Genomic DNA, 55,982 nt, shown 5'->3' with positions numbered 1-55,982 from the left:
CGTCACATCTCATCCTTTTACTCTTCACATATTTATAGAACGCCTTAGGGTTCTCCTTAATCTTTCCTGCCAAGGCTTTCTCGTGACCCCTTCTGGCTCTCCTAATTTCTTTCTTTAGTCACTTTCTACAAGCCGTATACTCATCTAGATCCCTATCATCGCCTTGCTCTCTGAACCTTTTGTACGCTTTCCTTTTCTTTCTCACTAGATTCAGCGCAGCTTTCGTGCACCACGGTTCCCATAACCTACCAACACCTCCCTGTCTCATCGGAACGTTGTCATGCAGAACTGCAGACAAGCATTCCTTGAAAATCTGCCACCTTACTTCAATACTTTTCGTCGAGAATGCCTCCTTCCAATTTACGCCTCTGATCTCCTGCCTGATGGCTTCATATTTCCCCTTACTCCAGACAAAAACTTTCCTAGCTTGCCTGATCCTATCTCTTTCCAATGCTAGCGTAAAGGAGATAGAGTTATGATCACTATCCCCAAGATGCTCCCCCACTGAGAGATCCGACACCTGTCCAGGCTCATTAGCCAGTACCAGGCTTTAGTTCAGTCGGGCAGCATGGTCGGTGCAGGCTTGGAGGGCCGAAGGGCCTGTTCCTGTGCTGTAAGTTTCTTTGTTCTTTGTATCAGTAAAGGAATTAAGGGTTGTGGTGATAGGGTGAGTAAGTGGAGCTGAGTCCATGAAAAGAACAAAGAACAAGAACAAAGAAAATTACAGCACAGGAACAGGCCCTTTGGCCCTCCAAGCCTGCACCGACCATGCTGCCTGGCTGAACTAAAACCCCCTACCCTTCCAGGGACCATATCCCTCCATTCCCATCCTATTCATGTATTTATCAAAAGATCAGCCATAATCATATTAAATGGCAGAGCAGGCTCGAGGGGACAGATGGCCTACTCTTGCTCCTCGTTCGTTTGTTTTTATGTTCTTTTTTCGATTGGCCATGCTAAATTGACCCTTAGTGTCCAAAGGTGTGCAGGTTAGGTGGATTGGCCATGCTAAATTGACCCTTAGTGTCCAAAGGTGTGCAGGTTAGGTGGATTGGCCATGCTAAATTACCCTTTAGTGTCCAGAGGTGTGTAGGTTGGGTGAATTGGCCATGCTAAATTGACCCTTAGTGTCCAAAGGTGTGCAGGTTAGGTGGATAGGCTATGCTAAATTACCCTTTAGTGTCCAAAGCTACACAGGTTATGTGGATTGGCCATGCTAAATATGTGGGGTTCTGTGGATCAGGCGGAGGGAAGAGCCTCGGTACGATTAGAGAGTCTGTGCAGACTTGATGGGCCAAATGGCCTCCTTCTGCACTGTAGATTCTATGATTTTTATTTTCAATGCAGTGAGAGTTTCTGCCTCTATCACCTATTCGGGCAGTGAATTCCTGCACACCCCACTCTAACACCCTCCTCCCTAACCCCTCCTCCCTAACCCCTCCTCCCTAACACCCTCCTCCCTAACACCCTCCTCCCTAACACCCTCCTCCCTAACACCCTCCTCCCTAACACCCTCCTCCCTAACACCCTCCTCCCTAACACCCTCCTCCCTAACCCCTCCTCCCTAACACCCTCCTCCCTAACCCCTCCTCCCTAACCCCTCCTGCCTAACACCCTCCTCCCTAACCCCTCCTCCCTAACCCCTCCTCCCCACCATTCTCGGGGTGAAAGCACTTCTAAAAACCTTCTAGCCCAATTATCTTAAATCATTGCTGCCTGATTATTCTGTCTGCAAAGAGCACTAATTACCTTCCTGCTCTATCCATGCCCCTCGCAAATCTTTACACCTCAGTTAAATCTCTCATGGGCCTCCTCTGTTCGAATGAATCACATTGTGCACCTATCCAACCTTCTCTCACAGTTAAAATACTGAATTTCTGGCGCGGAGTTCTGACTGACGCTTCCAGCAAAAGTAATTGTTCTCTTAAATGTTGAAAATCACCTCAAAATGTAGCAAAGATAATGAATCAAAACCAAGACAGTCACCGGTTTATATCTCATCGTATTTTAATTCATTCTTGAGATGTGAGGGTCGTTGGTAAGTCCAGAATTCATTGTCCATCCCTCATTGTTCTTGCGAAGCTGTTGATCAGTTTGTTATTTGAACTACTGCAGTCCCACAATGCTTTGAGATAGGGTCACCCCCACCCCCGCCCCCCCCGCCCTCCCCCACCACCCCCCCCGCCCTCCCCCACCACCCCCCCACCCCCCCACTTCCCCACCCCTCCCCCCCCACCACCCCTCCCCCCCCCACTTCCCCACCCCTCCCCCCCCACTTCCCCACCCCTCCCCCCCCACTTCCCCACCCCTCCCCCCCCCACTTCCCCACCCCTCCCCCCCCCCACTTCCCCACCCCTCCCCCCCCCACTTCCCCACCCCTCCCCCCCCCACTTCCCCACCCCTCCCCCCCCCACTTCCCCACCCCTCCCCCCCCCACTTCCCCACCCCTCCCCCCCCCTCCCCCCCCACTTCCCCCCCCCTCCCCCCCCCACTTCCCCCCCCCTCCCCCCCCACTTCCCCCCCCCTCCCCCCCCACTTCCCCCCCACTTCCCCCCCACTTCCCCCCCCTCCCCCCCCCCCTCCCCCCCCACTTCCCCACCCCTCCCCACCCCCTCCCCCCCCACTTCCCCACCCCTCCCCACCCCTCCCCCCCCCCACTTCCCCACCCCTCCCCACCCCTCCCCCCCCCCACTTCCCCACCCCTCCCCACCCCCACTTCCCCACCCCTCCCCACCCCCACTTCCCCACCCCTCCCCACCCCCACTTCCCCACCCCTCCCCCCCCCACTTCCCCACCCCTCCCCCCCCACCCCTCCCCCCCCCACTTCCCCACCCCTCCCCCCCCACCCCTCCCCCCCCCACTTCCCCACCCCTCCCCCCCCCACTTCCCCACCCCTCCCCCCCCCCTCCCCCCCCTCCCCCCCCCACTTCCCCACCCCTCCCCACCCCTCCCCCCCACTTCCCCACCCCTCCCCCTCAGTATTGAAGAGCTAATTCATTCACGTCTGGTCAACACTGCCGCATCCCGCTTAATTCAAACAAGATTGTGGGCAGAGTTTTACAACTCCTCCCACTGCTGGGATTTTCCGGTCCCGCTGCAGACAATGGAATATTGAACAGCTCACCATATTTTCCAGGCCCGCCCTCCACCGCGACAAGGCCGCACCATTCTGCCCTCTGTTTCTGTAATCATCACACAGGAGAACGCAATAGGAGAGGAATGATCGGACAGGGTAAATCCATCATTTCTGAGTTGCGCTCTGCACGGTTCGAATTGAGCTCGGTGTAAGGTGAATTAAGATGACTGTCAGGTTGCCTCAGCATCCAGTTAGTCTTTTCAGAATACAATGATACCAATAAAGACGGGGACAGTGCATCAGTGTCGGGGTTAAAGTTAGATCCAGGAATAGGGCGAAATAAAAAAATCTCACTCTGTGCACCATTCAACTATCCAACTCTGGGATGTGAAGCCCATCTGGATCTTGTATATTTCATTGATGTGACCTCTGAGATTCTCTGCAGCATTAACCCGTTATGCGACAGGCTCTTTCCTGGTAATTTTGTACAAATTGATTTCTTGTTCTGGGACACTGTGAACAATTGTGGAATCAAAATGAGTTGGAAGAACCTTCTCGTAGAAATCGATGACTCCCATGTGTTTGCGCATCTTCGAGCAGAAGTAAATGGTGGTACTTTGTTTGCTCAGGTAGAGCAGGGTCGTTATCAGCGAGTGGAATTCTGATGGCCTGTAGATGATATCTGAACCAAAGATGAAGTCATAGTCTGTGGGGAACTGTTTGTGGTCTTTGCCCCACAGTAAAGCAGACACTTTTGCACGCTTGATGCCGACCTCGGGGATGTTTTTGCTGACGTTGTACTGTAATTGAATCACAACATTCGGTTGGTCAGTCAAAGTTACATCACCACCTGCCGGAGGAATGTTAGAGAGGAACAACTTATTTCCATTTATTGCTTTTCTGTGACAGTCCTGTAAATGGTAAATGTGGACAGAGAAATCCTGGACAAGGCAGATGAACACGGCGAATGATGCACTTTTGCAGTGATTTGGCACTGAGTACTGGGCAGAGCACTCGATCGCCTTATTCATTGGGCGACATTTATTGACCTGTTTTCAATAACTCTTGATGGAATGTTTTGGAAGAAAGAAAAGGTGATCACATCGTAAGAAGCCTGACACGCCAGGTTAAAGTCCAACTGGTTTATTTGGAATCACGAGTTTTCAGAGCGCTGCTCCTTCCTCAGGTGAGTCACGAGTGTATTCACCCGAGCTAGTCCCACTGACACCAAGGGGCAATTTAGCACGGCCAATCCACCTAACCCGCACAGCTTTCAGACTGTGGGAGGGAACCGGAGCACCCGGAGGAAACCCACGCAGACACGGGGAGAATGTGCAGATTCCACACAGACAGTGACCCGAGCCGGGAATTGAACCCGGGTCCCTGGCGCTGTGAGGCAGCAGTGCTAACCACTGTGTCACCGTGCCAGCATGCCGTGAGTTGGACTGGCTTCTTTAAAAAGCCTGTCACCTGATTGGCAATCTTCATTTTATCACTAAACTGAAATCTTTCTCTTTCCATTCCAACCTGACTTGATTTCATTGGACTGATACGATGCCACTCGATGCTTCTATCCATGGTTGGATCTTGCTGAATTCAACGTCCTGCGTGATTTCGTTTCAAAACATATACTCCTATATAAGCCCCTCCTTCCTACATTCCCATTCTCCTTACATCACTTGCTACTTCCATGTCCTCCTTCCTGCTATAAGGAAATATAAGATTAGGAAGGTACTCAGTGCACCCGCACTTGGATTAATTAAACAACTACAATTTCAGCTATAACTGCCATTGGCTCTTGACAGATTGGTGCTGGTACAGAATAGTTAATGACTAGAACTAATGTCAAAGTTGATTGGCAGGGATGGCTACAAGGTTCTGTGGCTGGATTTTCTGGTACATACTGGGTGTCCTTGATAGGTATGTCCCTGTCAGGCAGGGAGGAAATGGCCGAGTGAGGGAACCATGGTTCACGAAAGAGGTGGAATGTCTTGTGAAAAGGAAGAGGGAAGCTTATGTAGGGATGAGGAAACAAGGTTCAGATGGCTCGATTGAGGGTTACAAGTTAGCAAGGAATGAGCTGAAAAAGGGGCTCAGGAAAGCTAGGAGGGGACATGAGAAGTCCTTGGTGAGTCGGATCAAGGAAAACCCCAAGGCTTTTTACTCTTATGTGAGGAATAAAAGAATGACCAGGGTGAGGTTAGGGCCGGTCAAGGACAGTAGTGGGAACTTGTGTATGGAGTCAGTAGAGATAGGCGAGGTGATGAATGAATACTTTTCTTCAGTGTTCACCAAGGAGAGGGGCCATGTTTTTGAGGAAGAGAAGGTGTTACAGGCTAATAGGCTGGAGGAAATAGATGTTCGGAGGGAGGCAGTTTTGAATAAACTGAAGGTCGATAAGTCCCCTGGGCCTGATGAAATATATCCTAGGATTCTTTGGGAGTCAAGGGATGAGATTGCAGAGCCTTTGGCTTTGATCTTTGGGTCCTCACTGTCCACGGGGATGGTGCCAGAGGACTGGAGAGTGGCGAATTTTGTTCCTCTGTTTAAGAAAGGGAATAGAAATGACCCTGGTAATTCTAGACCGGTTAGTCTTACTTCGGTGGTTGGTAAATTGATGGAAAAGGTCCTTAGGGATGGGATTTACGACCATTTAGAAAGATGCGGATTAATCCAGGATAGTCAGCACGGATTCGTGAAGGGCAAGTCGTGCCTCACAAATTTGATTGAATTTTTTGAGGAGGTATTGTTGATGAAGGTAGGGCAGTTGATGTCACATACATGGATTTTAGTAAGGCGTTTGATAAGGTCCCCCATGGTCGGCTTATGATGAAAGTGAGGAGGTGTGGGATAGAGGGAAAGTTGGCCGATTGGATAGGTAACTGGCTATCTGATCAAAGTAAGAAGTCTCACAACACCAGGTTAAAGTCCAATAGGTTTATTTGGTAGCAAATACCATAAGCTTTCGGAGCACTGCTCCTTCGTTAGATGGAGTGGATATCTGCTCTCAAACAGTGCACAGACACAGAAATCAAGTTACAGAATACTAATTAGAATGCGAATCTCTAAAGCCAGCCAGGTCTTAAAGGTACAGACAATGTGGGTGGAGGGAGCAGAACAGCTAGTGAGATTCTACAAGTCCAGGAGGCAAGCTGTGGGGGTTACAGATAATGTGACATAAAACCAACATCCTGGTTTAGGCCGTCCTCATGTGTGCGGAACTTGGCTATCAGTTTCTGCTCAGTGACTCTGCGCTGTCGTGTGTCGTGAAGGCCGCCTTGGAGAACGCTTACCTGAAGATCCAAGGCTGAATGCCTGTGACCGCTGAAGTGCTCCCCAACAGGAAGAGAACAGTCTTGCCTGGTGATTGTTGAGCGGTGTTCATTCATCCGTTGTCGTAGTGTCTGCATGGTTTCCCCAATGTACCATGCCTCGGGACATCCTTTCCTGCAGCGTATCAGGTAGACAACGTAGGCCGAGTTGCAAGAGTATGTACCGTGTACCTGGTGGATGGTGTTCTCACGTGAGATGATGGTATCCGTGTCGATGATCCGGCACGTCTTGCAGAGGTTGCTGTGGCAGGGTTGTGTGGTGTCGTGGTCACTGTTCTCCTGAAGGCTGGGTAGTTTGCTGCGGACAATGGTCTGTTTGAGGTTGTGCGGTTGTTTGAAGGCAAGAAGTGGGGGTGTGGGGATGGCCTTGGCGAGATGTTAGTCTTCATCAATGACATGTTGAAGGCTCGACACCACTCGACAATCACCAGGCAAGACTGTTCTCTTCCTGTGGGGGAGCACTTCAGCAGTCACGGGCATTCAGCCTTGGATCTTCAGGTAAGCGTTCTCCAAGGCGGCCTTCACGACACACGACAGCGCAGAGTCACTGAGCAGAAACTGATAGCCAAGTTCCGCACACATGAGGACGGCCTAAACCGGGATGTTGGATTTATGTCACATTATCAGTAACCCCCACAGCTTGCCTCCTGGACTTGTAGAATCTCACTGGCTGTTCTGTCTGGAGACAATACACATCTTCACAGCTTCACAGCTCCAGGGTCCCGGGTTCGATTCCCGGCTTGGGTCACTGTCTGTGTGGAGTTTGCACATTCTCCTCGTGTCTGCGTGGGTTTCCTCCGGGTGCTCCGGTTTCCTCCCACAGTCCAAAGATGTGCGGGTTAGGTTGATTGGCCAGTTTAAATATTGCCCCTTAGAATCCTGAGATGCGTAGGTTAGAGGGATTAGCGGGTAAATATGTGGGGGTAGGGCCTGGGTGGGATTGTGGTCGGTGCAGACTCGATGGGCCGAATGGCCTCCTTCTGCACTGTAGGGTTTCTATGATCTTTCTATGATCTCTTTAACCTGTGTTGAATGCTCCCTCCACCCACATTGTCTGTACCTTTAAGACCTGGCTGGCTTTAGAGATTCGCATTCTAATTAGTATTCTGTAACTTGATTTCTGTGTCTGTGCACTGTTTGAGAGCAGATATCCACTCCATCTGACGAAGGAGCAGTGCTCCGAAAGCTTATGGTATTTTGCTAAAGCATCTGCTTTAAGCTGGCTGTGTCGATCTAAAACCTTTTCTCACCGAAAACACCGATTATTCATGTCCTGGGTATTTCTGGTGTTCACTTTTCTGCTACCCCTCTCCATATCCCTCCTCCTCATCGTCTGCCATATTCCTGTAGCCGGCTTGTGCCTGTACGATCTCTCCATCCTGTGGACAGTGTCTGTGCTATCGTCTGTTTTATCACGGATTGACCTATTCGTGGCATAAAAGCTGTGGGTATAGAATGTTTCCCCAAGAATTTTTTAAGGCCTCTAACATTTGATCATATAAAGGTATCTTTGTCTGCAAATTTAACTCCTGTTAAAACCAGGAGCCTATCCAGATTGGTCACTTTAGCACAGTCCAGTAACTTAAATGCCAACAGGGACTGTGGAATTTCCAGCCAGTGTTTTTGTAGCCTTATATATAGTCTGTTAGATTCCATCACATATTCTTCAATAGAAATATCCTCCGATTTCCGAAAAGTATCAAAATCTGACCAGGCTTCACACGCAGTTAATCAGTCATCCTGAGAAATCTTATCCATAAATTATCCAGAGCTTCCTCCGAGTCCAAATGTTCCGACTCCCATTCAGAAAATACTTTGACTAACTTTACTTCTTTGTGGTAAAGAAAGAGCCAAGGCCATTCCTTGCTTTCTTTTACTCAAAGCGGTGACCGCCGTCCACATGAAGACTTTGCTTCTCCATTGGTCATAAGGTTCAGTTTCTGAAAATAATGGTGGATAGTCATATCCTGGCACTTTCACTCTGGGTTCAGCCATTTGTTGTCATCTACTCACTCCGTAGTGGATTAGAATTCTTCTCCCTTTTTTTTCTTTGAAAGAGTTGTAACTTGCAGCCCTTGGAACCAACAACCATCCTCTGCTACCACTGTTTGAGCCTCTAAGGTTGCAGTTTAGTAAAGGAGACGCAAGTTCTGCTTCTTCATAAACTACCTTTATTTCTTTGATCCAACTCCACATCCAATTCTCCATCGACCCCAAGTGCCGCCTGAAGCCCCTTTATATATCACTGGATAATTGACATCAAATTAGGACTTAACAGGAAAGTCTGTTAACCCATTCCTAACATATAATGTGGGAAAATTTGAGGTTGTCCTCTTTGGTGGGAAGAATGCAAGTGAAGAATGTTATTTAAATGGAGAGAGGCTGCAGAATTCTGTAGTACAGAAGGATCTGGGTGTCCTTGCACATGAATCACAAGAAAGTTAGCATGCAGGTACAGCAAGTTATTAGGAAGGCAAATGGAATGTCCATTGCAAGGGAAAAGAGCATAACAGAATGGGTGTGTTGCTCTAAATGTACAAGACATTGGTGGGACCATCCCTAGAGTTCTGTGTACAATGCTGGTCTCCTCACAGAGGGATATATTTACAGCAAAGATTCACTAGGCTTTTTTCTGGGATGAAGGGGTTGTCCTTTGAGGAAAGGTTGAGCAGGTTGGGTCTGCACCCATTGGAATTTTGAAGAAAGAGGAATGAACTTATTAAAACATATGATTCCAAGTGAGCTTGTCTGAGGATGTTTCCCCTCTTGGGTGAATTTAAAACCTCCCATTTAAGACAGATGTAAGGTCTAATCTCTTTCTCTTACAGGGTTATCGATCTTAGGAATTTTCTCGCCCAGAGAGCAGTGGGGCTGGATCATTGAATATATTCAAGGCTGAGTCAGACAGATTTTTGTTCGACAGAGGAGGGTTTAAGAGAACATGGGAGAAAGACAAGAAAGTGGCCTCACTTGGTCAGACATGATCTTGGTAAATGGCTGAGCAGACTCAAGAAGCTGAATCACTCTATTTCTTATGATCTTATACATTCCCTGGATATTTATATTTTTCCCACTTCTCTTGATGTTTATTGCAAGGTGACTGGAATTTAAGAGTGTGGGTATTTTGCTAAAAATGCATGATTGAGGGGCCAAATGGCCAACTCCTGTTTTTAATCCATTTGCTTGTGTTATTGATTAGATTCAAAAGATTCAAGCTCTTTTTAAAATATTACACTGAATGTGCCAGAATTAATTCTTGGCTCAATAGGCAAAGATGTTTTTCTTTAATGTATTGATGTTCAGATTTACAAGAATACCAATTGGAAAGGGAACAACAATTTATACTTCATGAGGGGAGTGTCCCAACCAATCAGCTCTCTCTTCACATGCAGTATTAATTGTTGTTCTCCTACTCTTGCACTTTTGCCGTGATGAGTGCAAGATGAAAAGCTTCGACAACTTGTCTCTTTTTAATTTCAGAAATACTCAGCCCAAGGTCTTGTCATTGTGCATAGTGACCGTACCACATTTTACTCTCCTCACACCTACAGAGTGTTGTCTCTTGACGTTTTCTTCACTTACCCAGCAGGATGGCAAGAATCCCCACCAGCCCAGTTCCTGCCCCCAATTCAATCACCTTCTTCCCAGTAAAATCCATCTGTTCCTGTTCAAAGTAGCGGCAGAGAACTTTGGCCTGAAAGAAAAAGTTGAATTAACATTGGAATTAATTAGTTCACCTGAAACATTTAATGACATTTCTGAAAGTCAGGACCCACTGCAAGAGAGGGTGCTCATCCAGTGTGTAAGATATTGAGGGGTATTGATAGAGTGGATTCTCAGAGGCTTTTACCCAGGGCTGAAATGGTTGTCACGAGAGGCCACAGGTTTAGCGTGCTGGGGAGTGGGTACAGAGGAGATGTTAGGGGTAAGTTTTTCACTCGGAGGGTGGTGGGTGCGTGGAATCGGCTGCCGGTAGTGGTGGTGGAAGCGGATTCGATTGAGTCTTTTAAGAGACTTTTGGACAGGTTCATGGAGGTTAGTAAGATAGAGGGTTATAGATGAGCCTAGAAGGTAAGGAAATTGTTCGGCGCAATTTGTGGGCCAAAGGGCCTGTTTGTGCTGCAGCTTTTCTATGTTCTATGTTCTAAATAGTTTCACAGGGAACAGAAACACAACATTTTAAACACCATACAGCCATCGAAGCATTGTAGATGGAAGGGTATTGTGATGCCTTTAATCAGGCAATTGAGGTTGGCCTGCTTGCGTATGAAGTCCCTGATTGAAACCAAGGACAATGCCCTGGAAAACTAGAACCAACAATGAACCTTTCCTAAATAGAAGGTAGCAATTGTAGGTTATTGATAAATGGATGGTGTTAGCCATTGGTGATGCATCTTTCATATTTATTCTTTGAATATTTGTAATTGTTTTGTAATAACGTATTTGTAATAAACAAAAGGAATCCCTGACTGAAACAGAGTCCTGGCCGGTGAACTGGCAGGAGCTGGAGACCAAGGTCTCCGCTCGCCTGAGTCACTGGACAGGACTGCTCCGAGTGCTGTCCTACAGGGCGCGAGTTCGCGTCATAAACCAGCTGGTCGCCTCCATGTTGTGGTACCGGCTGGTCCCTTTGACCCCTCCCCCTGGCTTTGTCACAAACATCCAGAGAACCTTTGTTCGGTTCTTCTGGGACAACCGACTGCACTGGGTCCCTGCCGAGGTTCTGCATCTCCCGCTTGCGGAGGGCGGTCAGGGTCTCGTATGTTTTCGCACACAGGTAGTGACCTTCCACCTCCAGACGCTGCAGAGATACCTTTACGTCGAGCCTCCTCCACGATGGTGTGCCCTGGCGACGGATTTCTCCCGCCAGTTGCACGGCCTGAATTATGACGTGCAGCTGCTGCATATAAATCTGGGGCACCTTCCGACCTCGCGGGAGTTGCCCGTCTTTTACCAGGACCTCCTCACGGTCTGGAACATGGTCGCCTCGCGACGCAGCGTCAGGAGTAGCGGCTCTCGTGCGAGAGCCACTGCTCAGGAATCCGCACCTCCAGCCGTATAACTTCAGGTGGCTGGCGGAGAGGAGGCTGTGGCCGCCGGGGTGACCAGAATCGGGGACGTGCTGGATGGCGGAGGAGCGGGCTGGATGAGTCCCCGCGTGCTGGCTGAGCGCGCGGAGGTGGCCGTCCGGCACGCGTCCAAAGCCATCCAAGACCTCAGGATGATTGTGTTCAGACCTGAGGGCACACGCAGTCTCGAGGCGGCACAGGCGTGCGGTGGGATCCCGCCCGAGCGTTCCCCTGCTCGGATGGAATTTTACATTGGCCCCAAACCTCGACCCCCCCCTCCCGGGTCAGGTACCCCCACATCATGAGCCACCTCATGGAAATGCCCCCAGTCCCCTTTTCTACCGCACGGAGGCGTTTCCTGTACGGGCTGCTGCTGCGTCCTCGCCTGTCGCCCGGATACACCATGGCGGCCTTGTTGCCACCGGGTGGCAGAGGTCCCCAGTGGAAGTCTCTCTACGGAGAGATCTCCCCCCCACTATCTTGGGGACCTGGGGTGGAGGGTGCTGCACGCAGCAGTACCGTACAACCGTAGGTTGTACCGGTTCACGGGGTCCCAAGTGTGCCCCTTTTTGCAACCTAGTGGAGTCCGTGGACCATGTCTACGCTATGTGTTGTCGGCTGTACAACCTTTTCAGTTTTCTAAAACACCTTCTTTTGATGTTTTGTTTGCACTTCAGCCCCACGCTCCTGACCTACGGGCATCCGGTGCGGAGAGGGGCGGGGAAGGAAGAGGAGCTCCTCGTGGACCTGTTCCTGGGCCTGGCGAGGCATTCTATCTCCCGGTCCAGGCAGCGGGCGATCCAGGGGGACATCCAACCCGACTGTCTGCCGCTCTACCGCGGCTATATGTTCATGTCCGGGTGTCCCTGGAGAGGGAGCATATGGTGTTCCACTGCCTTCCGTGCCCGCTGGGCACCGCAGGGACTGGGGTGTATTATTGACCCCCTTAATCACATCTTCATTTGATGTTTTAAGTTTCCTTTCTGCTTTGCCTTTTGTTTCCGGCGGTTCCCCTCCTTTTAGGGAGCTGCACTTTTTCAGTTGTCCCTGAGTTAATTCGATTTTGTTTATTTGGTTGGACAACAAAAGATGTCCCTGATTGAAAGCTCATTGGTGGCCCAGTCGGAGAGCCCCGTGTCCTGTATTTAAACAGGAGCGTCAGTCTCTCTGCACTCCTGATGTAGGCAGCACACACTGAGCACTCAGTGGAGTATGGTAGGATCTTGTAAATAATGGAATTCTGATGATGGGACTTTCACCTCCGAGGACCTATTGCAGGTATAATCCCAGTATAAGTGGCAAAGTTGTTGTGTTCAACAAACAAAGAACAAAGAACAAAGAACAGTACAGCACAGAAAACAGGCCCTTCGGCCTTCCAAGCCTGTGTCGCTCCTTGGTCCAACTAGACCAATCGTTTGTATCCCTCCATTCCCAGGCTGCTCATGTGACTATCCAGGTAAGTCTTAAACGATGTCAGCGTGCCTGCCTCCACCACCCTACTTGGCAGCGCATTCCAGACCCCACCACCCTCTGTGTAAAAAACGTCCCTCTGATGTCTGAGTTATACTTCGCCCCTCTCAGCTTGAGCCCGTGACCCCTTGTGATCGTCACCTCCGACCTGGGAAAAAGCTTCCCACTGTTCACCCTATCTATACCCTTCATAATCTTGTACACCTCTATTAGATCTCCCCTCATTCTCCGTCTTTCCAAGGAGAACAACCCCAGTTTACCCAATCTCTCCTCATAGCTAAGACCCTCCATACCAGGCAACATCCTGGTAAACCTTCTCTGCACTCTCTCCAATGCCTCCACGTCCTTCTGGTAGTGCGGCGACCAGAACTGGACGCAGTACTCCAAATGTGGCCTAACCAGCGTTCTATACAGCTGCATCATCAGACTCCAGCTTTTATACTCTATACCCCGTCCTATAAAGGCAAGCATACCATATGCCTTCTTTACCACCTTCTCCACCTGTGTTGCCACCTTCAAGGATTTGTGGACTTGCACACCTAGGTCCCTCTGTGTTTCTATACTCCTGGTGACTCTGCCATTTATTGTATAACTCCTCCCTACATTATTTCTTCCAAAATGCATCACTTCGCATTTATCCGGTGTTACATGGTGTTATAGAATGTTCAAACCAAGTATTTGGTGCAAGAAAACTTTGTCAATCCAAATCGCGTTGGGACCCATTAAACCATTCCAAAGAATGTGTCTCATGGTGCTCAGATTACATTAAATTGATTACATGATTCCTTGGATGATACTAAATCAGTGTGGGGTATCACGAGTGGAATACACTGGAACTAAATTGGTGAGGGTGCTGGAAGAATAAAGCAAGAGTCTTTATTCTTTCATAGAATGCTGGTAATGCCAACATTTGGTGCCCATCCCTAACTGCCCTTGATCCGAGTGTCTCATTCGGCCATTTCAGAGGGCAGTTAAGAGTCACCCACATTGCTGTCGTTCTGGATTCACATGCAGGCCAGACCGGATAAGGATGGCAGATTTCCTTCCCCAAAGGACATTAGTGAACCAGATGGGGTTTTCCCACACTCGACAATGGTTTAGTGGTCACCATCACTGAGGCTAGTTTTCAATTCCAGATTTATTAATTGGATTTAAATTCCACCAGCTGCGGTGGTGGAATGTGGACCCATTTCCCTCAGACCATTAGCCCCGGTCACTGGATCACAAGCTGATCATGGGGAAAGAAATGACAACCAAAAGAAGCATGGTCTGAAAGAATAAAGATCTGGAATTTTAAAAAATTAACAGAAATGTTCATAATAAATGTCTGGATCACAGGGATCGTGGGGCTGCATCCTTAGTCCCTTACAATACTCCTTATACACCTATATCTGTGTGGCTAAATTCCCCTCCAACTTCATTTTCAAGTTTGTCGTAACACCACTGTAGTGCGTCAGATCTCAAACAATGACAAGACAGATTACAGGAATGAGATAGAGAATCTGGTGAACTGGTGCAGCAACAATAATCTCTCCCTCAATGTCAACAAAATGAAGGATATAGTCATCAACGTTAGGAAGCGTAGTGGAGAACATGCCCCTGTCTACATCAATGGGGACGAAGTAGAAATTGTCAAAAGCTTCAAGTTTTTATGTGTCCACATTCCTATCGACCACCAACAACCTGTCCTTGTCCCTCCATGCCAACACTGTAGTTAAGAAAGCCCACCAATGGCTCTACTTTCTCAGGAGGCTAAGGAAATTTGGCACGCCTGCACTGGCCGGGAGGCCAAGTGGCAAATGCAGATGCCTTAAGGAGGCAACCTTTTGCAGACACCCCACCAATGGTACCCCAAGTGGAAGAGATGGTAATGACCATGAATTTTCTGGATACCTTCACAGTGGCCGCATATAATATCGGTCTTTTGACGCAAAAAGACTCTGTCCTCACAAAAGTTAAACACTTAGTACTGACAGGGGAAATGGAAAGGCCAGTACAGCTCCAGTTCCACCCTTATTGGAGAAGAGAGCAGCTCAGGTTAGAAGAGGGAATACTGCTATGGGGGAGCGTGAGTGATTGTTCTGAGTCCGGGTCACCGTGCCATACTGGCTGAACTAAATCACTACCCAGGAGTGTCCACAATGAAGATACTGGCCAGAAGCTATGTTTGGTAGCCCAGAATGAAAACGGACATAGCAGTGCTCAAGGGTGCTGCCTGGAACGCCAAGATGGACATATGTTGTCACCAGCAGCTCTCCTACACCTTGGGAATGGGCAGGTAGACCATGGACTCGGCTGCATGTGGATTATGCAGGCCCATTCATGGGCTTGATTTTCTTGGTCATAGTGGGTGCCCAATTGGATGGAAAGCCATAGGATGCATTCGACGACCACAACAATAACGCTAAAGAAACTTTGCACCTTCTTTTCAACATGTGGGATCCCGGAGCTGCTGGTCGCTGACAATGGACCAGCTTTCGCCAGCCAAGAGTTCACCCGGTTTATGAAGTTGAATGGGATTTGACATATCAGGACGGCACCGTACCAACCATCGCCAAACAGTCCAGACTTTAAAAGCTGCTTTAAGGAACAACTGGCAGTATCAATAGACACAAAGCTTCCCATTAGTTATTAGATTATAGAACAAGCCCCCCGCCATGTCACTCCAGGAATAGCACCTGCAGGATTGCTCATGGGCAGACAACTCTACACCAGATTAAGTTTGTTATTCCCAAACCTGGGGGGGAGGTGTGGGAAGGGGGGGGGGGGGGGGGGGGGCGGGGAGGGGGGGGGGGGGGGAGTGGGGGGGGAAAAGCAACAAGAAGTCCAATGCAGAGGCCATGACAATAGCAGCCGGGAGAGGCAATTGGAGGCTGGAGAAAAAGGTTGGGTAAAGAATTACGTAAACGGTCCCATATGTTACCTGGAATGGTTGAGTGTCGGATGGGGCCTGTATCCTACTGAATATGCATGGGTGAGGCCATCCTGAAAAAAACATCTGGATCAGGTGCCGGCCACAAAATCACAGTTTGTCCTGGAACCAACTATGCCCAGCAGGCTGAGGACCGAGGAGAGTTCTCCCAGACTGGCCAGCCCCACCTCTCTGTCGCTCATAGTTAGACCCTCGGAGTCCAAAATAGACACTGCGGGCGAAGCCACGGCTACTCCTCTGCCACGCAAGGAAGGGGGTGAACTAGAACTGCGGCGCACGCGTCGTAAGAGACGGGCACCTGTTGGACACACTCCTCCCATGTCAGATGCCGAGTTGGAGCATCCAGACTCGATGCTCAAGAGATCCATGAGCTGTGCGAACTGCCAAGGTTCCTCACACCTGGGGGGTGGGAGGGACTTCAATGAGGCCGATGAGAGTTGGCCTCTTGGAGTATGAGCTCCATGACTGAGATCATAATGGCCTGGCTAGTCAGGGAGCCTCACCTGTATATAAATATGGGAGTGTCAGGTTCACCGGCATGCTCGATTCTGACTTTGTATCTGAAGCACTCTAGATGTGGAATAGTTTGTAAATAAAGGGAATCTGGTGAAGGAACACCCGGCCTCTGAAGAGTAATTTCACAGAGTGTGAGTAATTTCAGATGTGGGATGATATAAGGGGAGCAGGCTTAAGGGCAACATTAGGGCTTAAGTTTCCAAATGCTTTCCAAATTGCCAAACTGGCTTTTTTATCACCTTATGTCCAGTTCTCTTGTCGTTTAACAGAGATACAATGCCACTATTGGGCAAAAATGCCACTCGAACTGAATTATGTGGTTAAGGTGATTAATTTTCTCATTCTAAAGCTATATTGCAATGTCAATTTGTGAATAAACATGTTGCATACACGCATGCAAACATTCAAATTCAGATAGGAGTAGGCCACTGGTATCCTCATGCCTGCTCCGCCATTCAATAATGGCTGATCTGATTGTAACCTCAATTCCACATTCCTATCGACCACCAGTAACCTTTCACCCCCCCCGCCTCATCAAGAATCTAGCTACCTCTGAGCTTAAAAAATATTCAAAGACTCTGCTTTCACCGGCTTTTGAGGAAGAGAGTCCCAAAGGCTCACAACCCTCTAAGAGAAAAAGATTCTCCTCATCTCTGTCTTCCATGGGCAATGTGGCGATTTGTCATGATTGTCCCTTTCAGGGCAACACAGCAGAAGAGGCTCATCTGGCTTGGGAGCGCATTTGAGACAGAGTGTGGGCAATCATCCCAGGGGGTGGAGCCCTCTCTTGGGCAGAAGACATTTAGACAAAAAACATAGAAAGAATACAGCACAAACAGGCCCTTCGGCCCACAAGTTGCGCTGGTCATGTCCCTACCTACCTAGGCTATAGATAGGCTTACCTATAACCCTCAATCCTGTTAATCATAGAATTCCAACAGTACAGAAAGAGGCCATTCGACCCATCGAGTCTGCACCGACCACAATCCCACCCAGGCCCGACCCCCATTTCCCTAAATATTTTACCCACTAATCCCTCTAACCTCCGCATCTCAGGACGCTAAGGGGCAATTTTTAGCACGGCCAATCAACCTAACCCTTGGACTGTGGGAGTGCCAGGTTCACCGGCACGCTTGATTCTGAGGAAACCGGAGCACCCGGAGGAAACCCACGCAGACACGAGGAGAATGTGCAAACTCCACACAGACAGTGACCCAAGCCGGGAATCGAACCCGGGACCCTGGAGCTGTGAAGCAGCAGTGCTAACCACTGTGCTACCGTGCCGCCCGTCCATGTAAGTCCCATGTACTCATCCAGAAGTCTCTTAAAAGACCCTATCGAGTTTACCTCCACCACCACTGACGGCAGCCGATTCCACTCGCCCACCACCCTCGGAGTGAAAAACATACCCGTGACATCTCCTCTGTACCTACTCCCCAGCACCTTAAACCTGTGTCCTCTCGTAGCAGCCATTTCAGCCCTGGGAAAAAGCCTCAGAATCCACCCGATCTATACCTCTCAACATCTTGTAAACCTCTATCAGGTCACTTTTCATCCTTCGTCTCTCCAAGGAGAAAAGACCGAGCTCCCTCAGCCTATCCTCATAAGGCATGCCTCCCAATCCAGGCAACATCCTTGTAAATCTTCTCTGCACCCTTTCAATCATTTCCACATCCCTCCTGTAATGAGGTGACCAGAACTGAGCACAGTACTCCAAGTGGGGTCTGAAGAGGGTCTCAGAAAGCTGCACCATTATCCCCGACTCCTGAACTCAATCCCTCGATTGATGAAGGCCAGCACACTATACGCCTTCTTAACCACCTCCTCTACCTGCGGGGCCGATTTCAGAGTCCTATGGACCCGGACCCCAAGGTCCTTCTGATCCTCTAAGAGTCTTACCCTTGATATTATACTCCTGCATCCCATTTGACCTGCCAAAATGGACCACTACACATTTATCCGGGTTGAAGTCCATCTGCCACTTCTCCGCCCATCTATCTATGCATCCTATCTATGTCACGCTGCAGCTTCGGACATCTCTCCAACCTATCCACAACACCACCAACCTTCGTGTCATCGGCAAACTTACCAACCCATCCCACCACTTCCTCATCCAGGTCATTTATGAAAATGACAAACAGCAAGGGTCCCAGAACAGATCCCTGGGGCACTCCACTGGTGACCGACCGCCATTCAGAAAAAGACCCATCCACAACCACTTTCTGCCTTCTGCAGGCAAGCCAGTTCTGAATCCACAAGGCAACAGCCCCTTGGATCCCATGCCCTCTCACTTTCTCGAGAAGTCTTGCAAGAGAGACCTTATCAAACACCTTGCTGAAGTCCATGTAAACCACATCTACCGCCTTCCCTTCGTCAATGTGTTTAGTCACATTTTCAAAGAACTCCACCAGGCTCGTAGGGCATGATTTGCCTTTGACAAAGCCGTGCTGACTACTGAGCATACTAAACTTCTCTAAATGTTCATAAATCCTGTCCCTCAGGATCTTCTCCATCAGTTTACCAACCACTGAGGTTAGACTCGCCGGTCGGTAATTACCTGGGCTATCCCTATTCCCTTTCTTGAATATAGGAACCACATCCCCAATCCTCCGGAACCTCTCCCGTCTCCATCGACGACGCAAAGATCATCGCCAGAGGCTCTGCAATCTCTTCCCTCGCCTCCCACAGTAACCTGGGGTACATCCCATCCGGTCCCGGCGTCCTTTCTATCTTGATACTATTCAAAGTTTCCAACACATCCTCTTTCTTAATGTCCACATACTCAATCTTTTCAGTCCGCCTCAATCCAGGTCTTTTTCCACAGTGAATACCGAGGTAAAATATTCATTAAGCACCTCTGCTATTTCTTCCGGTACAGACTTTCTCACCTTCACCTTTTATATGTCCTAGTCCGTCACATCTCATCCTTTTACTCTTCACATATTTATAGAACGCCATGGGGTTCTCCTTAATCTTTCCTGCCAAGGCTTTCTCGTGACCCCTTCTGGCTCTCCTAATTTCTTTCTTAAGTCACTTCCCACAAGCCGTATACTCATCTAGATCCCTATCATCGCCAAGCTCTCTGAACCTTTTGTACGCTTTCCTTTTCTTTCTCACTAGGTTCAGCGCAGCTTTCGTGCACCACGGTTCCCATAACCTACCAACACCTCCCTGTCTCATCGGAACGTTGTCATGCAGAACTGCAGACAAACATTCCTTGAAAATCTGCCACCTTCCTTCAATACTTTTCGTCGAGAATGCCTCCTTCCAATTTACGCCTCTGATCTCCTGCCTGATGGCTTCATATTTCCCCTTACTCCAGATAAACACTTTCCCAGCTTGCCTGATCCTATCTCTTTCCAATGCTAGCGTAAAGGAGATAGAGTTATGATCACTATCCCCAAGATGCTCCCCCACTGAGAGATCCGACACCTGTCCAGGCTCATTAGCCAGTACCAGATCAAGTACAGCCTCTCCCCTTGTAGGCTTATCCACATGCTGTGTCAGGAAACCCTCCTGAACACACCTAACAAACTCCTCCCCATCCAAACCCCTTACCCGAGGGATATTCCAATTGATGTTTGGGAAATTAAAGTCTCCCATCACGACAACCCTGTTATTCCTACATCTCTCCAGGATCTGTTTCCCTATCTGCTCCTCAACATCCCTGTTACTATTGGGCGGCCTGTAGAAAACACCCAGCAAAGTTATCAACCCCTTCCCACTCCGAACTTCCACCCACAGAGACTCTGTGGACAATCCCTCCACGGCTTCCTCCTTCTCGACAGCTGTGACACTATCCCTGATCAGCAGTGCCACTCCACCCCCTCTCTTGCCTCCCTCCCTGTCCTTTATGAAACATTTGAAACCCGGCACCCATAGAACCATAGAACCATAGAAAATTACAGCTCAGAAAGTATCCCGAAGTATCCAGTCCTGTCCCTGTCCCCAAGTCTCCATAATGGCCACCACATCACACTTCCAAGCATCGATCCACACTCAAAGCTCATCCACTTTATTCACTACACTCCTGGCGTTAAAATAGACACATCTCAAACCTTTGGTCTGAGCTCTCCCCTTCTCCATCACCCGTCTATTCTCCCTCTTACACTGTGTACAATCCTTCTCTATTTGCGAGCTAACCTCCTCGCTCTCAGTCACCTCCTCACGATTCCCTTCCCCCAACCTTTCTAGTTTAAAGTCTCCCCAGTAGCCTTAGCCAACCTTCCTGCCAGGATATTGGTCCCCCTGGGATTCAAGTGCCACCCGTCTTTTTTGTACATGTCACACCTGCCCCTAAAGAGGTCCCAATGATCCAGGAACCTGAATCCCTGCCCCCTGCTCCAGTCCCTCAGCCATGCATGCATCCTCCACCTCACTCCATTCCTGCTCTCACTTTCCTGTGGCCCAGGCAGCAATCCTGAGATTACTACCTTTGCGTTCCTCCTTCCCAACTGTCTACCTAGCTCCCTATATTCTCTTTTCATGACCCCTTCCATCTTCCTACCTTGTCAGCAGTACCAATATGTACCACGACCTCTGGCTCCTCTCCCTCCCACCTCAGGATATCTGGGACATGATCAGAGACATCCCGGATCCCGGCACCAGGGAGGCAGACCACCATCCGAGACTCCCGTCTGCCTGCGCAAAAATGCCTGTCCGACCCCCTTACTGTCGAGTCCCCGATTAATACTGCCTTCCTCCTCCTTTCCCTAGCCCTCTGAGTTACAGGGCCGGACTCTGCTCCAGAGACACGGCCACTGCTGTTTCCCCAAGGTGGGCTGTCCCCCACAGCAGTACTCAGACAGGAGTACTTATTGTGAAGGGGCACATCCACCGGGGTGCTCTCTATCACCCGAGCTTTCCCCTTCCTGGACGTTACCCACTTGTCTGCCTCCCGTGGCCCCGGTGTGACCACCTGCTCATTTTCCCCAACCAGACGAAGATCCTCGAGCTGCAGTTCCAGTTCTCTAACATGGTCCCTTAGGAACCACAGCTCGACACACCCATCACAGATATGGATGTCCGGGAGGCCAGGAGCCTCCAGGACCTCCCACATCCTACATTGGGAACAACAGACTGGCCTCACACTCATAATTTCCCTTCTTATTTCAAGGAACACAGAGAAACGTACTTAAGGATTAAACTTACCCCGCCACACCCTTTCCGCCTCAGCCCTTAGAGCCAAAGCCCTTCAGCTCTCACTCTGCGCCCTTCTCACTCCGCTGTCTGCTAACGACGCTGCCCGCTGAATAGTGCGGCCTGCTTTTATACCTCCCGCGCGCTGAAGAAAAATTTGACCCTTCCCAGAACACCCAGCGGCCTACTTCCGGGTTAGAGTTCAATGTAGAGTTCAATGTAGAAGAGATGAAGGGACTAGAGCAGTCATGTGGCTGCTGGCCTCTGTACAGATTTTCTTATTAATAAATAACTTTTGTGTTTCTAAAGAAGGCATTGTTACATCCGGTGACAAGGTTAAAATTATCATGATAATGCCTCTGGCCCAACATTAGTGAGTATCCTTGTTTAAATTGAAATCCGAACAAAAAATTGTCCTCACCTAAATGCCTGTCTTTGGGTGAACAGACTCATTTGAGATGATAAGATACTGCCAGATACTGAATCATGTAGAATCAGGAAGGATGGACCAGTCCAAGCTGCGGAGATAATGGAAAACCTCAGACGAGGCAATAGAGGACCCCAGAAAGAGTGCACTGAAAGATCCCAGAAGGATGATACTGAAAGATCCCAGATGAAGGGCATTGAGAAAATTACAAAATGGAAACACATCAACATTTCATTGAGACAGACCCAAGCAACAGCGACGTCAAAAGGATTTATCTCAAGTTAACACAAGTAGAAATGAAGGTTCTATCTGCCCAGCAAGAACATGGTGGATTACCCTGAGAAGAAATGCAGAAATTTTAAAAATTGGAAGAAACTAGGAACTTGGGCGGCATGGTGGCACAGTGGTTAACACTGTTGCCTCACAGCGCCAGAGACTCAGGTTCGATCCCCGGCTTGGGTCACTGTCTGTGCGAAGTCTGCATGTTGTCCCCGTGTCTGCGTGGGTTTCCTCCGGGTGCTCCAGTTTTCTCCCACAGTCCAGTGCAGGTTAAGTGCATTGGCCATGCTAAATTCTCCCTCAGTGTAACCCAAACAGGCAACGGAGTGTGGCAACTGGGGGATTCTCACAATAACTTCATTGCAGTGTTAATGTAAGCCTTACTTGTGACTTATAAATAAACTTTACTGACATAAAGACGGATCAGCAAAAATATTTAAAGCACTGGAGAAGATATTAAACAAGAAGCCAGTGGGTGGTTATAGAGAGTTGTATTTCAAACTGGATGCCTGTGACCAGCGGTGTGCCTCAGGGATCAGTGCTGGGCCCACTGTTATTTGTCATTTATATTAATGATTTGGATGAGAATATAGGAGGCATGGTTGGTAAGTTTGCAGATGACACCAAGATTGGTGGCATAGTGGACAGGGAAGAAAGTTATCTCCAATTGCAACGGGATCTTGACCAATTGGGCCACTGGGCTGACGAATGGCAGATGCAGTTTAATTTAGATAAATGTGAGGTGATGCATTTTGGCAGATTGAACCAGGGCAGGACTTACTCAGTTAATGGTAGGGCGTTGGGGAGAGTTACAGAACAAAGAGATCAAGGGGTACATGTTCATAGCTTCTTGAAAGTGAGTCACAGGTGGACAGAGTGGTGAAGAAGGCATTCGGCATGCTTGGTTTCATCAGTCAGAACATTGACTACAGGAGTTGGGACGTCTTGCTGAAGTTGTACAAGACATTGGTAAGGCCACACTTGGAATACTGTGTGCAGTTCTGGTCACCCTATTATAGAAAGAATATTATTAAACTAGAAAGAGTGCAGAAAAGCTTTACTGGGATGCTACTGGGACTTGATGAGTTATAAGGAAAGGCTGGATAGACTGGGACTTTTTTCTCTGCAGCGTAGGAGGCTGAGGGATGATCTTATAGAGGTCTATAAAATAATGAGGGGCACAGATCAGCTAGATAGTCAATATCTTTTCCCAAAGGTAGGGGAGTCTAAAACTAGAGGCCATAGGTTTAAGGTGAGAGGGGAGAGATACAAAAGTGTCCAGAGAGGCAATTTTTTCAGACAGAGGGTGGGGAGTGTCTGGAACAAGCTGCCAGAGGTAGCAGTAGAGGCGGGTACAATTTTGTTTATTAAAAAGCATTGAGATAGTTACATGGGTAAAATGGGTAGAGAGGGATATGGGCCAAATGCAGGCAATTGGGATTAGCTTCGGGGTTTAAAAAAAAAAGGGCGGCATGGACAAGTTGGGCCGAAGGGCCTGTTTCCATGCTGTAAACCTCTGACTCTATAAGATGAAATGACTGATAGTGAACTGAAATAAGTTACAAAGATTTACAAAATGAAGTTAAGAAGAAGTAGCAATTAATGAGACAATGGAGAATAAACTGAACACCATGAAGAGCAACTTGAAAATAAGTAGAGGTCCAGTGAAGAGTTGAATCCGGAGAATAAGAGCTTGAAGAAGAGAAGATTGACAGTGAGAAATTAACTGGAGAGGTAAAACCATTGAAATTGGCAGCAGAATCCACAATTCAGACAGGGGAAGAAACTGAGATTACGAGTGAGAATCTTTGGCCTCCCCTCAGTGTTTTTCTCAGTGGCAGGAGGCAGCCTGCCATTGGCTGGTGGTGGCATCTTCTGGTCCCACTGCTGTCAATGGGAATTCTCATTGAAGCCAGCCCACTCTGTTGGGAAACCTGCGGCAGGAGGTGCGCTGCCAGCGGGACCAGGGAATCCCATTGGCGTGAACAGCCAGGAGAATTCCGGCCTACGCGCCAGAACCAGATTGCCCAAATAGACACACGAATGGAAAAGCGCAAGAGCTGACATGATAAAATGGTCGATGGAAAAGATGCTGAACTGAAATGTTGGGAAGAAAAGAAACTTTATCATGTGACCTAAGTACCAGAGATAGAGCATTACAACCATTCCCCTGTACGTGACACAGCGGGATTATGAAAGAACTGTCAAGACTGCATTTGGAATTGTATCCAGTTAAATCCTACCAATAAATATGTTTATGTTTGAACACACAAGACTCGAGATCTCACCAATGGGCCATCACCTCTGCGACAATAAAAAAAATTAAATACATAATATGACAGTGCCCTAAAAGAAACTTTGGCAGTGTTTCAAGTTGAATTATTGCCTCTAAGATCGGACTCCTGCCACACCCAGTAGACATGATGTGGAGATGCCGGCGTTGGACTGGGGTAAACACAGTAAGAAGTTTAACAACACCAGGTTAAAGTCCAACAGGTTTATTTGGTAGCAAAAGCCACACAAGCTTTCGGAGCTGCAAGCCCCTTCTTCAGGTGAGTGGGAATTCTGTTCACAAACAGAGCATATAAAGACACAGACTCAATTTACATGAATAATGGTTGGAATGCGAATACTTACAACTAATCAAGTCTTTAAGAAACAAAACAATGTGAGTGGAGAGAGCATCAAGACAGGCTAAAAAGATGTGTATTGTCTCCAGACAAGACAGCCAGTGAAACTCTGTGGGGGTTACAAATAGTGTGCCATTCCGCAGCAAACTACCCAGCCTTCAGGACCTTCAAACAACCGCACAACCTCAAACAGACCATTGTCCGCAGCAAACTACCCAGCCTTCAGGAGAACAGTGACCACAACACCACACAACCCTGTCACAGCAACCTCTGCAAGACGTGCCGGATCATCAACACAGATGCCATCATCTCACGTGAGAACACCATCCACCAGGTACACTGTACATACTCTTGCAACTCAGACAACGTTGTCTACCTGATACTCTGCAAGAAAGGATGTCCCGAGGCATGGTACATTGGGGAAACTATGCAGACTCTGTGACAACGGATGAATGAACACCGCTCGACAATCACCAGGCAAGACTGTTCTCTTCCTGTTGGGGAGCACTTCAGCGGTCACGGGCATTCGGCCTCTGATATTCGGGTAAGCGTTCTCCAAGGCGGCCTTCGCGACACACGACAGCGCAGAGTCGCTGAGCAGAAACTGATAGCCAAGTTCCGCACACACGAGGAAGGCCTCAACCGGGATATTGGGTTCATGTCCCACTATTTGTAACCCCCACAGAGTTTCACTGGCTGTCTTGTCTGGAGACAATGCACATCTTTTTAGCCTGTCTTGATGCTCTCTCCACTCCCATTGTTTTGTTTCTTAAAGACTGGATTAGTTGTAAGTATTCGCATTCCAACCATTATTCATGTAAATTGAGTCTGTGTCTTTATAAGCCCTGTTTATGAACAGAATTCCCACTCACCTGAAGAAGGGGCTTGCAGCTCCGAAAGCTTGTGTGGCTTTTGCTACCAAATAAACCTGTTGGACTTTAACCTGGTGTTGTTAAACTTCTTACTGTGTTTACACCCAGTAGACACAGAGATGGATCATTTGTAAGCCTGTTGATCGCGGAGGAGTTGAGAGATGCTTCAGCAGCCAGTGTTGCCGTCTAGAAATGTTTGTGAACTTGTCAGCATCGAAGAACCTGATCGCCGATTTACAGACGTAACTGATATCTCCGCGGAAGCAAATAGTAATGAGCTGCCTGTGCCTGGAGAGGTATCCGTCATTGCAGTTTCTGTTAATCTCAATCCTGTGGAAGCGTCTCAGACTCCCAGAATTACACCGCTCCTCAAAAAACAGAAAATGTAAGCTTGTGATCAATAAACATTTTTTAAAAATTGAAGTTGAAGGGAGAGCCTTTGGATCTGCTAATGCTCTTTTAATTACAAACACTGCACTCACAGATTCCCAGATAACTGCCGATACTCCAAGTGCACTTCTTCTTCCCCGAGAGATACACAAAGGATAACCGCAAAACTGATAAAAAAAGCGTTCCAGTTTTTCATCGTCATTTGGAGGAGTCTCCTTGTCGGTGTTGGAGAGCTGCTGCTTTTCCTGATCTGCTTCCATTATTGACTCTGAGCTCAGCAGGTTCTGCTTTGAAGTCTCCAATCTCAGGGGAGGTTGAGTTGTCAGCCTGTCTCAGGTCTGGCTTTACAGACGCGCAATCCTCATGCTCTACAACAGAAGAAACAACGAGAAACTAAACTGGAAACAACACGAATTACATTCAATTGGTGACTCTGCCCTCTCTGCACTGTCCAATAAATTCTCCAAGGACATTTTAACACAACATTCAAGGATTTTTGAGGGATCATATTAAGTGAGAAGTGCTTTTACAGAAACTGCACCATAGAATCCCTACGGTGCAGAAGGAGACCACTCGGCCCATCGAGTCTGCACTGACTCCCCAAAAGAGCATCTTACCCAGGCACAGGTGATTAGGTCCCCTGGGGGAGAGGGTCATGCCTGGGCACTGACCCTGGCACTGTTGGGGTGAGGGTACCGTGTGGGGGTGTGGCTGTTCTATTTTGGGGAGGGGGTTCTCTGGGTGGGAAGCTCTGTGAAGGAGGATGGAGGTGGGCTCGGTGAAGAGGGAGTTTCTGTCGGGTGAAGGTTCTATTTTTATTTCTTAACTTTGTGGCATTCTTAGAAAATGGTGCCTGGGCCCAGTGTGGGCTGTATCCCATTTCCTGCCCAACTTTATCTGTTCCATCTTCTTGACCTGTCTGTCACACCTGCTGTATCCCTCTCTCTCCGTCCTTTGCCATGTTCTCCACTTTATTCTTTAGCGGGATGTGGGTGTCACCGGCTGGGCCGGCATTTGTTGCCCATCCCCGATTGCCCTTGAACTCAGTGTCTCACTCGGCCATTTCAGAGGACAGTTAAGACTCAACCACATTGCTGTGGATCTGGAGTCACATGTAGGCCAGACCGGGTAAGGACGGCAGATTTCCTTCCCTCAAGGACATTAGTGAATCAGATGGGTTTTTACAACAATACTTCAAAAGCAGAATACTTTTCATAGAAATCATAGAATCATAGAAACCCTACTGTACAGAAAGAGGCCATTCGGCCCATCGAGTCTGCACCGACCACAATCCCACCCAGGCCCCACCCCCACATATTTACCCGCTAATCCCTCTAACCTACGCATCTCAGGATTCTAAGGGGCAATTTTTAACCTGGCCAATCAACCTAACCCACACATCTTTGGACTGTGGGAGGAAACCGGAGCACCCGGAGGAAACCCACGCAGGTACGAGGAGAATGTGCAAACTCCACACAGACAGTGACCCAAGCCGGGAATCGAACCCAGGACCCTGGAGCTGTGAAGCAGCAGTGCTAACCACTGCCGCCCTATTTTGCAGCAGAATGCTGGAAATCTGAAATAAAAACAGAAAATGCTGGAAAAACTCAGCAGTTTTGGCAGCATCTGTGGAGGGAGGGAGAAAAATAGTTAATGTTCTGAGTTCCTGTGACTCTACTTCAGAGAATTTTTACAAACAGTGATGATAGTCTTAGTCATGGCGAATGTGAAACTGTCTTTCATTTCTGGATGTCTAAAAATTGTATTCTAAATTTCACCATAGAACCATAGAACCCCTACAGTACAGGAGCAAGTCATTCAGCACATTGACCCTGCACTGACAACAATCCCTATCCCCATAACCCCCTGCATTTACCCGAGCTAGTCCCCCTGTCACTTTAAGGGGCAATTTACCAATCCACCTAACCTGTACGTCTTTCGGACTGTGGGAGGAAACTAGCGCACCCGGAGGAAACCCATGCAGACACAGGGAGAATGTGCAGACTCCGCACAGAGTAACCCAAGGCGGGAATCGAACCCGGGTCCTTGGAGTTGTGAGGCAGCAGTGCTAACCACTGTGCCATCATGCTGCCGTTGTTCACCAGTTTGGTGGATCGTATTGTTAACAACAATGAATAAAAATCAGAATGTGGGTTGTCAGAGCTGGTGCAGTGCTCCTGCACTGAAGGAAACAGGAGTAGTAAGGACTGCTATTGCCCACAAATTTACAAAGTAGTAACTTACCTTGCAATGTCTCAGAGCTGTTCAGTGATGATGAACCCTTTTCGATCCAATGCAGTTGCCCAGAGGCTGCTGACTAGGCCACAGGCTCTCGCTAAATGCTCCCATTCAGCATTGCCTCCAGTTTTAATTGGTCACCTTATCTTCAAATTGTAACATCTTCACACATTTTGTCTCACTGTTGCAGAATACATTAGCTGCTTTTCCAGGGTCGCACTGTTCCTGGTGATGGTGAAGGCCCATCAGTTGGTTTGTGGTTGTCAGGGGCATGCAGTGGGGTGAAGTGACAAGCTGGCAGCATTTTATTGTGTCAAGAGAGCTTTCCAGCACCTCATCTGCTGAAGTGCTGTTTATAAAGAAACCGGATTGTCTGATCCTGCCAAAAATCAATGGGCTTTTGGCTGGCCATCTGCAATGGGGGCAGGGTGGGGCACAGTGCAGTGGTATTGTCACTGAACTAGTAATCGAGAGACCCACGATAACTCTGCGACCTCGGTTCAAATCCCACCACAGCAGATGGTGGAAGTTGAATTCAATAAAAATCTGGAATTAAAGGTCTAATGATAACCCCGATACATTTGTTGGAAAAACCCATCAGGTTCACTAGTGACCTTTAGGGGAGGAAATCTGCCGTCCTTACCCGGTCTGGTCTACATGTGACTCCAGAGCCACAGCAATGTGGTCGACTCTTATCTGCCCTCTGAAAGTTGAAAGGCAATTAAAGATGGGCAATAACTATTGGCGAGATCGGAGAAAGATTTGCAATGGAATTCCTCAGGTGCAACTTGAAACTACACAGATGTCTCCACATCCCATGAATACATTTTTAAAAATCGTTCCTTTTAATGAACTTTATTTAGGTTTTTTCCTCTCAGCATTTTCTAAAGACAGTTTCTATTTTTTATAACTGTGGATTAACGAACCTTTTGGGTGGGTGAACTGGTGCACAAAGACTTGTGTGGATAAGGAAGTTCACAAAAGAGGAAGCTATGAAGGGGGTGAATTTACTGTATTGTAAAAGATGTCCTCGGACAATTTCACTGCTGTGTTCCAATTTATATTGCAATCGGCTTCAGTTAAGCTCTTACACATTGCTCAACTCTTGCATCATTGCACACAACAGTGGCCAGATTGTGGTCACTAAAGGCCTACACTTTGAATAAGTTGTTCAAACACTAATTCTAGAGATACATCATGTTCTTCAGTAACACTGTCCATGGTGTATCACTGCCTCAGCCACAGATCAGAGAGTCCTATGGATGTAGCAACCGTCATGCAATAGCGACGATGCTTAGCCTTGCATGGGACAACCCAAGGCTGCAGGGAGCACAGTGTTAATGGAGTCATAATAAGTAGGACGTCCACTCAGACTACGTGGTAACTATTGCAAGGAGAGTCACTCTATTTTAGCTCTACATCAAGAGGATCTAGATTGGATTTGCATGTGGAGTGCAACTTGAAACTACACAGATGTCTCCCAATACTGACACCTGAGGAATTCCATTGCGAATCTTTCTCCGAACGGAAAAACACCCATTTATCACACCACTCTGTTTCCTGTCACTCAGCCTATGATCCAAGTGCCTACTTTCCCTTTTATTCCATCAGCTAGAATCTTTCTCACAAGTTCAAAGGGCCTCTCTGCACTGTAGATTCTATTCTTCTAAGTCAAAAGGACGTAGACAAGTTGCTGGAGTGGGCAGAAAGGTGGCAGAAGATGCTCAACTCGGAGAAGTGTGAGGTGATGCATTTTCATAGGAAGAACATGGAGGGACAAATAAAGTAAGGGGTAAAATTCTTCAGGGATGCAGGACCAGGCTGTGTGTGCAATGATCATTGAATCATAGAATCCTACAGTGCAGAAAGAGGCCATTCGGCCCATCGAGTTTTCACCAACCACAATCCCACCCAGGCCGTATCCACATATCCCTACATATTTACCCACTAACCCCTCTAACCCATGCATATAATTGATTTGGAAGAAGGTGTAACTGGTGTAATCAGCAAGTTTGCGGATGACACGAAGATGGCTGGACTTGCGGATAGCGAAGAGCATTGTCGGGCAATACAGCAGGATATAGATAGGCTGGAAAATTGGGCGGAGAGGTGGCAGATAGAGTTTAATCCGGATAAATGCGAAGTGATGCATTTTGGAAGAAATAATGTAGGGAGGAGTTATACAATAAATGGCAGAGTCATCAGGAGTATAGAAACACAGAGGGACCTAGGTGTGCAAGTCCACAAATCCTTGAAGGTGGCAACACAGGTGGAGAAGGTGGTGAAGAAGGCACATGGTATGCTTGCCTTTATAGGATGGGGTATAGAGTATAAAAGCTGGAGTCTGATGATGCAGCTGTATAGAACGCTGGTTAGGCCACATTTGGAGTACTGTGTCCAGTTCTGGTCACCGCACTACCAGAAGGACGTGGCGGCGTTAGAGAGAGTGCAGAAAAGGTTTACCAGGATGTTGCCTGGTATGGAGGGTCTTAGCTATGAGGAGAGATTGGGTAAACTGGGGTTGTTCTCCCTGGAAAGACGGAGAATGAGGGGAGATCTAATAGAGGTGTACAAGATTATGAAGGGGATAGATAGGGTGAATGGTGGGAAGCTTTTTCCCAGATCAGAAGTGACGTTCACGAGGGGTCACGGGCTCAAGCTGAGAGGGGCGAAGTATAACTCCGATATTAGAGGGATTTTTTTTACACAGAGGGTGGTGGGGGCCTGGAATGCGCTGCCAAGTAGGGTGGTGGAGGCAGGCACGCTGACATCGTTTAAGACTTACCTGGATAGTCACATGAGCAGCCTGGGAATGGAGGGATACAAACGATTGGTCGAGTTGGACCAAGGAGCGGCACAGGCTTGGAGGGCCGAAGGGCCTGTTTCCTGTGCTGTACTGTTCTTTGTTCTTTGTTCTTAAGACCTACCCTCCAAACCAGGCAGCATCCTGGTAAATCTCCCCTGCACTCTTTCCAGTGTCTCCACATCCTTCTTATAGTGAGGTGACCAGAACTGCACACAATATTCCAAATGTGGTCTCACCAAGGTCCTGTACAGTTGCAGCATAACCCCATGGCTCTTAAACTCAAACCCCCTGTTAATGAACGCCAACACACTATAGGCCTTCTTCACGGCTCTATCCACTTGAGTAGCAACCTTCAGAGATCTATGGATATGAACCCCAAGATCTCTGTTCCTCCACATTCTTCAGAACCCGACCTTTGACCCTGTAATTCACATTTAAATTTGTCCTACCAAAATGAATCACCTCGCATTTGTCAGGGTTAAACTCCATTTGCCATTTTTCAGCCCAGCTCTGCAACCTATCTATATCTCTTTGCAGCCTACAACAGCCCTCCACCTCATCCACTACTCCACCAATCTTGGTGTCATCAGCAAATTTACTGATCCACCCTTCAGCCCCCTCCTCCAAGTCATTTATAAAAATGACAAATAGCAGAGGACCAAGCACTGATCCCTGTGGCACTCCGCTGGTAACCGGTTTCCAGTCCGAAAATTTTCCATCCACCACCAAAAGGGTCTTCTGTTAGATAGCCAGTTACCTATCCAGTCGGCCAAACTTCCCTCTATCCCACACATCCTTACTTTCTTCATAAGCCGACCATGGGGGACTTTATCAAACACCTTACTAAAATCCATGTATATGACATCAACTGCACTACCTTCATCTACATACTTAGTTACCTCCTCAAAAAATTCTATCAAATTTGTGAGGCAAGACTTGCCCTTCACAAATCCGTGCTGACTATCCCGGATTAAGCTGCATCTTTCTAAATGGTCGTAAATCCTATCCCTGAGGACCTTTTCCATCAACTTACCGACCACCGAAGTAAGACTAACCGGCCTATAATTACCAGGGTCATTTCTATTCCCTTTCTTAAACAGAGGAACCACATTCGCCACTCTCCAGTCCTCTGGCACCATCCCCGTGGACAGTGAGGACGCAAAGATCAATGCCAAAGGCTCTGCTATCTCATCCCTTGCCTCCCAACGACTCCTAGGATATATTTGATCAGGCCCAGGGGACTTATCAACTTTCAGTTTATTCAAAATTGCTAGTACATCTTCCCTCCGAACATCTACTTCCTCCAGCCTATCAGCCTGTGACACCCTCTCTTCCTCAAAAAGATGGCCCCTCTCCTTGGTGAACACTGAAGAAAAGTATTCATTCATCACCTCTCCTATCTCTTCTGACTCCATGCACAAATTCCCACTGCCGTCCTTGACCGGCCCCAACCTCACCCTGGTCATTCTTTTATTCTTCACATAAGAGTAAAAAGCCTTGGGGTTTTCCTTGATCCGACCCGCCAAGGACTTCTCATGTCCCCTCCTAGCTCTCCTAAGCCTTTTTTTCAGCTCATTTCTTGCTAACTTGTAACCCTCCATCGAGCCAACTGAACCTTGTTTCTCAACCTAACATACGCTTCCTTCTTCCTCTTGACAAGACATTCCACCTCTTTTGTGAACCATGGTTCCCTCACTCGGCCATTTCCTCTCTGCCTGGCAGGGACATACCTATCAAGGACACGCAGTATTTGTTCCTTGAAAAAGTTCCACTTTTCATTAGTGCCTTTCCCTGACAATTTTTGTTCCCATCCTATGCTTCCCAATTCCCGCCTGATTGCATCATAATTACCTCTCCCCCAATTGTAAACCTTGCCCTGCCGCATGGCCCTCTCCCTCTCCATTGCAATAACAAAAGACACCGAATTGTGGTCACTATCTCCAAAGTGCTCTCCCACAACCAAATCCAACACTTGGCCCGGTTCATTTCCCAGTACCAAATCCAATGTGGCCCCACCTCTTGTCGGCTTATCCACATATTGTGTCAGGAACCCCTCTTGCACATACTGCACAAAAACTGCCCCATCCGAACTATTCGACCTATAAAGGCTCCAATCAATATTTGGAAAGTTAAAGTCCCCCATGACAACTACCCTGTGACCCCCACACATATCCATAATCTGCTTAGCAATTTCTTCCTCCACATCTCTATTACTATTTGGGGGCCTATAGTAAACTCCTAACAACGTGACCGCTCCTTTCCTATTCCTAACCTCAGCCCATATTACCTCTGTAGGCAGATCCCCTTCGAAATGCCTTTCTGCAGCCGTTACACTCTCCTTGATTTACCAGCTACCCTACACTTACTGAAACATCTATACCCTGGAACTTCCAACAACCATTCCTATCCTTGTTCTACCCACGTCTCCGTAATGGCCACAACATCGTAGTCCCAAGTGCCAATCCACGCCCCAAGTTCACCTACCTTATTTCGGATGCTCCTTGCATTGAAGTAGACACACTTCAACCCACCTTCTAGTCTGCTGGTACCCATCTTTGACCATGATACCCTTCCCAGTACCTCACTACACTCACTGACCTCCGGACTACAACTCCTTTTCCCATCCCCCTGACAAATTAGTTTAAACCCCCCCGAAGAGCTGTAGCAAATTTCCCTCCCAGGATATTGGTGCCCCTCTGGTTCAGGTGCACCCCGGCCTGTTGGTACAGGTCCCACCTTCCCCAGAAAGTGTTCCAATTATCCACATAGCTGAAACCCTCCCTCCTGCACCATCCCCGCATCCATGTGTTTAACTGCACTCTCTCCCTGTTCCTCAACTCGCTATCTTGTGGCACCGGCAACATACCAGAGATGACAACCTGTTTTGTCCCGGCTCTCAGCTTCCACCCAAGCTCCCTGAATTCCTGTTTTAAATCCCCGTCCCTTCTCTTACCTCTGTCTTTGGTGCCGACGTGCACCACGACTTGTGACTGTTCCCCCTCCCCCTTTAGAATCCTGAAGACACGGTCGGAGATGTCACGGACCTTGGCATCCGGTAGGCAACATACCATCCGTGAATCTCTCTTGTTGCCACAGAACCTCCTATCTATCCCTCGAACAAACGAGTCCCCAACAACTATAGCTCTTCCGCTCTCCCCCTTTCCCTTCTGAGCCACAGGGACGGACTCAGCGCTGGTGATCTGGTCACTGCGGCTCACCACTGGTAGGTCGCCCCCCCTCACCTGTATCCAAAGTGGAATACTTGTTGCCAAGGGGAACGACCACAGGGGATCCCCGCACCGACTGCTTCCTCCCAGCCCCTCTCACTGTCACCCATCTATTTTCATTCCCTGGAGCAACTATATCCTATATATAACTATATTCATCTGGCAACATTTAGAGGTTAAGGCAGTCTCTTTGCAAATTTGCTATCACATTCGCTTCCCCAATTACCTCGCAACCTCATTCTTGTGGCGTCACTAAAACTGTGCATTTCCACCAGTGTGACTTCACGCAACATTGCCACTCTCTCAGCCCATCGGCTGCTGAAACACTCATTCGCAACCTTGTTTCATCCAGACTCAAATATTCCAACATATCACTGGTTGGTCTCCCAAATTCTACACGCCATTAACTTAAAGAAATTCAAAACACTTGCCATTGTCTTCCTGACATCCTCGGTTTCTCCCTCTGTGTCTGGATCCTAGACTTCCGAACCCACAGACCACAATCAGTGAGCAATAGACAACAACACCTCCTCCACGATTATCCTCAACACTGGTGCCCCACAACTCTGTGTCCTCAGCCCCTTACTATACTCCTATACACCTATGACTGTGAAGCCAAATTCCCCAGCAAACCACTTTTAAGTTTGCTGTTGACACCACCATACTGGGTCAGATCTCAAACAATGATGAGATGGAGTAGAGGAAAGTGATAGAGAATCTGGTGAAATGGTGATAACAATAATCTCTCCCTCAATGTCAGTAAAACGAAGGAGATGATCACCAACTTCAGGAAGCATAGTGGAGAACATGCCCCTCTCTACATCAATGGGGATGAAGTGGAAATAGTCGAAAATTTCGAGTTTCTAGATGTTCAGATCACTAACAACCTCTCCTGGTCCCTCCGTGCCAACTCTATTGTTAGGAAACCCACCAACGCCTTTACTTTCTCAGGAGGGTAAGGACATTTGGCATGTCCTCTACAACTCTCACCAACCTTTACAGATACACCATAGAAACCATCCTTTCCGGATGTATCACAGCTTGGTATGGCTCCTGCTCTGGCCAAGACCATAAGAAACTACAAAGGATCATGAACGAAGATCACGCAAACTAGTTTCCCATTCATTGACTCTGTCCACACCTCCTGCTGCCTCAGGAAAAGCAACCAGCATAACCAAGGACCCCATGCACCCAGGACATACTCTCTTCCACCTTCTTCCATTGGGAAAAATATATAAAAGTCTAAGATCAAGCACAATGAGGCTCAAGAACAGCTTCTTCTCTGCTGCCATCAGACTTTTCAATGGACCTACCTCATATTAAGTTGATCTTTCGCTACACCCTTGCTATGGAACGCTGCATTCTGCACCCTCTCCTTCTCTTCTCTATGAACGGTATGCTTTGTCTGCGATACATTGAAACATGGTTTAGAGAATTATTACCTGGAGACAGAGCCTTACCAAGAACTCCAAGGACACCAACAGGGGATAATAAATCTCTTCCATCCTCACAAGGACGTCAAATATCAGCGACTCTAATGCATTACCGTACTCCATTCCCTCTGTCTCTGTGAAGCGTTTGGTTCCTGTTATTGCTGGTGGTGATCTCTCACTTACATTGTGGAATGACGGATTGAAAGCATTCTCTATTAATAGAAAATGGGGAGCCTCCTGTGACATATTTAGTGTTCTTAGAGACGGCCATTAATTACAGTTACTGAACAAACACTTTCAGTTCACCCCTTTCACATCGAAACATTCTCAAACGATATTTTATTAATGACATGTAAAATCAAACTCTCTGAAGCCAGTCTATAGTTTTCAAAGCTCCATGTTTATCATCGGGGTTGTACAGAATGGATCTGTAATTACAGGGCCCAATTTTACCATCAGGTTGCGTCCACTTGCAGGTGTGAAAACGTGGTAAAGTCGGGCGTGAGGCGAGTAGCACTATTCGTGCCCGTCTCCGCGCCGGTTCCCCCTTTACCAAGGCCAAAAACCGTCCATGATTGGGACCGCACTGAAACGGGTGCCACGGCCATTTAAATGTATTTAAATTGAATTAATGGGCTGCGCGCCCAACTTTACCGCCACTTCCCCCTTTACCACCGCGTTCGCCAATCCTGAATCGGCGTGAAACAGACACGCTTCATAAAAGTCCGATTCGGGCGCTCCATCAGTGAGGGTGAGTGAGGAGGTAAGTGCCGAGTGTCCGACGGCTCTCTGTTCCTCACAGGTGCCCTTTTGTTGTGGCCATTTTCTGTCTCGGGTCGGTGGGGGCTCTGCGAGTGTGTGGGGGTCAGGGAGGCTGTTGCTCAGCAGGGTCTCCAATGTCCAACTTGCAGCACGGACCCGGGTCTCAGCACTGACCTCGGGTCTTGCGGTGCTGCTGGGTCCTCGTGCACTCAGTTCACTTCCAGCTGAAGGATAGACACATAGCACTGCTGCAGCCTCTCAACTTTGCAAGGAGGTGTGATTATGGGGAGCTTGTGGCTGGGGGAATTGGAGGGGCTGTGATTGTGGGGAGCTTGTGGCTGGGGGAATTGGAGGGGCTGTGATTGTGGGGAGCTTGTGGCTGGGGGAATTGAGGGGCTGTGATTGTGGGGAGCTTGTGGCTGGGGGAATTGAGGGGCTGTGATTGTGGGGAGCTTGTGGCTGGGGGAATTGGAGGGGTGGCTGTGACTGTTGATGTTCTCGGGGCAAACAGCATTCCTTAACCGCTACATGTTCCTTTCCATCTCGCCCCCCCCCCCCCCCACCCCACCCCCACCACCCCCTTCAGAGTAACGAGATTTCTTTTGCGATGCAACCAATCGATCTTGCTGTTCTTTTGGTTGCTGCTGGAGCCGAGGAGGAGGAGCTGGAGGAAGAATTGCGGGCCCAGGAGGCTCAGACCTTACCACTTGCAGGAGTAGAGCGGGACGACCACTAGAGGTAGGAGGTGGCCGCCATTCACCCAGGAGGGTGGCGTGCAGGAGATGGAGGGAGCAGAGACCCCGGCAAGTCCGTGCACAAGTGTCATGTGATCAGATGTCGGACACCGTGTGCCGCCGACGTCTCCGAGTCCGAAAGGAGACTTTGCAACACCTGTGCCCCTGTTGCAGGACCTGGCACCTAGAGGGGGGGCGGCAGTGGGGGGGGGGGGCACCCACTCTCGGTGGCTGTCAAATTAACAGCCTCTCTGAACTTTTACGCGACTGGCTCCTTCCAGACCCCGAGCGAACATGTGTGTGGCATCTCCCAGTCAGCTGTACACACCTGTGTCAAGCAGGTCACAGAAGCCCTATGTGCCCGGGCTGGGCAGTACATCAAATTTAACCTGGACCAGGCCCAGCAGGAAGCCTGGGCTGCAGGGTTCACAGCCATTGCGGGGATGCCTAACATTCAGGGAGCCAACGACTGCACACACGTCGCCCTCAAGGCCCCCCTACAGAATCCGCAGAGATTCATGCAGGAGGGCTGGCAGCCCAAATGAGGCATGTGAGGGTGGCGAGAGGCCCCGGTCACCAGGTGGTTCACTCGCTAGGGGTTTGTGTCTGTGGGTTCCATCCACCCACCAAGAAATTCCTTCCATATCCTGCAACATTGTCACACCAGAGTGGTGGGCCTGGGTACTCTGTTAGCGAGTTATTTGGCAGGCAGGAGGGTGATGACGACTCGCGAAGCACCAATATGATGTCCCAGTGCCAACTAGTCTGACTCCTCCCCGAGCTCCGCTGGCACCTGGGCCCACAGCTGTGTAGTGGGTAAGGGATCTGAAACCCCCATACAGGGCCCTGGGGCGGGTGGGGTGGGGCACGGGAGGGAATCGCTCATGGGGAACCAACGGCTCCCTTTCCTCAGTGACACAGCATTGAGGGGCCTCCCCAACTGGCATCAACATGAAGCATCTCCCTCTGGCGATCATCAATGGAAGAGGATTCCTATCCGAGACAAATCTGAGATACATTATTCACAGGTGGGTGGTGAAAAACATTTAATTGCAATAAATTTGTTTAAATAAGGCATTCTAACATAAAAACTTGTGAACAGAAAACGAGAAGGTTTAAATATCTTTCTAACGAGTGCAGCCCTTCACCCCGTGCCATCTCAGTGCAACAACAACTTCCTAACCTTACGTGGCCGACCACGACATCTCAGTGACTCCCCAGAATGTACATTGGAGGTGGAGGGAGCCAGCAGCTGACCTCGCTCCGTGGTCTGTGATGCATGTGGCGGGCATCCTCTCGAAGTCCTGGACCTTGAGGGCCCTGGCCTGCTTCCATGACACCCTCTTCATCCCGCTGCCCCTGAGATGCCCCAGTGTCAGGAAGGGGAGAGTCAGAAGGTGTTGCCATAGACACAGTCTCCTGGCTGGAAGGCCCCGGCATGGGCTCGATCCCTTCCTCCTCCCTTGGGGTTGCTGTGGGCCCCTGGTTCACTCCATGGGACGGCGATGCTGCTGCAGTGAGCTCCAGAAGCTCCGGCGTCACCTGGCACTGCCAGTCCTGGAGGACCACCTGCGTCCTACCCATGGTGGTCGACCCCTCCGCGATGGCCACTTGAGCCGTGGGCCATCTCTAAATGACCGCAGCAAGTGCCCTGTGAGACTGGGCCAAACTCTGCAAGCCCTCAGCTGTGGCCCTCTGAGACTGGGCCACCTTCTCAAGGATTGCTGCCATTGCCCGCTGTGTCTCAGTGCTGTCCCTCTGGGTCTCCTGCAAGCTCTCGAGCCTTTCAGCCATGAGCTGCAGAATCTCGAGAAGCCTGTTCAGTCCCTCACATTGGCCTGCTGTGACTCGGCCATCACTTGGAGCCTGTCACTCATGGGGAGGATCCCCTGCCCCAGGCTTTCCACTGCAGATGCCACTCTTGCAGTGTTGGCCTGGGATGTAGGCAAGGCAGGCAAAAGCTGGTCTGTCTGGAAGCTTTGGGACTCCTCCCAGCAGCCTCGCAGTTGGTCCAGTGTGGCAGTCAGCCCCTCCTGCATTCCCTGGCTCTGTTGCTGCATCTCTGAGTGATCTCAGAGGCTCAGCATAGAAACATAAAAAAACTACAGCACAAAACAGTCCCTTCGGCCCCACAAGTTGTGCCGAACATATCCCTACCTTCTCGACCTACCTATAACCCTCCATCCTATTGAGCTCCATGTACTCATCCAGGAGTCTCTTAAAAGACCCTATTGAGTTTGCCTCCACCACCACTGACGGCAGCCGATTCCACTCGCCCACCACCTTCTGTGTGAAAAACTTCCCCCTAACATCTCCCCTGTACCTACCCCCCAGCACCTTAAACCCGAGTCCTGTCGTAGCAGCCATTTCCACCCTGGGAAAAAGCCTCTGAGAGTCCACACGATCTATGCCTCAACGTCTTATATATCTCTATTAGGTCTCCTCTCATCCTACTCCAAGGAGAAAAGACCGAGCTCCCTCAGCCTATCCTCATAAGGCATGCCACTCAATCCAGGCAACATCCTTGTAAATCTCCTCTGCACCCTTTCAATCTTTTCCACATCCTTCCTGCAATGAGGCGACCAGAACTGAGCACAGTACTCCATGTGGGGTCTGACGAGGGTCTTATATAGCTGCATCATTATCCCCGGACTCCTAAACTCAATCCCTCGATTGATAAAGGCCAGCATACCATACGCCTTCTTAACCACCACCTCCACCTGCGGGGCCGATTTTAGAGTCCTATGGACCCGGACCCCAAGGTCCTTCTGATCCTCTACAGTACGAAGAGTCTTTCCCATTATATTGTACTCCTTCATCCCATTTGACCTGCCAAAATGGACCACTACGCATTTATCTGGGTTGAAGTCCATCTGCCACTTCTCCACCCAGTCTTGCATCCTATCTATGTCCCTCTGTAACTTCTGACATCCCTACAGACTATCCACAACCCCACCAACCTTCGTGTCATCGGCAAACTTACCAACCCATCCCTCCACTTCCTCATCCAGATCATTTATGAAAATGACAAACAGCAAGGGTCCCAGAACAGATCCCTGGGGCACACCACTGGTGACCGACCTCCATTTAGAAAAAGACCCATCCATACCCACACTCTGCCTCCTTTGGGCAAGCCAGTTCTGGATCCACAGGGCAGCAGGCCCTTGGATCCCAAGCCCTATCACTTTTTCCAGAAGCCTTGCATGGGGGACCTTATCAAACGCCTTGCTAAAATCCATATAAACCACATCTACTGCCTTCCCTTCGTCAATGTGTTTAGTCACATTTTCGAAGAACTCCACCAGGCTCGTAAGACACGATTTGCCCTTGACAAAGCCATGCTGAGTATTCTTGAGCATACTAAACCTCTCTAAATGCTCATAAATCTTGTCCCTCAGGATCTTCTCCATCAGCTTACCAACCACTGAGGTTAGACTCACTGGTCAGTAATTTCCTGGGCTATCCCTATTCCCCTTCTTGAAAATAGGAACCACATCCGCAATCCTCCAGCACCTCTCCCGTCTCCATTGACGACGCAAAGATCATCGCCAGAGGCTCTGCAATCTCTTCCCTCGCCTCCCACAGGAACCTGGGATATATCCCATCCAGACCCGGCGACTTATCTATCTTGATGCCATTCAAAGATTCCAGCACAACCTCTTTCTTAAAGTCCACATACTCAATCCTTTCAGTCCACTGCAAGCCCGCAGTACATCCACCCAGGTCCTTCTCCTCTGTGAAAACCGAGGCAAAATACTCATTAAGCACCTCTGCCATTTCTACTGTTTCCGTACAGACTTTCCCACCTTCACCTTTTATAGGCCCTATTCCTTCACGTCTTATCCTTTGACTCTTCACACATTTATAGAACGCCTTAGGGTTTTCCTTAATCCTACCTGCCAAGGCCTTCTTGTGACCCCTTCTGGCTCTCCTAATTTCCTTCTTTAGTCCCTTCCTATAAGCCGTATACTCATCTAGATCCCTATCTTCGCCAAGCCCTCTGAACCTTTTGTACGCTTTCCTTTTCTTCTCAACTCAGTCCCGCACAGCTTTCGTGCACCACGGTTCCTTCAACCGTCCAACTCCTTCCTGTCTGCTCGGAACGTTGTCCTGTAGAACTCGAGACAGACATTCCTTGAAAAACTGCCACCTCTCTTCAGTACATTTCCCCGAGAATACCTCCTTCCAATTTGCTGCCTTATGTATTCATATTTCCCCTTACTCCAAATAAATGCTTTCCTAGCTTGCCTGATCCTCTCTTTTTCCAATGCAAGCATGTAGCCTGGGGCCAGCGGAGTCCACGCCTCCGGCAGCCCCTGCGTGCCAGAGGCCTCGGACGTTCCTTCCTCCACCCGATGTACATTATCAGATGTGTCGTGCTCACCAGAGAGTGACCCAGAAGCCTCAACACTAACTGGACCCACCGACCTGTCAGCATCTGAGTGAGTTGTGAGGTGGAAACTGACACCAAAACTGTGCCACCCTCGGAGGTCCCTTCACCCATATCCTCCGAGGACTCACTGAGCTGTCTGAACCAGGGTGGGCAGGAGCTGCAGTAGGGGCCGGGAGTCCAGAAGGCCCTGAGGTGTCTGGATCTGTCCCTGTAACACAGGACACAAGGTTAAGTGCAAGAGAGGGAGGGGAATCCGGGATGCCAAGCATGTGATTCACATTTCCCCATTGAACATAGAATAAAGCACCAAAAAAATTATATCACAGGAACAGGCCCTTCGGCCCTCCAAGCCTGTAGCGACCAGGTTCCCCATCTGATTTGGTACCCCCTACCCTTCCGGGGACCGTGTGTCTCTATTCCCATCCCATTCACATAGCTGTAGAGGTGCCCCTTAAAGGTCACTATCATTTCTGCGTCCGCGAACCCCCCCCCGGCAGTGAGTTCTAGGCACCCACTATCCTCTGTACAAATAAACATGCCTCGTACATCTCCTTTAAACCTTGCCCCTCGAAACTCGTGCCCCTGAGAAGTTGCCTCAGTGAGTGTAGGAATGACAGGCGCTCACGTCTTGACGGCAGCCCGACCATGCTGTCACTGACAGCCCACATCTCCCCTTCTCTTGACAGCTCCAGCGCCCGCTCCTTAAAGAGGGTGAGGACCTGGAGGTCTGGCTCATCACCCCCCGCCCTCTCACGGGTTTTATGGTCGGTCTTCTCCTGTGGGGAGAGAAGGAGCCATGAAAGAAATGAGTCCTGCAAGTATCAGGTGATGGCCCTTAGAGGGCAAGCACAGTGGGGCTCTTGGGGGGGGGGGGGGGGGGGGGGGGGGTAGGAAGGAGGTGCTTGGGGGTCAGGAGCTGGAAGCATGCAGGGTGCTGGGGAGGATCTGGGGGAGATTTGGGGGAAGATGCAAGATGGGGTTCAGCACTCACCCTTGCTGCACGGATGAGTCATTGACTTTTTTCCGGCACTGCTTCACGGTTGGGATGGCCAGTGCCCTGGCACTGACCGAGGCAGCGACTTCTTCCCAGGCCGCATTTCCATCAGCCCCCCTGGGTCTGTGTCCTCCTTGTGGGGGGGGGGGGGGTGAAGAGGGTGTCCTGCCTCGCCTCTGCTGCATCCAGCAGCCTCTCCAGGTCAGCCTCAGTAAATCAGGGGGCGGGTCGTGCGCACATTTTGTGCAGGAATGTCTGCCTGGCCATTGTTGTGTTTTTAATGGAGCTGCCCCTCGTTAGGGCAGATCAGCTGCAGGCAGTTTGGCAGAACATTCCAGCGAGTTCCATGCAGTTTGCTTGTCAGCATTGAGGGGAAGGCAAGCGAGCACTTGCAGGTGTGCTGATGGGGCAGGGTGGTGGGGGGTGGGGGAATCAGTGCCGCAATGACTGGGGACAGGGGAGAGAGAGGGAGATGTCACACGATTGGCGATTGGCGCACACACACCACACACACAGTCCTGCAGCCACGTGTGGCCACTTTCACAGTTCTTTAGGGTTCAAGTCCTTTTCCCAGCTCATAAAAAAGGCCCGAGTTGCCCGAAAAACATACAACCATGTTTAGCCACAATATTGTTTTTCTCCTTTACTCTGCCCCATTGATGCTGCTGTTTGTGCTGGTTAGTCTCAAACCAGTTCCTCACTCAGACAATTATGAACCTATATTACTGATCTTGTAATTTACTGTCTCACATTTGCTGCTGTTATTGCTGGTAAATCTGTATCTTCTATTATTCAATATTAAAACCCATTTCAGGGCATTATGGCTCTTTAGAATCCTTGAAGTGCAGGAGGCCATTCAGCCCATCAAGTTTGCACCAACCACAATCCCACCCAGCTCCTATCCCCATAACCCCACATATTTACCCTGCTAGCCTCCCTGACACCTATTCACTCAGTTAATGGTAGGGTGTTGGGGAGAGTTACAGAACAAAGATCCAGGGGTACATGCTCATAGCTCCTTGAAAGTGGAGTCACAGGTGGACAGAGTGGTGAGGGCAGCATTTGGCAAGCTTGGTTTCATCGGTCAGAACATTGAATACAGGAGTTGGGACATCTTGTTGAAGTTGTACAAGACATTGGTAAGGCCACACTTGGAATACTGTGTACAGTTCTGGTCACCCTATTATAGAAAGGATATTATTAAACTAGAAAGAATGCAGAAGAGATTTACTAGGATGCTACCGGGACTTGATGGATTGAGTTCTAAGGAGAGGCTGGATAGACTGGGACTTTTTTCTCTGGAGCATAGGAGGCTGAGGGGGTGACCTTAGAACCATAGAAAATTACAGCTCAGAAACAGGCCTTTTGGCCCTTCTTGTCTGTGCCGAACCATTTTATGCCGAGTCCCACTGACCTGCACTTGGACCATATCCCTCCACACCCCTCTCATCCATGAACCTGTCCAAGTTTTTCCTTAAATGTTAAAAGTGACCTCACATTTACCACTTTATCCGGCAGCTCATTCCACACTCCCACCACTCTCTGCGTGAAGAAGCCCCCCCTAATATTCCCTTTAAACTTTTCTCCTTTCACCCTTAACCCATGCCCTCTGGTTTTTTTCTCCCCTAGCCTCAGCGGAAAAAGCCTGCTTGCATTCACTCTATCTATACCCATCAAAATCTTATACACCTCTATCAAATCTCCCCTCAATCTTCTACGCTCCAGGGAATAAAGTCCCAACCTATTCAATCTCTCTCGGTAACTCAGCTTCTCAAGTCCCGGCAACATCCTTGTGAACCTTCTCTGCACTCTTTCAATCTTATTTACATCCTTCCTGTAACTAGGTGACCAAAACTGTATACAATACTCCAAATTCAGCCTCACCAATGCCTTATATAACCTTATAGACCTTTTATAGACCTTGTAGAGGTCTATAAAATAATGAGAGGCATAGACAAGGTAGATAGTCAATATCTTTTCCCAAAGATAGGGGAGTCTAAAACTAGAGGGCACAGGTTTAAGGTGAGAGGGGAGAGATACAAAAGTGTCCAGAGGGGCAATTTTTCCAGAGGGTGGCGAGTGTCTGAAACAAGCTGCCAGAGGTAGTAGTCAAGGCGGGTACAATTTTATCTTCTAAAAAGCATTTAGACAGTTACATGGGTACAGAGGGATATGGGCCAAATGCAGGAAATTGGGATTAGCTTAGGGATTTAAAAAAAAATAAGGGCGGCATGGACAAGTTGGGCCGAAGGGCCTGTTTCCATGCTGTAAACCTCTATGATGCTAAGTGGCAATTTAGCATGGCCAATGAACTTAACCTGTGCATCTTTGTGGGAGGAAACCCACACAGACACAGAGAATGTGCAAACTCCACATGGACTGTAACCCAAGCTGGGAATCAAACCCAGGTCCCTGGCATTGAGGCAGCAGTGCTAATGACTGTGCTACTGTGTAATGTAGTTACTGAGAAGAGCAAAGCCATTGTCCTGGAATCACATGATAATCTTCATTCTTAATTCACTGACTCTTCCCACACCCTGGACATCACCTCGGGGGTGCATCAGACTGTCAGCAGCCTCAACATTCCTTTTGACCCGACACCCATATCCTCTTCATTATCAACCTTAACCCCGACCACCTCTGTAACATCACTCAACTCCACCTCTACTTGAGCCCATCTGCTGCATAAAATGTCACGCAGACCCGTGTCTGATCTCAGATCGTCCATTCAAATGGGATCCTGGCAGCCTCCCAGTTACAAACCTCCAACTTTGGCCTTACCTGAAATTGTGGCATGAATTGGAATTTGCATTATGTCCGATTCACCCACCATCCTGTGCTCACTGACATTGCTTTGATTTTAATATTTTCATCCTTGTGTTATAATCCCTATAACCTTACATCTCAGACCCATTGGCAACCACATTCCCCATTATACTGCAAATGTTTCCAATTCAAACATTTATCCAACTCTTTGTTTTTGCTCTCTCCCTATTTTTGCTCTTTCCTTTGTCTCAATCTATCTTTCTCCCTGAATCTCACTCCCTACTTTTTCTCTCCCTTTTACTCATTAAACCGTAGAAAGTAGGACTATAAGACATCAGGAGGCCATTCAGCCCACTCTGCCAGTGGCATATCTTCAGAGCTGTATTTATTTACATTCCCTTTTATTTTTTTCTTGGCTGATCGTTTTCCCCCTTTAAGGTTAAATCCAATTTCCTTTTGAGTCATTATTGAGTCTCTCATTCATGATTTCACACATGCTGATGCACTAAGAAAACTTTCCTCATTTTACCTTTGATTCTAAATCCATCTCTTCAAAGAACAAAGAACAGTACAGCACAGGAAACAGGCCCTTCGGCCCTCCAAGCCTGTGCCGCTCATTGGTCCAACTAGATAATTTGTTTGTATCCCTCCATTCCCAGACTGCTCATGTGACTATCCAGGTAAGTCTTAAACGATGCCAGCGTGTCTTCCTCCACCACCCTACTTGGCAGCGCATTCCAGGCCCCTACCACTCTAAAATACATCCCTCTGATATGAGTTATACCTCGCCCCTCTCACCTTGAGCCCGTGACCCCTCATGATCGTCACCTCCGACCTGGGAAAAGCTTCCCACTGTTCACCCTATCTATACCTTTCATAATTTTGGACACCTCTATTAGGTCTCCCCTCATTCTCTGTCTTTCCAGGGAGAGAAAGCCCAGCTTACCCAATCTCTCCTCATAGCCAAGACCCTCCATACCAGGCAACATCCTGGTGAACCTTCCCTGCACTCTCTAAAGCTTCCACGTCCTTCTGGTCATGCGGCGACCAGAACTGGACACAATACTCCAAATGTGGCCTAACCAGCGTTCTATACAGCTGCAACATCAGACTCCAGCTTTTATACTCCATACCCCGTCCTATAAAGGCAAGCATACCATATGCCTTCTTCACCACCTGTGCTGCCACCTTCAAGGATTTGTGGACTTGCACACAACTCTTTCTACACTCTTGATGGCTCTGCCATTTATTGTATAACTCCTACATTAGTTCTTCCAAAATGCATCACTTCGCATTTATCTGGATTAAATTCCATCTGCCATTTTTCCGCCCAATTTTCCAGCCTATCTATATCCTGCTGTATTGTCCAACAATGTTCATCGCTATCCGCAGGTCCAGCCATATTAAACCCTTCATGAACTGCTGCAGAATCTTGGCCCTGGTCTTTTGCAATCTGTGTCTTTATTTAAAGGTGTATGTATACAAACCAGCCCAAAATCAGTCAAGTCTATCCAGACAGCCAGGTTTATAAACAAAACATAAAAGTGAAACCGAAAGCATTTTTACCTTTACACACATTCAATTTGATACATATGGTTTACAACAATCTAATTGACAATATTACTAATCATGTTACTGCCACAACAATAGTATCCAGTTTTTTTTCCTGATGCTGGATTCTGGACTAAATGACCTGTAGTTTCCTATTTTGTCACTTTCTGCCTTCCTGAATCATGTTAATTTTTTCGAACTTGCAATCCACTGGATCCTCTGGATCAGAGTAATTTTTGAAATCAGAAACAGTACATCTCAATCTATAGAGCACTGAGCAAGAAGTCAATAAAATACACTTGCAGCCGTGTGCAAACACGGGTGACACAAGTTGGAGGGCCACCTGGCTGAAAGATCTGGAGCAATCTCAGTCCAACACCAACAAGACAAAAAAGGGGAATCACGTGAACTCCAAGACCTGTGGCACATGTTGGGTTGGGTCCCTGAATAAGTTAAAATGTGAAGGCTCGTGTTACAATTTCTTCAGGTGATCAGCTTACAGATCATTGAAATGTCAGGTGGGCTCAGATCAGTAAATGAGCTGGTCACCAAGTTCTCAGGTGCGAAACTAATGAACAAATTCATATCAAATTAACACTGCAGTGTGGGTGACAACTGGTCACAAACATTCCAATAGACTGGGCCCACTCTCCCAGTGAGTGAGCATCACCATGGGAGAGGAGGCAGCCCCAGCAGCCAGGCTGAGCTCCACGAGGACATCCTCAGACCTGATCACACCCCCTCCCCCACACTGGGCTCTGAAACAGACAGAAAACCAGCAGCAGCCCCATCAAATCCAGAGAGTTAGTGTTTCTCTCTCAACCCTCTGTAAACCAATCATTCAGCAGGCCCAGTTCTGTGCTGGGATTGGCTCACCCCAGCCATCAGTCCTATGGAGCCACTGGCTAACATGTGGAGGATGCATCGACCAATCAGCTCCCAGACACTAGAAACAAGGACTGAGTGCTTTATTGGTCATTTGATGGCTGGTTGAACAGAGTTTGTTTGTGTTTCCTGTACAGGAACAAGGTGATCAATGAAGCAGAGATCAGAGAGACAGCTGTCACAGTCAGGGTCACAATCAGGACCACCTCAGACTCCACACCTACAAAGCAATGAGAAACCAATGGTTACTGAAGCTAACACTGAGGGGGACATGGAAACCAGCAGTCAGCCAACTCACCCCCTGGAGACCTCTCCTGTATCCTTCCCTCAGCCTCATTCAGGGAGGCTGTTGCCAGGTTGGTCCCATCAGTATCCAGAATGAGCAGGGGTCCAAGTGAGGCCTCAGCCTCCCACTTCAATCCAGCTTCACTCTCTGCAATATCAACCATTCCAGTTAGAGAGGGGAAAGGGGGAAGCTCCCACATCCAGAGGATCAATGTCCTACCAGCTTCAGCTACAAGATCTCTCCTTCCTCTGGATCCAAATCCCAAATCCCTTGTGGCCCCACCGTTCCCCACATGGCAACAGGCACAAATGTCAAAGCTCGATTCCTCCAATGGGGTCCAGCTAAATAAGAGAAATCAGTCAACCAGGTTGTGCATCACTTCTCCACACAAACACCATCCCCGAGGGAGAGCGAGGGAACTTACACATTCTGCATCTTCTGCAAAGTACAAGCTTTGTTCCTGGAATCTCTCCGATCCACTGGGACAACTTTGAGGTGACAGGTGATGAAAATCTGAGGGACACATTCAACACAAGTGGTTATTTAGTGACTCCCTCCCAACATGGAGACCCCAATGGTCAGCTTCCTCTTACCAAGGAATGCTCATCTCCAAAGAAACGGAAGGCATCCAGGTCAAAGTGGAGCTTGTCCGGCTCCCGCTCGTCTCCTGGCAACACAAAGGTTGAAAAGGAGTCCTCAGCTTTGCTGTCCAGGAGGCAGCTGAAGAAAGATGGAAAAAGGGACATGAAGTGAATCCAGAGAAGCCATAGAGATGGGAGCAGCTGGAGAAAGCAGAGAGCTCCTTACCCATTGTAGTCAATGATGCTGTATCTGAGGCTGGAGTCCTTGTCTGGCCTCAATGTCCCTACACAGCGGTCAATGTAGAGCTTCAGGGCCATGTGGTTGCTCATTGAAACAGAGGCCTCAATGTGAATGAGCTCACCCAGGTAGTAGACAGTCGCAGTGCGCTCTGTAAGCCAGTCGCCTGAATACAAGAGGACAAGGGTTGGAGACAGTGGGTGTAACTCCCAGTGAGTGAGGACAGGAAATCACTCCCCATCCACCCATCACATACCATTCATTAGGCGCAGAGAGAATGACAGATGCCCTTCTCCAGACCTGGTGGAGCTGAATGGGATCCAGGTGGGCTTGATGGGGTTACTGCTCACATTGCCCTTCCTGGAAAGACAGTGCAGGCATTTTAGGAGAAGGTCAGAGGTCACTAGCAGCTGGAGATCTGATTGACAATCGAGTAAAGATTCTCACCTAAAATAACGACACTCAATGGGAACGACCGCTCCATTGGTTCTCACAATAACAGATCCATGATACTCTGGGCTGTGGCTCAGGTGGGTGCTGTAGATCAGGAAATCTCCAGTCATCTGAAAGACAGCAGCTTAAGGAATGAAGAACTGATCTGAAATGAGAATGTTCTACACTGGGGTTAACAATGAACTCATCCCATTAAAACAATTCTTCAGCAGGATTGACAGGGTCAGTGTGAAGAGGCTGCTTCCCCCAAGCTGGAGAGAGTCTGTTAGGGTGGAGGTCATCTCAGGTCAGGGGTCAGTCATTTATGGTTTAATGTGATGATGAATTTCTTCATTCAGCCACAGATGAATCTTTGGAATTCTCTCCAGCCCCAGAGAGCTGGGAATGGTCACTCACTGAGGATATTCAGCACAGAGGCATTTATTTATGGCCATTGAGGGAATCATGTTGTGAGGACAGGAACATGGAGGCTGTGGGAAGCTCAGTCCTGATCATAATGACTGGGGAACAGGCTGAAGGGCCTCATCTGGTTAGCAGTGTTGCTATGCAACCTCAGCCCTTGCTGCAAGGAGAGATCATTAGCACAAGACCAGAATTAATTAACAGGGAAGTGATTCAATAAAAGCTTCAGTTAACAGGAAAAGGAGGCACAATTTTGTCAGTAATTTGGAGCAAGGGAATAGAACAGTTTGTAATCAGAGCCCCATTGATTCCAATGACTGGGAAAGTGGGAAGTGTGGAGTTCCTCTTTGGTCCAATCCATCTCAATTCCCATTTCATTCTGACTCAACCCAATTGGATTAAACTGGACTGAAACTCAACCCTCAGTTGAGTTGATCTGAACGAGGGGAAATCAAACTGAAACATTCAAAATAGGAAAAGCTTGGAGGAAGCAAAGAGAAGCTTCCAGAACAATGGGGTTGGAGAGACTCAGACCAGTGAAAGTAAAGTACAATCCTGAATAGAAAGCTAGTTTGGGGTTTATCAAGCAGGAGACAGCTATCTCCTCAATATCAATGACATCTCACCCAGTGTTGGAGTGAAGAGTGGGGAACAACCTACAGCCCCAGCTCAGAGGCAGAGGCAGAGTTTGAGGATTCACATCACCTGCAATCTGCTGCCACACTCATGGAGTCCATAGTCAAAGAGGACAGTGTGGTTCTGAGAGTAGATCCTGGTTGGCCGACAACCTGCTGTCCCCAGGGTCAGATCAGCGGCTTTAACCAGGTGCCTGGTTCCAAATAAATCCAGCTGGACCCTGAGCAGCAGCTTGTCCTCTCCACACTGCACCCTCACACTCTGCACTGGAGACACACCTTGACCCTCAGACACACCAAAATGGGAATCAAAGGGAGGCCCAGGAGGAGGGAATGTCTGAGGCCTAGGGGTGGCTTTGACAATTATCCATGGAAACCTGTGGCCTGGAAACTGTTGCCAAGAATCAGAGCAACAAACAGCTCCAACTAACACCAGCACTGGGAAGAAAACCCTCATTCCAAAATCCCCCATCATCCCAAACAACTGAACCACGCCTTCAGGGACCAAGCGACACCTTTTATACACACAGCCCACACTCAGCTGACAGCAATTATTCCAGAATCAATAACAACAATTGAACCAATTACCCAGCACCCCACCCCGCCCCCTTCCCTCCTTTTTTTTCTTTCAACACCAACCAAGTATTTATTTCGATACCAATCAAGTAGCTTTTTCGGGTACCAACGTAATAAACGAACTCAAATTAACTTAGGGACAAAGTAAAAGGGGCGGCTCCCCAAAAGGAAGGGGGGAACAGCCCGAACCAAAATCAAAGTCGAAAGGAAACTTAAAACGTCAAACCAAAAGGTGATTATCGGGGGCGATAATACACCCCAGCCCCTGCGGCGCCCAGCGGTCGCGGATGGCGTCAACCGCGCCCGTGGACACCGCATGCTCCCTCTTCAGAGACACCTGGCCGCGAATGTAGCCGCGGTAGAGGGGCAGACAGTCAGGATGGACGGCCCCGTCGATCGCCCGCTGCCTGGACCTGTTAATGGCGCATTTCGCTAGGCCCAGGAGCAGGTTCACGAGGAGGTCGCCATCCCGACCCGCCCCTCTCCGCACCAGGTGGGACTGAAGTGAAAACAAAACATCAATAAAAGGTTCTTCAGGAAAACAAAAAGGGGGTGCAACTTAAGACACAAGACGTAAACATGTTCCACGGACTCCACAAGGCCACAGAAGGGGCAAGCTTGGGAGCCTGTGAGCCTATACAACTTACGGTTGTGCGGGACTGCTCCGTGCAACACCCTCCATCCCAGGTCCCCAAGATAATTGGGGGAGATCCCTCCGTAGAGGGACCTCCAGCGGGGACCTCCGCCGCCAGGCGGCAACAAGGCCGCCAAGGTGTATCCGGGCGATGGGTGAGGATGCGGTAGTGGAAGGTGTGCAGCAGCAGCCCGCACAGGAAACGCCTCCGCGCGGTGGAAAAAGGCACTGAGGACATTTCTGTGAGGCGGCCCATGCTGTGGGGCACCTGACCCGGAAGGGGGGGATCTAGGCTTTGGACCAATGTGGAATTCTGTCCGGGCAGGGGAGCGCTCCGGCAGGATCCCATCGCATGCCTGCGCTGCCTCGGGACCGCGTGTGCACTCGGGGCCGAGCACGACCGTCCTAAGGTCCTAGGTGGCTTTGGACGCGTGCCGGACGGCCACCCCCACACGCTCAGCCAGCACGCGGGGGCTCATCCAGCCCGCTCCTCCACCATCCAGCCTGTCCCCGATCCTGGTCACCCCGGCGGCCACAGCCCTCCTCTCCGCCAGCCACCTGAAGTTATACGGCTGGAGGTGCGGATTCCTGAGCAGTGGCTCTCGCACGAGAGCCGCTACTCCTGACGCTGCGTCGCGAGGCGACCGTGTTCCAGACAGTGAGGAGGTCCTGGTAAAAGACGGGCAACTCCCGCGAGGTCGGAAGGTGCCCCAGATTTATATGCAGCAGCTGCACGTCATAATTCAGGCCGTGCAACTGGCGGGAGAAATCCGTCGCCAGGGCACACCATCGTGGAGGAGGCTCGACGTAAAGGTATCTCTGCAGCGTCTGGAGGCGGAAGGTCGCTACCTGTGTGCGAAAACATACGAGACCCTGACCGCCCTCCGCAAGCGGGAGATGCAGAACCTCGGCAGGGACCCAGTGCAGTCGGTTGTCCCAGAAGAACCGCACAAAGGTTCTCTGGATGTTTGTGACAAAGCCAGGGGGAGGGGTCAAAGGGACCAGCTGGTACCACAACATGGAGGCGACCAGCTGGTTTATGACGCGAACTCGCAGGACAGCACTCGGAGCAGTCCTGTCCAGCGACTCAGGCGAGTGGAGACTTTGGTCTCCAGCTCCTGCCAGTTCACCGGCTAGGATTCCTCGGCTGGGCAGAGATGGGCCCCCAAGTAGAGGAGGTTGGTCCTGCTCCAGGTGAAAGGCCTGAGCTCCTCCGGAAGGGGGTCCGTCTCCCACAGACCGACCAGGAATCCGGAGCACTTGGCCCAGTTGATCCTGGCGGAGGACGCGGCGGAGTACACCGCCTGGCATTCTCGCATCCTCCGCAGGTCAGCCGGGTCCGTGAACACGAGGAGCACGTCGTCGGCGTAAGCTGACAGGACCACCCCTACGTCCGGTCCACGCAGAGCCAAACCTGACAACCTCCTCCGCAAGAGGCGCAGGAATGGCTCCACGCATACGGAATACAGTTGGCCGGACAAGGGGCAGCCCTGCCGTACTCCTCTCCCAAAGCGAAGGGGCGCCGTCAGGGACCCGTTAACCTTAATCAGACACTCTGCGGCAGAGGAAGGTTTCGTGATACAAAAGATAAAGACAGTGGGAATGGGGAAAATAAAGAAACGGAATGGGTGCGATTTTCCCGGCCCTCTGCACTGCTCGAGTAGCTCAGTGAGCCGGGGAATGTCAGCGGGAGGGAAACAAATGGGATTGGCAACGAGCATCCGGACAGTGGCGATCTTCCCAGACCATTTTATTGGACGTCATTAACCTGACGCCGGGGAACAGCGTGAGGCTGATTACAATATGCAGAAGCTGCTCTGTATCTATTTAGCGAGTAAGAAGTTTAACAACACCAGGTTAAAGTCCAACAGGTTTATTTGGTAGCAAAAGCCACAGTGTGGACGTTAACCTGGTGTTGTTAAACGTCTTACTGTGTTTACCCCAGTCCAACGCTGGCATCTCCACATCATGTCTATTTAGCGAGCCCAGGACCCAATCGTCCGGGTTTGCAAAAGTTTCCCACCCCGCCAGTGCAGGTCCACACAAGTGGGGATCACGTCCGGTCCCCCATCAATAGGGACCAGACCTGATGGTTTCCCTGGTGAGACTGGAGCTCATTGAGGCTGCCTGGGGTGTTCGGGGGCAGGGGGTGCCAGGGAGATCAGTGCACACACAGTGGTCCCTCAGCACGCCTCTCAAGTGGGATTAGCCTCCCACACCTACCGGCGTAAATCCCCTGACAACCTCTGTGCTGAACAGAGTGCCCGAAATTCATTAAACTAAACTCGCCTAAAACACAGGTAGCAAAAACTATCATACTCCTGCCCATTGGCCACTGGCACGGTAGCACAGTGGTTAGCACTGCTGCCTCACAGCGCCAGGGACCCGGGTTCAATTTCCAGCTTGGGTCACTGTCTGTGCGGAGTCTGCACGTTCTCCCCGTATCTGCGTGGGTTTCCTCCGGGTGCTCCGGTTTCCTCTCACTGCCTGAAAGACGTGCTGGTTAGGGTGCATTGGCCGTGCTAAATTCTCCCTCAGTGAAACCCGAACAGGCACCAGAGTGTGGCGACTAGCGGATTTTCACAGTAACTTCATTGCAGTATTAATGTCAGCCTACTTGTGACACTAATAAAGTTCAACTTATTTTTTGGGACAATTGCACCCAAGATGTCTCCAGGTGTGACTGGTTGCCTAGTAACTGTCGGAATGTAACAGGAAGGAATAAAGAAAGAAATGAGACCAAATGAAAGCAGCAGAAAAGCCGGAATGAAGGTGGAGAGTCTGATGTGAAATTGTTGAACTCAGAGCTGAGTCCAGAATGCTGCCGAGAGTCCATTCGAAAGAGGAGCTGCTGTTCCTCCAGCTTGCATTGAGTTTCATTCCAACCCTGTCGCAGGACAAGAACAGAAAGGTCAGAGTGCCAGCAAGGTGGAGGATTGAAATGACAAACCACAGGAAGCTCAGGGTCATGTCTGTGGAAGGAATGGATGTGTTCCTCAAAGCGGAAACCCAGTCTGTATCTGAACTCCCCAATGTAGAGCAGAGCACATTGTGAGCATTGAATACAGTGTACTCAATAGAGAGTTCAAGCCAGTGTCCAAAGTCTTTTCCTCTCTTTGTCCATATTCCTTCCTTATCTATAGTTATCCCATCTACTCCTGTTGTACCTTTCCAATCCCATTCTCTGTGGAACTGCATCAATCCTCAATCTCTATCTCCTCCACTCTTTAACACCATTTCATATCAATTCTTTATCTTTTCTGAGTTTTTCTGTTTTGATGAAATCTTTGATGTGGAAACATAGAAACTAGAAGCAGGAGTCGGCCATTCGGCCCCTTGAGGCTGTTCCACCATTCATTTTGATCATGGCTGATCATCACATTCAATATCCTGAAGTGTTCAATAGCGCAGTGTTGGACCTTCACCTGACACTTGTCGCCCTTTGAGTAACTCACTGCGTAATGTGTCTGAGTTAAAAAGGGCCACTGCAAACTGGTCAAGGTTAGTCAGAGGATATTTATCCACCTTTCACTTTACAACACACTGTCCCACATTAAACTCTGCTGCCATCCTCTTACTCACCAGTTCAGGCCTCAATGTCTCTTTCCCACTTGCTGCTTCCATTGGCACTAACTACGATACAATCAGTAAAGATAGGCAACAACACCTCCTCCACGATATCCTCAACATCGGTGCCACACAAGGCTGTGTCCCTGGCCCCCTATCATAATCCTTTTTTAGCTATGGCTGTGTGGCCAAATTCTCCTCCAACTCCATTATCAATTTTGCTGATGGCACCACCATAGTCGGTCCGATCTCAAACAATGACGAGAGAAAACAGGAATGAGAGAGATAATCTGGTGAACTGGTGCAATGACAATAATCTCTCCCTCAGTGTCAACAAAACAAAGGAGATAGTCATCGACTTCAGGAAGCGTAATGGAGGACGTGCCCCTGTCTGCATCACTGGAGATGAACTGGAAATGGTCGAGAGCTTCAGGTTTCTGGATGTCCACATCACCAACAACCTGTCCTGGTCCCTGCATGCCGACACTCTAGTTAAGAAAGTCCACCAATGCCTCTATTTTCTCAAGAGGCTCAGGAAATTTGGCATGTCCTCTACAACTCTCGCCAACTTTTGCGGATGCACCATAGAAAGCATTCTTTCTGTTGTATCTCAGCTTGGTATGGCTCCTACTCTGTCCAAGACCGCAAGGAACTACAAAGGGCCATGAATGAAGCCCAGTCCATCACTC

The 55,982-nt window shown here is 49.1% G+C and overlaps 2 protein-coding genes across 2 annotated transcripts; both read right to left on the bottom strand.

Annotated features, from left to right (window-relative positions):
* Positions 1–3,531: 3,531 nt before the first annotated feature.
* Positions 3,532–11,314, bottom strand: LOC144486007 (EEF1A lysine methyltransferase 3-like). Its single transcript, XM_078204116.1, has 3 exons — positions 11,222–11,314; positions 9,991–10,102; positions 3,532–3,926 (listed from the first exon to the last, which is right to left on the bottom strand). Exons 1-3 carry the CDS (start codon positions 11,312–11,314, stop codon positions 3,532–3,534), a joined length of 600 nt encoding a protein of 199 aa, XP_078060242.1.
* Positions 11,315–26,330: 15,016 nt separating this feature from the next.
* LOC144486006 (zona pellucida sperm-binding protein 3-like) lies at positions 26,331–55,350 on the bottom strand. The gene is made up of 10 exons (XM_078204115.1): positions 55,309–55,350; positions 54,467–54,613; positions 50,587–50,907; positions 49,474–49,589; positions 49,283–49,386; positions 49,015–49,192; positions 48,801–48,927; positions 48,632–48,720; positions 48,427–48,548; positions 26,331–26,500 (listed from the first exon to the last, which is right to left on the bottom strand). Exons 1-10 carry the CDS (start codon positions 55,348–55,350, stop codon positions 26,331–26,333), a joined length of 1,416 nt encoding a protein of 471 aa, XP_078060241.1.
* Between the last annotated feature and the right edge of the window lie 632 nt (positions 55,351–55,982).

The sequence above is a fragment of the Mustelus asterias genome, unplaced genomic scaffold (genome assembly GCF_964213995.1).
Source record: "Mustelus asterias unplaced genomic scaffold, sMusAst1.hap1.1 HAP1_SCAFFOLD_263, whole genome shotgun sequence".
NCBI classification, from domain to species: domain Eukaryota; kingdom Metazoa; phylum Chordata; class Chondrichthyes; order Carcharhiniformes; family Triakidae; genus Mustelus; species Mustelus asterias.
This window is presented reverse-complemented; position numbering and strand designations above follow the sequence as displayed.

Excerpts from the sequence above, each read along its gene's own strand:
- LOC144486007 (XM_078204116.1), bottom strand. The coding sequence starts at position 11,314 with ATGCAGCAGCTGCACGTCATAATTCAGGCCGTGCAACTGGCGGGAGAA. Across the intron at positions 10,103-11,221 it reads GGAGGAGGCTCGACGTAAAG|GCCAAAGTTCTCTGCCGCTA; the intron begins GTATCTCTGCAG and ends TTTTTCTTTCAG. Across the intron at positions 3,927-9,990 it reads GATTCTTGCCATCCTGCTGG|GTGGTGATGTAACTTTGACT; the intron begins GTAAGTGAAGAA and ends TTCCTCCGGCAG.
- LOC144486006 (XM_078204115.1), bottom strand. The coding sequence starts at position 55,350 with ATGGAAGCAGCAAGTGGGAAAGAGACATTGAGGCCTGAACTG. Across the intron at positions 49,590-50,586 it reads AGTGTGGCAGCAGATTGCAG|ATGACTGGAGATTTCCTGAT; the intron begins GTGATGTGAATC and ends GCTGTCTTTCAG. Across the intron at positions 26,501-48,426 it reads AGATCTTGTAGCTGAAGCTG|AGCATGAGGATTGCGCGTCT; the intron begins GTAGGACATTGA and ends CTTCTGTTGTAG.